Source organism: Nuphar pumila, chromosome 10, assembly GCF_984573655.1.
Source record: "Nuphar pumila chromosome 10, dmNupPumi1.hap1.1, whole genome shotgun sequence".
Lineage (NCBI taxonomy): Eukaryota > Viridiplantae > Streptophyta > Magnoliopsida > Nymphaeales > Nymphaeaceae > Nuphar > Nuphar pumila.
Window position 1 is genome coordinate 89,487,875 of NC_143258.1, and position 72,089 is coordinate 89,559,963.

The 72,089-nt window shown below is 37.3% G+C and overlaps 3 protein-coding genes across 6 annotated transcripts; 1 reads left to right on the forward strand and 2 right to left on the reverse strand.

Annotated features, from left to right (window-relative positions):
• The first annotated feature begins 353 nt into the window (after nucleotides 1–353).
• On the forward strand, nucleotides 354–15,003 carry LOC149827271 (protein PTST, chloroplastic-like). Its single transcript, XM_090019239.1, has 9 exons — nucleotides 354–473; nucleotides 2,120–2,162; nucleotides 2,292–2,625; nucleotides 3,249–3,338; nucleotides 11,078–11,146; nucleotides 13,765–13,870; nucleotides 13,984–14,072; nucleotides 14,486–14,598; nucleotides 14,708–15,003. Exons 2-9 carry the CDS (start codon nucleotides 2,146–2,148, stop codon nucleotides 14,808–14,810), a joined length of 921 nt encoding a protein of 306 aa, XP_089875365.1. The 5' UTR covers nucleotides 354–473; nucleotides 2,120–2,145; the 3' UTR covers nucleotides 14,811–15,003.
• Nucleotides 15,004–16,698: 1,695 nt separating this feature from the next.
• On the reverse strand, nucleotides 16,699–22,540 carry LOC149827272 (uncharacterized). Of its 4 annotated transcripts, XM_090020275.1 has the most exons (4): nucleotides 22,441–22,540; nucleotides 20,009–20,247; nucleotides 19,802–19,866; nucleotides 16,699–18,023 (listed from the first exon to the last, which is right to left on the reverse strand). In XM_090020275.1, exons 2-4 carry the CDS (start codon nucleotides 20,101–20,103, stop codon nucleotides 17,215–17,217), a joined length of 969 nt encoding a protein of 322 aa, XP_089876401.1. In that variant the 5' UTR covers nucleotides 20,104–20,247; nucleotides 22,441–22,540; the 3' UTR covers nucleotides 16,699–17,214. The 4 variants fall into 4 exon arrangements, with proteins under 4 accessions (XP_089876401.1, XP_089876404.1, XP_089876403.1 ...); XM_090020278.1 differs by lacking the exon at nucleotides 22,441–22,540 and having other exon boundaries at nucleotides 16,699–17,991; nucleotides 20,009–20,141; XM_090020277.1 differs by lacking the exon at nucleotides 22,441–22,540 and having other exon boundaries at nucleotides 16,699–18,042; nucleotides 20,009–20,141.
• A 1,813-nt stretch (nucleotides 22,541–24,353) lies between these two features.
• On the reverse strand, nucleotides 24,354–59,848 carry LOC149827273 (protein SHOU4-like). The gene is made up of 4 exons (XM_090019240.1): nucleotides 59,012–59,848; nucleotides 34,559–34,714; nucleotides 26,728–26,939; nucleotides 24,354–24,830 (listed from the first exon to the last, which is right to left on the reverse strand). Exons 1-4 carry the CDS (start codon nucleotides 59,846–59,848, stop codon nucleotides 24,638–24,640), a joined length of 1,398 nt encoding a protein of 465 aa, XP_089875366.1. The 3' UTR covers nucleotides 24,354–24,637.
• Nucleotides 59,849–72,089: the final 12,241 nt, after the last annotated feature.

The following is a 72,089-nucleotide window of genomic DNA, read 5'->3' on the forward strand; positions in this document are numbered from 1 at the left end:
CCAAGTTCAAACAGCCCAGTCTCGCTCGAACTTGGCTCATGTGCATCCCTACTTACAGCTAGGCATGGATTTCTAGTTTCAAACTTATGATGTCTCTTCAACTTGGTGACACTTACAAATGTCCCCTACCAGATAAGCAGAATGCGGAGACTTGCAGACTTGACCAAGTCAACTAGCTGTGAGCCTTTTCAAGGAGGCCGGATACTGATACCGTCTCGAAACAAGTCTAAGGCGATCCAGTCCTACTTCTAACTGGGTCCAATCAAGCTCACTCGGAAAACAGCTAAAAATGGCAATTTTGTAACTTCCTCCTCTCCCAATCGATTCAGTATCACCCATTTCTTTATTCACAGCATATCCCTTCTGCTGCTGCTGCATTTGCCACGCTTCTTTATAGAGCTGGTAATGGCGTGTTAATGTGGGGCCCTGTTCGGTGCTGAACCAATTGACAGAATTGCATATATTTCCTATCTGTAAGTTTTTCTTCTCAAATATCTGTTACCCATTTGCCATTTCTTCTCATTTTGTTGATTCACGCATCTTTCTTCAATTCCTTTGCTGGTTTAATGCAAGTTTCCTGACTACAATGTGGAGTGAAGCACAAAGAGTGAGAATAGCATCTTATCTTGTGTTGAGGAAGAGAAGAAAAGGAAAGAGGAAGTGAATTGTGAACGTGGGGATGCTTCATATCTCATATTTTTCACTTCCTCTTTCTCTGTGTGAAATTTGGGGAGTTTTTCTTTGTGAATGAAGGTGGGTGGTGTTGGATTTTGGTTCTGTGTTTTCATGGCCTCCGTCACCATGATCTTTTCTTTTTTGTGGATGAAAAGGAAATCCTTTCAATTCAGATAAGAAGAATTAAACACACGAGAACCAGTTTGTAGGGTGATGAGTGATCGCTCACCCTACAAAACAGGTAAAACAACATGGTAAAGGGCCGTCATTTTAATCACCCATTGCAGATATTGATCATTTAGTTTGAAACAGAGGAAATTTGTATTGTGGAGATATTTGGCATAAGAGAAACTTTTTGAGATGTTTTCTTTGTGATTGAAGGTGTGCATTAAGGTTCTTCTTTCTTCTTTCTTTTTCTTTCCTTGTGAAACAAAGGGCGCTTCTAGAGTGTGAATGGTAGTGTAGGAAGGTACTTTTAAGAGCCCTTCCTGCTTTATGCATGAATGTCATGATCATGTGAAATTCCTTGTTCTATTGTTGGTAACCATCACCAAGTGACTTCTCAAAAGAATTCGCTTGAACTCATTAATGTACATTATTGTTATAAGAGAACTAGCCTAATTCAAAGTGGTTTTTATTTGTAGAATTACAGCAGTATATTCATTTATTGAGGAATTAAAATAAGATATAGTCCTGTGGCTTTATGTTCTTTTGGGAGAAAATGTAGCTTTGTGAATGTAGACCCAGAAATGGTTCTAGCTGCTTCAGTCATGTTGATTTTAGATGATGTGTGGATTTGGCACCATCACCGATACTGTTGACTGAAACATTGATCTCCTGACAAACAATTCCATTTATGATGCACTTTTTGGAAGAATTATAAATCGGAGTTGCTTCAGGGGAAATACATGTATTGTTAACTGAAACATTGATTTCCTGATAAACAAGTTTATAGATTAAATACAAAAGATGCACTGCTCGTAGGAATTGTAAATGAGATGGTCTCCTCGGGCAATATATGGATGGGAAAGAATTTGTTAAACATGAGTCTGAAAAGCTTGTAATATCCATAATGGTTGCCAGAAATATTGAGAGGAATTACCTTCACCATTATTGCTTTTTCTGATAATTCTACCGTTCAATTTTCATGAAACAAAGCCGTAAATATCCCTTTTTTATGCACTTTCTGAATAATACCTTACATCTCCCTTTTGCACACATGTATCCATTTTCTAATACAAAAGTTTTTATTTTTCCATTTCAAAGAAAAAAAGCAGCATCTTTTTCCTGTTTTTTTCTTTGTTTCTCTGTGGATCAACTTATAGAGAACAGTTTTTTTTCCTTGGTTCTTTGTGGAGATAGAATAGTTATCTCTGAGTTTCCGTGAGAACCCTTTTAACGATGCTTATGTTACTTATTTGTGATTTCTGTTTTGCTCTAGCAGAAGGAACCCGTGAAAGAGTTTCCCAGATGACAGACTGTGCAAGGTTTACATTTATTTATGTAGTAAACTATGCTTGTGTTTGTGATTATATCATGTACTTCTCCATATTTGCTGTTTACCATGATTGAACTTCATTTCACTTCTAGAAACTAATTAAGTGGCAATTCTCTAGGTGTTGTTCAAAGATAATTGGTTCATGGGGCTCATGGAAATCAAAGGAGCGAGTGCCACACCAGCTCCACAAATGTTGTAGTTGTTCATCCTCTACATGCATAAGGATGAAACCTAGAAAGGTTTCATTGTTGGCTTATGCAGTCACTTCACAATTCAATAACCAGGCTGGAGTGAAATTTCCATTATACACTTCAGAACATTGGCGAACCTTTGCTACACCTGTCAGTCTCGAAGAGGAATGGGGATCACAAGGAGGCTCCTCAAATGACGATGATTTTGTTTCCGAAGACCCATCTGAAGAATCTGATTCTAAGATCTTAGACAATGATCAGGTAAGTATATGCAAATCTCATGTTCTTGATGGACGAGTGGCTTTACAAAATTGATAGCACATTAGTGTATTTTTTATAATGAATTAATCTTATGCTTTTGCAATTTTTCTGGGTTATCTTTAGTTAGCTAATATTAGCAAAATCTAAAAAATCATAACGGGCTTTAAGGCAGTATTTATTCAATATTAAAATACATTTAAATTAAGTGGACTGATTTGCGTGAAAACATTGTAAATTAACAACCAATATGCACCCTGTGTAAGACAGTGGCAGGATACCTGATGGGCTTTCATTGCCTTGTGGATGAATCATCTCAACAGTTTCAAGGACATGTCTTGTCATGATGGCGGGAGTAAAATCATTTGCCAGATTCTAGTAACCTAGGATTATGGCACACTAAGATCTATTGGCTAAGGTTCTCCATTATTCATATGGTAAAAAAGAACATATGTACAAACAGGCTCGTATAAAAAATATGAACAAGCAATATTTTACAGTCCTCGGTTCTCCACCAGTTTGAAGTTGTTATGGGTTTATGAAATTGGGTAATGTTTGAGTTTTTATTCAATATTTCATGTCTGTATGAAAAGTTATTTGACAAATTCATGCTGATATCTTGGCAGTTGGACAAATTATTGGCTGATTCAATAAGGGAAAAACTTATGAGGAAATTAAGCGAAGCAAATCAACACAACCGGTATCTCAAACGGCAGGTTTATAAACAAAGTTATTTTCTTTTTCTTTGCCAAGTAATCCAGTCTTCTCATCAAACAATTTTCTCTTCATTATCTACTGTAGGAATCTGGACTTCGTATATGTTACATGGATTTTCTGTTAAATATGTGGGTTATGATTTGATTTAATCAATATTTATATGTCAACTTGGTGATCTTAGTTGTAGATATTTGAAGTGAAATTTGTTGGTTGTCTAAACAAAGGATTTTATCCTTTCTTGCTTTAAAATCATACTGGAACTTATAAATTTCCTTATGAACATATTCTAGCACATCAATCTGTTTAGAAGATTTTGAGATAGTAACCAGAATGTTGCGCAACATGTAAACTAAGCAGCTCCCAAATCCATAAAAAAGTAACAGGCAGGATTTTGATGTTTTTTCAGAAAAAAAAATCTATATGATATATTGTTAATAGACATGAAAAGAGCCCTTTATATTGAGTTTCTCATTAGTGACTATTGTACAAGGATCCTCTAGAAAATTACCTAATCTTCAAACTGGATTAATGTTGCTAGCCAGCAGCAATGCATTGTATGTGATCAATTTGGAGAGATTTAATATGTCTGCAGTTTGGTCTTCAAGTCCTATTTCTATGGTTTTTGCTAGGCAGGAGTATACTCACTGTTAGGAATATTCTTGTATTTAAGTTTGTGTATTCATGTATGTCTTACCATATTCTCTTTGCTCTGCCCTATCATCAACTAATGTCCATAAGTAGAAAATGTGGGCAAAGGCTCAAAGAGGATGGGTCTTTAGGTGAAAATGAAATACAGAGATAACTAAAGTATAATACTGGATCATAACTCTAGACATGTAAATGTGAGATAGTCTGCTATAAAAAAATGACACAAAAATGATAACCATTCCTATAATTTTGCATATTTGGTTCATTAGAAGACCATTGACATGAGAAAAAAAATGCATGGAACAATATCATCTTCCAAATCTTTTCAAATAAAGATTTTGAGGAGATGATGAAAAGGGATTTAGGTTTGTAATATGGGTTAGCAAAAGGTAAAGTGGATCCAGTCTTCACTTGGCTTTGCTTATTCCTTTTAAACATGCTGGGAATTCAAACAGTATCCTCCAAAAATGATTTCAAATGAAGATTGTGAAAGATAAGGGATTATGTGCTCATTGTGAGCTAGAGACGAAAATGTAAAGATGATATCTGTTCTAGAAATACCACGACATTTCATGGACATGGAGAATCTTGTGGGAGACATGATCAATACTGTGTTTATGACCATCAGTATATATATATATATATATATATATATATATATATATATATATATAGACACACACACACACACACACATGGAGAAACCTCCCACAAGATCAGAGACCTAGCTGCGCTGGATTTGCCTGCCATACTTATGGTCACTGTCCTGTCAATATTTGTTTTTATGATCTTGAACATTTGTCATTATTTCTTTCTATAATATGCCATGCTTGATCATATTCTTGTTTCTTCATATTTGATCTTGTTGTTGTTAACCTAGCTTGTTGCTATCTGAATGCCATCTTGATATGTCTCAATACTTAAAAAAAGTTACCTTCTAAATTTTTTCTTGAGATCTAATGAGATATTTTTTGAGACCTTTCAAGGAAAGCATAGTTTGTCAAATTATATCAAGATATTCCATTGCTGATAAATTTTCAGGAGCTAAATTTTGGGATCTATCATTCAAAAGTATGGAGAAATTGATGGAGATGTAAATCATAGTATAAAGGTGTTAAAACATATGTAATAATATACATCTATATATATATAAATATAGATGTATATTCACCATAATACCCGATAGGGGTATTATGGTCATTTCACAAGTACCCAATAGGGGTACTTGTTTTATTTCTCTCATTTTGCTGTTTTTTTTATTTTTGTTTTTTTATTTTTTAAAATGCTTTTTGGATACCGAAAAGGGGCCCCACAATGGAGTCGTTGGGGCCCCCAACGGTCACAATTGTGACCGTTGGGGGCTCCCAACGACTCTATTGGGAGCCCCTTTGGTCTCCTTTTCTTATAAATAGGGGGAACCCCCCTTGTATGTGGTATTGCTCTGGAGAGCTCCTCTTCAATAATAGTGATATTATTTTTCATGTGTGTAGCCTTTTTATAAGGCCTTTCGTATATCCCTTAGTGGATTTCCTCTCTTATGCTTGTTGCATTTGTCCGTGTGGGACATAGTGAATGCTTTAGCATTCTTGGATTCTTCCGCATATTTCATTACATGGTATCAGAGCCATACGATCTTCTAAGGTAAAATCGTGTATCTCTCTATTTTTTTTTTCTTTTCTCTCTCACCTCCATTTTGTAGCAATGGAAGTCAAGATCGATCTATCATTCAAGCTCAATGGGAAAAATTACATGATGTGGGCATCCGCAATGGAGAATAATCTCAAAGGGAAGAAGCTTTGGGGTTATGTAATGGGGACCATTCCGGAACCCCAACTTAAGCTCACAAAGATGGAAGAAGATCAAGAGAAAACACTTGAAGGCGATGCTCGTCTCAAGACTATTGAAGACTATCATCATCAAATGGAAGATTGGGAGAGTAACCATGCAAAAATCCTAGCATGGTTTATGAATAATGTTGAACTTAAGGTATGTGCAAATATTGCAAAATTCCGCCGGGCAAATGAAGCTTGGTTTTTTATGAAGGGTATGTTTACCCAAAAGGATCTTGCAAGAGCTTATTTTTTGCAAGAAAAAGTGAGAACCACAAAACAAGGTGACATGAGCATACAAGACTATTATAGTGCTCTAAATCCTTTGTGGGATGAATTGGCTCTTTTAGAGCCTAAATGGGTGTCTATGGAGGATGTGGTACTAAGACAAAAACAAATGGAACAAGATAGATTGTTTCAATTTTTATTTGGGCTTCGTCCCGAATTTGAACAAGTTAGATCCTCACTTCTCCATAGATCCACGTTTCCTCCCTTAGAAGAGGCTATTGCCGAAATTACTCAAGAAGAGACTAGGCATAATATGGGTAAAAGCATTGATGAAGTTCTTGCCGTATCTAAACCCGGCAATCATGTCAAAACATACAAACCACCTCATTTTGGTAAGCAAGGGAGTGGTGGAAGAAAAATGATTATATGTCATCATTGTTATGAGCCGGGACATATTAAACCCGTTTGCCCAAAGCTAAATGGAGCATTCAAGCCAAAGGTGGCTTCCGTTGAAGAATCATCCACCAAAGAAGATGACGACAAGAACGGGGATCTCAAAGATACTCTTGGACAAATTTCCTTGGCTCTCCAACAAATTCTAAAGGCTACTTCTTCTACCTCCGGTGCCGCAATTGCCTCATCATCACCTCCCGGTACGTACTCTTGGATTTTAGATTCCGGAGCTTCTTTTCACATGACCCCTCATGAAAATGCATTAACCAATGTGCACACCAATTCAAAAATGTCTTGTGTCTCTACGGCCGATGGAACTTTTCTCAAAATAAATGGTGTTGGAACTCTTGATTCTAAAAATGTTCAAAATTTCCTTGTTCCAAAAGTTAGAATAGTTCCAAAATTAAATCTTAACCTCTTTTCCGTTTCTCAAATAGCCGACCATGGATGTGAAATATTTTTCTCATCCCAAGGGTGCTTTGTGCAGGATCTTCGGTCCGGGAAGCGGATTGGGCAAGGCCATAGGAAGGGAGACCTTTATTTTATGGATAATTTAATGCTTCCAAATACCTCATTTTGTACTTATGTCCAAGACAAAAATATTGAAACTTGGCATAAAAGGCTTGGACATCCAAGTTACTCTAAAATGTATATTTTTCCTTTTGGGCACAAATTTTGTAAAGAAAAAGATATCAATTGCAAAGATTGCATTTTTGGCAAAATGAAGTCTACTCCTTTTCCTATTAGATTTGTGACAACAAGACCTTTTGAATTGGTGCATTCCGATGTTTGGGGGCCATCTCCGGTTCTATCTAAAGGTGGTTATTCATATTATGTTACTTTTATTGATGATTATACTAGATATGTATGGATTTATTTTCTTAACTTTAAATCGGAAGTTTTTAACTTCTTTAAAGAATTCCATGCAAAAATTCAAAATCAATTTCAAAGTCAAATATCCATTCTTAGATCCGATTCGGGTGGAGAGTACTTATCAAATGATTTTCAATCATATCTAAAACAACATGACATTTGTCATAAAAAATCTTGCCCAAGAACTCCTCAACAAAACGGTCTAGCGGAAAGAAAACATAGGCATATTTTGGAAACCACTAGATCCTTACTCATTTCTAAAAATATTCCTAAAAATTTTTGGGCCGAAGCCGTGTTAACCTCCACCTATTTAATCAATAGGATACCATCTTCAAAATTGAACAATATCTCTCCTTATGAAAAACTTTTTAATATGACACCCGACTACAATCGTCTTCGGATTTTTGGGTGTAAATGCTTTGTTCTTTTACATAAAAGAGATAAATTGTCACCTAAAGCAATAGAATATGTATTTTTAGGATATGGTGAAAATAAAAAAGGCTATAGATGCTTTGATCATAAAAACAATAAGTTATTTGTCTCCAAAGATGTAACCTTTTTAGAAGATGAAAATGGATTTGACATATTGGAAAAATCAAATGAAATTGATTATATGTTTATCAATGATCTTTTAGAAGATTCAAATGATGACTCTTTGAGTCATCCGGAAGTTTTAGAAAATACTCATGATTCTCATGATAATGATGTATCACCAACTAATGGTGACAATCTCCAAGTATACACTCGGCGTGAGGAAGCCCAACCTATTAGTGCTTTAGAAAAATTCTTGCGGCTTAATGAACCCCTAGAAGAGACCTCCCTTAGGCGTTCTTCTAGAGAATCAATTCCACCTAATAGGTTTGTCTCATATGAAACTCTCTCACCTAAATATAGAGCTTGTCTAATAGCCTTGCATTCTTACTATGAACCCTCTCATTATAATCAAGCAAAAAGTATACCTCATTGGGTTGAAGCAATGAAAGTTGAACTAGATGCTTTAAATAAAGCTAAAACTTGGGAAATAGTTCACCTTCCCCCAAATAAGAAAGCTATAGGATGTCGATGGGTCTACAAAGTCAAAACAAAAAGTGATGGTTCCCTAAAGCGTTATAAAGCTAGATTAGTTGCTAAGGGATACTCACAAGAATATGGCATCGATTATGAGGAGACTTTTGCTCCCGTGGCTCGCATGACAAGCGTTAGAACTTTAATTGCGGTAGCATCATCTAAGAAATGACCTATATTACAATTAGATGTTAAAAATGCCTTTCTTAATGGTCAGTTGAATGAAGAAATATATATGGACCCTCCGCCGGGAATCAGTGTTAACCAAGGTCAAACCCTTCGGTTATTAAAAGCTTTATATGGTCTTAAACAAGCCCTTAAGGCTTGGTATGATAGATTTAGTGCTATCATGTTACAATTGGGATTTCGCTCATGTTATACTGACACTGCTCTTTTTGTTAAACATGCAGGTAATAGTATCATCATCCTTCTGCTTTATGTTGATGATATGATCATCACTGGCAATGATGAAAGTGGTATTCTTAAAGTTAAAAATATGTTAAAACATAATTTTGATATGTCTGATCTGGGTTTTCTTAGGTACTTTCTTGGTATAGAAGTTGCATACTCTCCTCGAGGGTATATATTGTCACAGATGAAGCTTGCTGCAGACATATGTTCCAAATCTGGGATTTCAGATGATAAAAAGGTGGAGACTCCCGAAGTTATCAATGCTAAACTACGATTGGAGGATGGAGTTCTGCTGGATGATCCTACGCCCTACAGGCAACTCATAGGCTCCCTCACCTATCTGACTATCACCGGGCCGGATATTGCTCATGCTGTGCACTCTGCAAGCCAATTTCAGCATGCTCCTACATCTGTGCATATGAGTGCTGTGCTCCGGATCATTCGATATATTAAAAATACTTTGACTAAAGGGCTATTCCTATCCTCAATCTCTTCCTTAGATTTACTAGCTTATACTGATGCTGACTGGGGAGGAAACACAAATGATCGAATCTCAACTACTGGCTTTTGTGTGTTCCTAGGAGATTCGCTAATTGCTTGGAGGTGCAAGAAACAACAAAAAGTCTCATTGTCTTCTACTGAAGCAGAATACAGGGCTATGGCAACTACTACAATGGAGCTGGTGTGGCTTCAAAGTCTTCTTCAAGATATGGAAGTCGAAATTACCTGGGCTTCGAAGCTTTGTTGCGACAACAAAAGTGCCATCTACATTGCCAGCAACCACACTTTCCATGAGAGGACTAAACATATTGAAATGGACTGTCATTATGTACGTGATGAATATCTTCGTGGGACAGTTACACTGCCATATGTCACTTCAGAATATCAACTTGCAGATTTCTTCACCAAAGCCCTGCCTGCTCCTCGCTTCTTGTTCCTCCTTGGCAAACTTTCGGTCATTCCCCCGTAAAGTTTGAGGGGGGGTGTTAAAACATATGTAATAATATACATATATATATAAATATAGATGTATATTCACCATAATACTCGATAGGGGTATTATGGTCATTTCACAAGTACCCAATAGGGGTACTTGTTTTATTTCTCTCATTTTGCTGTTTTTTTTATCTTTGTTTTTTTATTTTTTAAAATGCTTTTTGGATACCGAAAAGGGGCCCCACAATGGAGTCGTTGGGGGCTCCCAACGACTCTATTGGGAGCCCCTTTGGTCTCCTTTTCTTATAAATAGGGGGAACCCCCCTTGTATGTGGTATTGCTCTGGAGAGCTCCTCTTCAATAATAGTGATATTATTTTTCATGTGTGTAGCCTTTTTATAAGGCCTTTCGTATATCCCTTAGTGGATTTCCTCTCTTATGCTTGTTGCATTTGTCCGTGTGGGACATAGTGAATGCTTTAGCATTCTTGGATTCTTCCGCATATTTCATTACAAAAGGTTGGGTGGATGAAATGGAAAGTGCAACTGGAGTGTTGTGCGATCGTAGAATGCCATTGCGGTTGAAGGAAAAGTTTTATAAGACGACTATTAGGCCTGCTTTACTATATGGTACGGAATGTTGGGTTGTCAAGAGACATCATATTCAAAAAATGTGTGTAGCTGAGATGCGTATGCTGAGATGGATGTGTGGAAATACAATAAAAGATAAGATTCGGAACAAGGAGATACGTAAGAAGGTAGGCGTTGCACCCATTGAAAATAAGATGAGAGAGAATCGTTTATGGTGGTTTGGACATATTCGGCGAAGGCCTAATGATGCTCCAGTTAGAAGGATAGAGAAATGAGAAAATATATTAGTTAAAAGAGGTCGAGGTAGGCCTAGGAAGACATGGATGGAGGTGATAGGAAAGGATATGAATGCTTTGAACCTCACCGAGGACATGGCATTGGATAGAAATGATTGGAGGAGAAGGATTCATGTGGAAGACCCATAATGATTTTCTTTTTTGGTTCATATCGCCGACCCCGATTATTTTGGGATGAAGGCGTAGTTGTTGTTTGTTGTAGTCATTAGTCTCAATATTATCATAGTTGTCATTTTCAAAATTCATCATAAGCTATTCATTGTTATGTGATTCCGTAGAAATATTATTTTATAATGCTCTATGTTAAGATGTAGTTAATAATTCAAAGTAGGATATTATTTCCTCTCTTAAGTTCTTTATGAATTAAATCTAACAGTAGAGTTTCCCTGCTAAATATTTGAATTTACAGTTGCAAGTCAAAGAGGATGCTTTGGTCAAATGTACAAATGAACTTGCAGTTATGGAATTTGAACTGCAGGTTAGATGCTTACTGATACTATGCTAATTCTTTTTCTTTGGCTATCTGAAAATTCCGTACTTTCAGTTGAAGTTTAATCCGAGATTGCTTTTTTCATTATTTGTGATTTTGGAATATTAAGTGTTCCTCTGTAGTCCTCTGAGTGTTCTTTTTTGTGTTTATGGTTTTGATGATCCAATTATAGCAAAAGTTGCCTAGATGTGTTCTTGATCTTTTTATAGGAAGGGGTTAATACAATTTTCATATGGAAGAAATCATCGCAATCTAAGTTGTATTTCACATTCAATGTAACTTTCTATTCGTGGGTGTGCACAGGGGCGGCTCAAGAGAAGTTGAGGCCCTAGGCATATTTCATTGGAGGCCCATATTTCTTCATATTTTTTTTTCATTGGAGGCCCTCAGCATGAGGCACATGCATGTGCCATGTTTCATTGGAGGCCCTCATCTTGAGGCACATGCATGTGCCATGTTTCATTGGAGGCCCTTGGCATGTGAAATATAAGCGTTATATATATTTTTTCATTTGAGACCCCAAGCGGTGGCCTCAAATATCAAAGAGGCCAGCCGGCCCTGGGTGTGCATGCTTCACCTATTGAACATTTATCTTCGGTTGTGCATTGGGAGCTTTGCCAATGAAGTTTCTTGGGATGTCACCCCAAGTGATACTTTGAGACGAGCACATTAGTAGTCATTGAAGGTTGGTCTGCAAAATAGTTAAATCATTGTTAGCTACATATTCTAACCAGCATGTTCTACCAGCATTCCCCCCTTATCTTCTCTTGTTGTTTAGCATTCCTAAAGAGGTGAAAAAGAGTAATAAATTCTCTAATAAAAGTGGATTCACATGTAGAAGGGCTGGATGGGATTGCAGAGTTTCTATGAATTGGAATCAAGTAGGGTGATTGGGGAAACTGAATTCTTGACAATTCCTTGGCTTAGCATGGTTGCTCTAGCATTCAAATGATGAATTGGGTGCTTTAGAAGACTATCGTTTAGAACAGGGAGAGTGGAATATTACATTAAGATGACACTGAATTATGGAAATTAGAGCTGGACGATTTCATGAACTGAAAAAATTGCAACCTTACAGAGGGGGGACATATAACCTGGAGAATGGCAAATACCAAAGAATTTTGGTTAGGCCATGTTTTGAGTTACTCTTGGAGCCCTGTTTTATCCCTTTTCCTAAAGAGGTGAAATAACTTGAACCAACAGGCAGTTAATTTGTCATCAATGATATCAGTGAGAATCGACTAGGTGTTAAACAATATCACATGGGAACTTCACTTAGCATGCATGTCTTGTGCTGACATGTCATGACACCAGACACACGATGACAACTCATGAACACAATAAAACTTGTGTCATTTCATTCTTTTTTCATGATCCTGATTTATTATTTCATATTTCTTGTTTTTTCTTTGAAAGTTTGTCATTATGTTGTTTCCAAATTTCAGCTTGAACTTATTATTTATTTTTTATAATCATAAGGATTTGGAGTAGTTCAAAAATTTGCACCTGTTCACAGGCCTTGGGTTTCTCCTATAGGGAAAACCCCAACCCTTAATCAAGAAGAAAATACCCAACTCAAGAGAGAAAAATCAAGGAAGGAAAGAGAAGAAATTTACTAATAATTCATTTGTTTACACCAAAGTCCCACACATATATATAGGCATTGGGACCCTTTCTACACACTTCTAATATAATTTCAATTACTTTTGGCCTTCTTTTCATAGGCCCCAATGCAAGTTACGAAAATCCATTTTTAATCACTCACTAATTACTAATTAATGCATAGGACTCTTCACATACCAACTTTCCACATTCCTATGTACCTCTACATGGACCCTTCACATGCCCCATGATATTCATTACTCATTAAATAAACTTGCATGCCCATGCTACCCACACATAATTATGTAAATACCAACTTTACCCCTAAAATTATCTACACAAGACAAATTGACCAAAATGCTCCAAACACATAACGAGAAGACAAAATTGGTCTTTGATTAAGACCCAAGCACACACTACTATTCAACATCTCCGTGTAACTAAATAAAAAAAAGTTGGTATTCATGCTTTGTTTCTTTAGATCTTGAATTTTGAAAACACACACTTTAATTTTGCTAAGGTGTTCGTGGGCAACAGGCTTTATTGATTATTTTTGTTCTCCAATAGAAATTTTGAAAAGAAACTTTTATAAGAATACTTGCCATCACCATCACTTTGGAGATTGAAAATTGAGGTCGATAGACACGATACTGATTTTTGGCAAAAGCATTGAACTTATAAAAGATATCAAACACTTCATGTTTTCTATCCATAAAATATATCCATGTGAAACGAAAGTAATCATCAAGAAATAAGCATAATGTCTGCTATCAAAACACAAAACACATAAGGAACAATATCAAATACTTTGTTAAAGGTAAAGCTTGAGTTTGATAGATTTGACAACTTGAGCATGGCTCTTTATTGGCATAGTGAGCAACCCATTCACACATCTTATATATTATTTGCCATTTTTTTACAACCATTTTTGCGCAGTCTCTTGGTCTGTGATTTTGCATATTAGTCATTTTTAATCTCAAATATATGTTTATCTTCTTATTCAGGCTTTAATTGGACTGGCTGAAGAGATAGCTAAGTCCAGGATCATCCCTGGTTCAAGGATGATCAATGGAAGATATATTCAATCCCATCTTCTCTCCAGGCTTGAAGGTATTATTCCACCTGATGGACAATATTTTCTGTGCCAATATTTTGTCATGAAACTGTTGTAGGGATTGAAATTTTTGTATGCTTGCACTAATAGCTGTTTTCTTTTTTCTAAGAGTTCCATGAAAAACTGAAGGAGCAAATAAAAGATGTAGAGAATGTAAAATTGAAGGATGTTTTGTTGTCCTGGTATGGAATGGCTGAGGTAAGAAAACTTGTCTATGTTTTGACTATTTCGGATTATGATTCTCTTGTGCAGATCAAAGTCAACAGCATCAATATCAATAAATTCTTGTTGAGACAACTTCTTTGGAATTTTTTTCGCAAAATTCAGCAGAAATATGTTAAATGGGGAAAGAAGAAAAGTACCTGATTTTTATATTAACATTAAGACTAAGATCTTTCAAGCCTAGAGAAGATAGTGATTTTATGTGAAAAGATGCTCACCATTGCGGATGGATTGATGTTGCATTTGCATTTCTTGATTATTTATTTTCTAGCTACTTCATGTTGCGGTGATTTCTGTTCTAAGATGATTGGTCATATAAGTCCAGGATTGTTGGCCGGATGGATGCACCATCTGAAATTGCTTCGCCTTACACTTTGCTGGTGGAACAGAGTGTGCAGGTTATGGGTTCCTTTGATGGATGGAGCCAAGGAGAAGAGATGTCGCCAGAATATACTGGTGGTTTGAACAAATTTTCTGCGGAGTTAAAGCTTAGGCCTGGAAGGTCCCTCTCTCTCTCTCTCTCTCTCTCTCTCTCTCTCTCTCTCTCTCTCTCTCTCTCTCTCTCTCTCTTGTTTGTTGCACTACCTACTCTTGTTTTTTGTTGAATGCAGGTATGAGATCAAATTCTTGGTGGATGGAGAGTGGAAGCTATCACCAGAATTACCAACTATAGGTGAAGGTCTGATGGAAAACAATCTTCTGATCTTGGAATAGCCGACTTGAATTGATCAGCTCCTGGGTACTTTTGAAGAATTGTTCTGATCTGCTTGTCAATCAGCAGGAGCTTTACATGCAGTGGCCTCTTTTTATTGCTACTATTCATAACCTTGGTTCCTTTTTTTCTCTTCTTTTTAACAGGAAGGGATGTATTCATATAGATATCCAACCAAAGGCCTTACCATATAAAGATGCACGTTTAACTTTCTTTTTTTTTTGAAAGGCAAGCTGGGGTTAGGCAGACCCCTACCAGTTATACAACTATACCATTGGGTTTTGAACCTGCAACCTCCCAACACAAGGTGACTTGCACTAGCTGCTCCTACCAGACAAGCAGAGCCCCGGTTGGTGATGCAAGTTTAACTTGCATGTGCGTAGTTCAGCTGAACTCGTCGATTGTGCAACTTACAAAATTTCCGCTACTATTAGTCTTAAATGTGTAAACCTATGCACAATCATCTAGACCTAGTCTTGATACCATGTTACTTGTGAAAAGTTAAGACACATTGATAGAGAGAGAGAGAGAGAGAGGTGCTGAAAACCAACAAAGAGAGCTGGTACAACTGATATTGCAAAAACCAATATAATATAGTTGCCTGTCTCCAACATTCTCATTTCACTGTTCTGCCCCACAGGGGGCACCCGCATGGTTAAGGGGCGGGTGCGAGAGGCAGAGACATACATACATCTCATGTTCCAAAGCCCACTGTGGGTGCCTCTTGCGTGCAAAGTCAAAGAAGTAGGTTCCCCAGGGGCAGGGTTCCTCAGTAGGCATCCATCACGGCAGGTCTCTCAACCCAGCGCCTACCCGTGTCATAAAAAATGAAAAAATCATTGTTCTATTATCGTTCCAAACTCTTTGCTTTTTGTGATGGAATTTGTATGGGTATGCTGGTCAATGTATTTGGTCGCCACCATAAGAATTGTTATGCAAACCACAATGCAAAGAGAAGAAAACAACAAGAGAAGATATAAGATTTATGTTGTTTGGCACTCAGGCCTACGTTCACAGGCATTGGAGAAAAATCCTAGCAAGTTGCGAGAAAATACAACAATGAGATTACAAAACACTAATCCCCAACACTCGAAAACCCGCGTACCAACTCTCAAATGAGGCGGCTATATATATGATGAAGGGCATAAAACCCTAACCGGTACAAAAAGAAAAATTACAAAACTAGATAGGTCCATAACACCCCACACCCTCAGAGAAGCTTGTGGTGGGCTCTGGTCTCAGGCCTAACGGCCTGATTCCTCCACTATCACCACAAACCTCATTGAAAATTCTCATTGTACCATTACCAAAACATTTTTAGATCGGGTCATGGATTGAAACGATGAAACCAAAATTGAACCAAGCAGCCGTGAAGCCAAAATTGACAGAACAAGCAGTTCAATAGAGCCTGCCTTCTATAATCTTGGAGACGAGATGGGTTGCCATAACTTGCAAGACCTTAGGGACTCCCTACTCATTTATTAACCAACTCCAGGTCCGTTCCTATTGAGACTCAGCCTAACCCATGAGTTGAATGGGTGAGGAAATAATTCAACCATCAATTCGAGTTACCTGAGTGCTTACTGAGCTCATGAAGCTTAGACAAGAATGTCTTGGTTGCTCGAAAAGGACTCGACTAAAGAACTAGATATACCATTGACAAAGAAATAAAATAAAATCACAGACACTAGCTAGGAAAATCATTATGATCAAATTACACAGAGGACAGATCTCAAATGAGTAATCCTAAGCCTAAAAGCCACAAGATCATCAGATTGGAAACAAAACTGCAAATAGGAGAACAGGATCACCCGTAGGACCTCCAACCAAACAACGAAAATGCTAACTCAGAAGGACAGAAGCAAATTTTTTAGTTAACTTGTGTACAAGAACCGAGGTCAGTTGTTCTTCAGACAGACATGTAACTGCATACAATAAGAAGTGATAACAAAGCTGAGATATGCTTATCATATTCTGCTTGTAACAGTCACAGCTCATAAAAGTGAATAACAAAGGAAGCCAAGAGAAGGTCATAGCATCTGATAGAAGATCCACGGAAAAACCTTCAGTCATTCACATTTACCTTATCTGTGTGTCTGAGACATAAAAATTCATCAAATCCTTGCACCAAAATCCAGCATTTTATTCGAGGTAGAGAAGTTATCTGGGGGTTTATACATCTGCATTTTCATAATAATTTCACGACTGTTACTCATCACTGTATTGAATCCATTTTTACTAACCAATTACAATCCCTTGAACATGGCAGACTTCTCCAGTAATGTTCAAAGCTGGTGAATGCATGAAATTCTGATACATAAGAATTTTGCTTCTAAAAGCAGATACCAAACCCTTAAGATAGCTTGGATTCAAAAAAGCAGATAGTGAAGTCATCATCAAGCAAATTTAACGCTTGTTAAATTTTCTCCTTTTGGACTCAGCTTTCTGCCATTTCTTTCTTGGCACCAATCTACTCTTCGGCTTCAACTTTAACTCAGGAGAAAACTGGAAATTTGGGTCTCTCATCCGAGCCTGTATATCCTTAAAGAACTGTATGTTCAACTTCTTGGGCCCTCCTTCCCTTAGTTCTGCATACTCTGGTCCCGACACAATGTTCTCAAAAGCACCAATCAGAATATCTATGTCACTCATGACCTCCCATACATTGACATAGCGCCCATCTGGTCCTTTCTTCAACTTCTTCAAGGCATTTTCAACAGCCAATTTTCTGGCTTGTTTTCCCGGAGAGAGCTCCTCTGGCTCTTGTTCTGCCTTTAACATTTCTGAAAGCTTTCTGTATTTTGGTTTTTCCTCAAACTCAAATAGTTTGTCTATATACTCATCACTGCGTTCATTCGGATGGGCCTCTGTTGGAATGTCATCATCATCATCGCACTCACTACCTGTCCACAATGTCTTCTCCTCATCACTTCCAGACCACACGCTCCTCAGTTCATCACTATCATCAGCATCAATAAACTCTGCTTCTTTCTCTGCCTTTTCTTTTAACTTCTTGATCTCTTCATTCGTACTGTCATAGCTTACATTTGTGCCGTCGTCGTTGTCATCATCATCATCATCACTTTCTGTCCACAAGGAAGTCCTTTCATCTGTCCTTTTGTTTGGAGCTCTTTCATGTCCCTCATTTCCAGGTTTTCCTCTGCCAAAGAGGTCATAGGGAGTCTGCATGCGCCCACGAGCATAAAATCGCAATGCTGGGGTAATTAAGAAATCCTGAGTGCTCCGAGAAGAACACATCAAAAGTTGAGAAGATGAAAGTTGCAACATGCATATACAGAGAGTTGTCAGGAGCTATGGTCCTGATGGTGAAAACATTGGGTTGGTCAAAATGACCATGGACAGCACTCTGAATTCACCTGTGATATGCATGCAGAATGTGACATGCTGTTAGGTCTGTCTATTGCCAGGAGTTATGGCCCCGATGATCCAAAATTTCAGTGGGTTAAAATAACCATGCACAACATGCTGACATTAAACTCTGCTATGCATGCAGAATGATTGATACACTGTCATTCCTACAAAAAGGTTGCCAGTGGTTTTTTAGCTGGGTCATCTTTTCAGCAGGAGGCTTGAGTCTGTAACAATGGGCACCCAAACAGTTGTGTGCATGTGGACCATACTCCCCATGATAGCATGTTGGTTGATTTTCTTTTTACAAACCACTGAGCAATTTTAATTGTACAAGTGACCATACACAGCATGGAAGATTAAAAAAAGAAGAGGGAAAGAAAAAAATACCTACTAGAATACAACCAAACCAACTTCACAATTCATTGGTGGAAAAAAGACAGACAAAGTTTTTATATCTTTCCAAAATCCAAAATATTAGATAGGGCCTTTGCATTTGCGGCACTCAGAACTTCCAAAATTTTCAAGGTTGTAACTATAGCAAGTAGAGATGGAGGATTTCAAGATAGATGGGTCCAGCAAATTGATGCAGTGTTGGTGTAGATCTAAACCCATAAGATCCAAAAAGATCTATGAGGCTAAAGTTACCATTTTTCTGATTAATTTCTTACCTTTTCAAGTTACCATTTTGATAAATAATTTCTTGTCACTTTTGTTTATTTTGTTTGTGTATCTTCGTAATCAAGCCCAAGGCTGCCATGAGAATAAGGAGAAAAGAATAGGAAGTTGTCTATGATAATAAGGGTTTCTTTACATTTGTTTGAGGGTGGCTTTGGTTTTTGGATTTGTGAGAAGGTGTGAGGTTGTTCTTTTAGAAGACTAAGATGGTTATTTTGTTTTAATTCATAGCCATGATACCAAAATTGATGGACAACAAACAAAATAAAATTAGTCAACCAAAATACGAAGGAACCACCTTAATCTTCAAAAGATGAAACTCCACGCATCCATGCTAAGGTTAGGCATCCAATCCAAGATATTGTTTTAGGGAAAAAAAACCTCTCGATTTCAATAAGAAGAACAATCTCACAATGTTCCCACAAAACCAAACACCAAAAGCCTCCTTTTCCAAATCCAATGCCCCTTTATCTCATTGTAAAAGGAAATAAAAAACCCAAATGCAGAAATCTCTTTTTTCGTATACTCTCCTGTTATTTTCTAACCTAGAACCCTAAACTTGACTAACAGGAGATGCAAACAAATATCAGATGGTGAAAAATTAATTAAATGGCAACTTGAATATGATCTTATTGGATCTTACGAGTTTGGATTTGGATCCATGCTGCATAACAAATCAACTGTAAGGTTCAAAACTATTCAAATGAATTTCGGGAATAACTTATGTCTCATCATTACCATAGAGATATGGAAGAACCATGTTCATCTTAGAAATACTTGCATTACTTACAACAAAAACCAGAACCATATGATTCAAGCAATGATTATGCATTTTTTTTACTCATAAAGATTAAAAAAAAGGTATCTAAAACTCCTTCAAATCCATGATAGCATCTCTTTGATCTTAATTAATAGTAAAGAAACAATTCTCAGCATTCCAACATACCTCCAGTACATCCTCCATTCAACCTTCTCCCCAGTAGATTATTTAAAGAAGGCTGGGCTTCCAACCTAAAGTTGAATATTCATATAAATACAGATTGTAAAATACATCCTATATGAGTATTCTCATTAGGACAAAACATTAAGAACAAGATAAATGTATAGAAAAAGAGATGGAACTTCCAGCATAAACAGTTATAAGCTGACTCACTGGTGAAAATTTGAAAGTTGCCACGTGATCTGGGAACGTGCACCAATCTTATTAAAAAGGAGAACTGCCCATCTACAAGAAGAACGATAAGCCATCCTTTCTACTTCAACCTTTCACATATGGTGAGAAATTGCTCATAAAATTATGCAACTGTCCTAATTTTTCAACAAAATCACCAATATTTCCTTCATGCTCGACATTTCAGCTTTCTTTCTCTGCGTGATATTAATATTAAGAACCTGAAACAATTGGGATATAAAAAGGTAAAGACTATGGAACCAAATCATCCTATAGCCACCACTAGATCAGATCTTCGCTACCTAAGTTCATTAGAATCATTACTCTTATGGAACTTCCACAAATGCAATTCAATGACGATGAATTTGATGATAAACAAAGATATGGATAGTGCATGGTTGACACCCATAAAACTATAAATCTTAAAGCACAAGTTGAAACAAATCTAAAAGAAAGAAAAGACCAGCATTATGAGTTGTTTGTGGATGACATTAATCTACTGCACCATGAAAAATCAGGGTAGGAGAAGAACTAGCAGAAGATAATACTCCAAAACCATGTGACCTTACATTTCACCACATTGAGGTTCTAAACTACAGTAATACATAAAATAAACATAACAAAGCAATTCTACAATACCAGATCGTTAGTTTGCCTAAAAAATTGACAGCATAACATTGTCTCATCTTCACTTCGACAAAGTAATTATTATTTTGTAATCATGGGCACAAATTTAATTTCATGTAGAAAAAAGTCCTAATTGTTGGTTCTCTTCACTTAACTAATGTTATATCATCACAGCACATAGATGAACACAACAAAGTTAATTTGACCCAATATCCTTTACGGCCTCTTTATTTCAGGAGACCTTTCTTAAGGAGGAAATATTGTTTCAAAAGACTCAAACGGTCAGGTGGGAAAACACTACCCGAGGGTAAGGCATGAAGGTATTTTCATAGGAAACCCAGAGTTTCCTGGTGTGGACCATAGTCACAAATATCGGTATCGGCTATATCTCGGTGAGGCTATTTCTCGCAATATTATAGGTTTGGTGATAAATCTCGGAAAAATATGGGGAAAATGTTGGGGCTTAAAAAATATAAAAAAAATAAAGATAACAAAAATAAGTAATAAAATACCATGTTTAGTTAATAAAATACATATATAATAAAATAAATAAGTAAAAAATGCAAAATAAAGAAGAAAAACACATTTAAGATGTAGAAAATAAATTAAACAGTATCAATAATGGATAATATTGCGATAGTATCACGAGAATATCATGATACTTTACCTAATAATATCATTTGCTGAAAATACAGTGATAATTTCGCGATATTTTGAAAATATCGCCAACATCTGTGACTATGGTGGGGACCACAAGGCCAGTTTCCACTTTCATATGAAAATGGGATGTTATTCAACCATGTCCAGGTGAAACTAACAGACCCTTATTGATGGGAAAGAGGCAATCAACCGACCACCTCTCACATGAACCAACACTTAAAAGGAATCTCACTGAACATGAAGGAGAAGAAAGTTACAACAAAATTTTGAGAATCACTTACAGGTGATTGGATGGAAAACATAATATCTAACTTTTTTAATGTGTATTTTTGTGGATTTTTATAACCTCCAGTTCTCAGTTTTGAAAATGTGTCATGTTTGGATGTACCACAAAATCTTGAAAAGATATCCAAGTTTAAGTTGTGAGCATGTTAGTCATATAATATAATAAGACATTCAAAAGCAGATATGCAAAAAGGTACCTTCTAATTATGCTTGCAAATTCATATTGCAACCATATAAGAACCAATTAGCAAATGTGAGTAAAGTCTTTGCCTATCCAATCTATTGAATCTGCTTTATTCCAATTCTCGAAAAGTAGGCATTGCTCCCCATATTTTGAAAACTCAAACTGAAATGACAATCTACTTTATACATTCAGATACTCAACTCAAAAAAACTAGTTCAGAATGAAGTTAATATTCGTGGAAACCTAGCCACCAAAAAAAGGTCAAAATGAATGTAAAACAAAATCAGGCCAATCCATGAGAGGCTATCACTTTCAGGCATTTCAACAAACAGTTAACATGCAACTTCCATTTCCTCAGGAGTCCCACACAGGAAAATTCACAAAATTCAAATAAATGTCTACCGTATTTCTCATCTTAGTCTATCTAACAAAAATCCATCAAGAGTGGAGGCAATGAGTACAGCATTTCTTCTAATTTTATCAAATACTTGGAGAAAAACCTGTTTCTCTCCCAAATAAGTAAATGGCTTTGATAGTTGCATTGTAACAATTCCAAGTACCATGGGTAACTCTGTCTACCAACTAGAATGAATTAATTTAGCAAAAATTTTACGAGCACCATTAGCAAAGCTCAATGAGAGAGAGAGAGAGAGTATACCGGTCGTGTTGACTCTTCATGTCACAGTTGAGCAGAAGAGGGTAAAAGCATCACAGTGCTATAGGGCTTCACCAGAGAGAGAGAGAGAGAGAGAGAGAGAGACGTGTGGGTGCCTGCGTGGGCCGGGTTGAAAAGTGTCTGGCCGGGTTGAAAAGTGTCTGGATCCGCGTCCGGTTACGGGATATTCGGATATGGTTCATCCATGGAGAGGTAGACCTGAACCTAATACCTAATTACTATTGGGTTTAATCATTCGGATTGCATCCGGGGTGGGTCTTCAGGGTTGTCGCAAATCTAGGGATGTAAAGGGTTTGGATTTGGATTGGATGTGGCCAATACCATATTCAACTAAGGATGTTGGCTAACGGATTTAAATTCGGATTCAGATTTGGATGGCGAAAATCTCTTTTTTTTTACATGTAAACAGATTCGGATATCTGTCAAATCCTGATATTTGTCAGATTAGGTAGCAAAAATTCAAAACCATATACACATCCATGCAACTAAATAGAATGGAATTCAGCCATAACATCCCTAAGCAAATCAGATGAAAATATTGCCTCCAGTGATGAGGCAAAGCTTATGGCCATATGGTTTGTTGAAAGTTATTAATGAAAATTGTAATCCAATAAGTTTAACAACAAAACTAGTGCTGATACATCATAACATTGCTTTAGGTACCCACAAGGGCTTCGCTCATCTAGTAGGGGCGACATGTGAATGTCACCAAAGTTCGAAACCCATGGGTGGTGTCCCTTGCTACAGGCCCAAAGCTGGGTGTACTCCCTGGTGGATAGGGGACCTCAAGGGTTTTACCAACCGAAGGCCAGTCAATGTGCGGACAGTGATGAGTGATTTTCTCTTGAATTATCCAAAAAAAAAAATGATATTGCATTAGGTTTGCATATTACATTGATTTTAGCCAAAGGTCATGCAAATGCGTGCGGTTCATTTTCATGTTGGACACAAAAAAAATCCATGTGCTCCATCTAAGATTTCCGCTTGAGACACATTTTCTTTAAAACTTTTTTGAAAGATACCATTGAACGGGTTGGGTTGAATGAGATAGCTGGATGGCTAGGCCAGACTATCATAATTGAGGAGTCATGGGTAGCTGGATGGCTAGGTCACACTATCATAATCGAGGAGTCTTGGTTCGAATCTCATAGGGTTATTGCTTCCCAGCTTACCTATAAAAAAAACAAAAACTATTGACATTCCAAACAAACATTACATTATAGCTGTCACAATGACACGGGCAAAAGGACACGAGACACCATTTTTGTGCAGTTTTCTATTAAAAATAGTATACAAAGAGACATAACACGAGGGCAAGTTAAAGAATCCCTGTGACATGGCATTATAGCATCGTAATATTTAGTAACTTATTGAATCTTCCACTAATTTGATGAAATGATTAAGACTTAAGAGATTCACTATGGTGGAACTCTTCTTTCCTTTAACCGTGCAGGTAATTCTGAAGTTGATGATCAGCGGGATAAATCATGCCATACTTTATTAGTTCTTTCCTGTTTGCATGATCAAGAGAGCTTAGTTATTGGTGCCATATACATGATTCTAGGAGAAATGCATGTCATATGGGGTTTGAACCTGCAACGTCCCATCACAAGGAGACGTGCACTGACAGCTCCTACCAACCACGCGGAGCCCCCTTGGATGAACTAAATTATCCTGAAAAGTGAAATCAACTAGGGGGTTGGCATTGAGCTCCTCAATGCAAGTAGGAGTATCCAAACTCCTGTCCAAATTGCATAGCAAGCATTTGCAATGTTCCCCAACATAATACACTCTCTAGTGGGAAAGAGCTCATCAATGCAGCTCTCTCTCTCTCTCTCTCTCTCTTGCATGGATGCACAGAATTTAAAAAAGTAACGGTGCAACTAATCAATGTCTCACACAAAAGGAGCAACACCTACAGAGCTTATATTCAAAACTTGATTAAAATTTACATGATTAAGAATTGTAATCTTTTGCAAGAAACATCACACGAGCCTCATTGAACATAATCAAGACAGATGAATACAAGGACAGTAGAACAGGGACATGTTGAGAAGCTCGTTACAAACAAACCAGCTAACTACCATCCCTCATGTGAAGTGTCATCATAAAAGCATATTTTCTGCAACCACAAAACTGATAACCTGAATTCTGCTAAATACTGGGAAGGGACCTATAGCTAGACAGGTATAACATCAGCTTTCGAGCTGTCTTCACATCTCAAGATAATTCCTTCAAGAGTAGCAGGTAGAAGGCACTTAGTCCACTGGCAACCTGTGGAGAAGGGCTCAGGGGGAGGAACGATCATAAGAATATTGTCATTGCGCTGAACCATTCCCATCACACTCACAGTACTTCCTTCTTTGATATACCTGCAACAAACATGTTGAAACATTGAATATATTGGTCAAAAAATGTAAATTCATTGGTGGTCAAGATGAGACGCTCACCAGATATCATCAAGATAAAACTACAATTTTCTAGTTTATGCAGTTATATCACCAAGATAGAAACTACTAAATTTTTTATATTGATGCAGATGCCCTGATGAGAAAATATAACATGCATCCATCAGATTAAAGAAAATTAACAGCACACTGCTATTCTCTTGCATCCACAAAAAGTCATGGGCATTTATTAAATATTAAGAGGTTAGAGGTCGTTTAGTTTGGCAGTCAAAAAAGCCAAAAAAAAACAGGATTTTCTTTATTCTACACTTCCAGTTCTGGTCATCTATGGTGCCAGTCATAGGCATTTCTGCACGATGCAAGAGATTGGTCTCAATTTACAAGTTTTCGCTTTCTTAGCCATTTTCCAGATGGTCATTTGAAGCTTCTCTCAGTATTTTTTAGCTTAAAGATTCACTATAGGATTCTGAGACATTCTTGACTTTTCATGGCCAACATACTTGCACGGAATTGAGAGATAGGTGGAGAACTCACCAGAAACTTCATGTTGGATGGCGGAATCACCAGAAAGTCAGTTTCCAGTAGTTCATTGGAACCCAAATTACACAGAATAAAAAATTTTGTTTCTTCCTGCAGCATCCCTACCCGAAAGAAATGAGGAAAAGACACTCCTAAGGTATTATTGATGAGTACCTTTTCCTTATTTTCATGGAATATGGTGCTGCAGGTTAAAATAAAATTCTCTATTCTATGAAAATAATTTTCAGTTCTACAAACTGAATATGGTAAAAAGCTACACAAGGGCAAGTATTAACAGCAGCAACTACTGGAAAATGTTGCATTAAATTTTGTGAACAGAAAGAAAAGAAATAAGAAATATATGCATTAGTTGTTGATAATCATCATCTTTGGTGAGATCAAAGTTGCATGTTTTAAAAATGCCTCAATTCATGCATACTTGGCTAATGGATCTGAACAATGCCATTTTTGGGCATAAGATACTTTTTTTCTACAATACTCGGGGTGCATTCAAAGTTATTCATTCCATTAAGTACCAGACATGGTAGGCGTATTAACACAATAGATGTGAACTAGCCATATCAGATTATGATACATGACATTGACTTTGTTCTGATACTATAATAGGACAAGAAAGAGTGCATTGACAAAGAAATACCAGCCAATCCTGTAAAGAATGCAACATATTCAAACACAAACACAGACACGTAAAAGCAGTTTCAGCACTAAATTTTAGATAATTCACACATTTATGCACTCGTTCACCAATTGTCCAACTCATCAAATGATGGATAATGATTATGGATGTCTTATGAGCAATCAACCATGTTGATATATCAGGGAGTTGGCTCAAAATTCGGCCTTTGATTCATGACATGAAAATGCACAAAAGATGCAGCAGATATTTACATTTTGACAAGCCTTTGAGGCATGTGACATGCAGAAAAAACAAGAAATGCTGCAGATACACAGCATTATATTTTCATATACTTCATAACCTTAAGGGAAAGGGTGAACATGGTCCCATCACATTTAGAGGAACATGTGCTTTTGAATCAACAAAGCTATAGCTGCTTGCAGAAATGAAGGGGAAAAAATAGAGAGAAGTTACACATGTACGATATTTACAGCAGAATTACCATAAGGAGAGTCAATCTCTCACCATTTCCCACCTTTAGAAATTTATTTTTGTTATTGATAAAACTAATAGCAGTATGAAAATCACTTCATGTATAAGCTGGAAATCAAAGGCATATTCTTATTGCAATAGTAATATAATTTCCAAAAAGATATGCAAAATTTATAATTAGACATCCCATAAAAAATAATTTTGTAGGAGTACCCTTCTTTCAGACGCATTACACGATCATCACTTGAAAGGTTTCTCTCCCCCAACCATCTAACAAATTCAGGAGATAACGCCCTATTGTTCTTATCTATATCGACTACAACTGATTCTTCAACATATGGAGTCACCCTTGCACCATAACCAGCTTTGACCAAAGCTCTTAGACCAGACTGAAAGTCTGAGATGTAAAAGTCAACTGCATGCCTCTGCCATATCAAGATAAAGAACAAATAAATAACATGATAAAACTTAATAAAAAAATTACAAGAGATCGAATAAAATGGATAAATAAAACATGCAAAGAAACAAAAAGGTGTTGATAAGTAAAAGTTCAGAATTGCTTTCCTTGGCAATTTACCAAGAGGTCTGGGTAGCAAGACCACTATGGGGTTGTGAAGGAGATGCATTTCGCTGACAATTACCAATCTGAAACTATGTTCGTGAGTGTAACATTTTACTTCTATTTGCAACTAGTGCTGGTAAATAAGCCAGCTTGTTTAGGATGAGGACTAGATTGAGCTCAAGATGAGCCGAGCGGAGCCCAAGCCCGAACCAAATGAGCCAAGCTTGAGCTGGGTTGTTAGATAAATTTTTTTTTCCTGTACATGTGAGAACAATGGGATTGGAACCTGAGGCCTATTATTTGCAAGTGTAAAAACTAAAAAGACAACCCTGTTCTACACTAAGATACAGTATATACTGTACTTAAAATATATATCCAATTTTCTTAAAGAGCCTATACGAGCCCCTACCCCTTATTCATGCAGCATGCTTGGTTCAGTAACACTTCATGAGCATCACATGGCTTGACTTGTCGAGCTTATTTTATGAGATCAAACAAGTTTTGGATGAGCCGACCCAAAGTGAGCCATGAGATGCACATCTTGTTCCCGAGCCCTTTTCGCAACCACCTTATTCATTGCAGGAGAGAAGTTCTTGTTAAAATGTAATTCAAAATCATCATTGTACACATATATTTATATATATATAGAGAGAGAGAGAGAGAGAAAGATACATATACATATATACTATGTATATATGCATACGTATCTCTATGTATATATATATATATCATTCATAATACCTGAAAAGGGTATTTCTGTAATTTCATCTTTTGCGCATATTCCCCTTGGAATATTAATTGTATTTTTTTTCTTTATTCTTCTTTTTCTTTTTTCAATATTGGATATTGCACCACCTTGGGGGCCTCCCAATAGAGTCGTTGGGGGCCCCCAACGGTCACAAATGTGACCGTTGGGGGCTCCCCAACGACTCCTTTGGGAGGCCCCCATGTGGCTCCTCTTGCATGTATAAATAGGGGTGGTCTTCCCTTGTATTAGTCAAGCTTGAGAGTCTCAAGCATTCTCTTTTTTTATTGATTCACATGCTTTAGTGCATGTTTACTATTTTTACGCATTTGTGCGTAGTTGTTCAAGTGTTGTGTGAGTGCCTTCGTGCACATCTTTTGTGAAGTATTTGTGCTTGTATACGTATTGTCTCTTCATAGATATTTTCACATGGTATCAAAGCCAAGTTGGTGATAGAGGATCGTGGGATTCTTCATTTTTTCGAGTGCCTCGAAAAGCATGCATTCGGTGTTTTGAAGATTGAAGTGGTGGATCTTGCATCTCCAATATTTTTGAAGAATCTTGTGCAAGTAAGACTTAAAAATATCCTTTTGGTACGTATTTCTCCCTCAATCTTTACTCTCTAATGGGCGAAAAAGAGTCCTCCTTTGCTCTCGGCTTTAAACTAAATGGCTCCAACTATCATGTTTGGGCCAGGAACATGAAGGCTCACATAAAAGGGAAGAGTTTATGGGGTTATGTGCAAGGCACAATCTCGGAACCCAAACCGAAAATTACAATTGTTAAAGATGGAGAAATCAAGGTTCTTGAAGGGGATGAAAGAACAAAAGCACTTGAGGATTATTTCAAGAAATATGATGAATGAGAAATGAAGAATTTTAAGATTCTTTCTTGAATTTTTTCGTCGGTTGAAACCAAGATTAATGCCAATATTATTAAGTTCAAGAAAGCTCCGGAAGCATGACATTATCTTGAAAAGATGTATACCTCAAGGGATCTTTCTCATAAATACTATCTTCAAAAGAAGGCTCTTACTGTTCAACAAGGCGATATGACTATTAAAGAATATTTTGCCGACCTTTTTTCTATTTAGGATGAGTTTGCTATACTCGAACCAAAATGAAGTGGAGAAGCAATTAAACTATGTCACAAACAACTTGAAGAAGACCGATTTTTCAACTTTTTGAATGGGCTAAGGCCCAAATTTAAGCAAATAAGGTCGTCTCTTTTATCCTCATTTACTCCTCCCTCTCTTGAGGATGTTCTCACCAAATTAAGTGGTGAAGAGACCCGTATGGGTATAAGTAAGACAAGGATCAAATGTACTTGCCGTTCCTTCTAATTATAAAGAAAATGATGGGGTCAATGCCGTATCAAGAGCCGAAAACAATGTAAAAGCCTATCGTCCTCCTCATTTCAAACTACAAAATCAGGAAGGAAATAGTGGGCAAGGGGGAAAGAAGAACTATAGCAAAAATTTTTGTCATTTTTGTAAAGAACCGAGGCATATCAAACCTATATGCCCCAAATGGAAGAGGCTCCTAGCCATGGCCACCACCGGTATACCGCAAAAAGAGGAGGCATCTTCAAGTGGATCTCTTTCACTAAATCAAATAGTGGAAGCTCTTCAACCTCTCCTCAAGGGAGCTACCTCCGGTGTCGTCGTATCTACTTTTTCTCCTCCAAGTAAAGTTTCTTGGCTTTTGGACTCCGGTGCATATTTTCATATGTCCCCAAACATATATTCTCTTTCCGATTATATAAAAAATATTTCAACATCTTTTGTTTCCACTGCGGATGGAACCTCTCTTGAAATTAAAGGCATAGGAAATTTTGAAACTCAAGATTTTTTTATTCCAAAAATCAGATTTATACCTAAGCATAACTTAAACCTTCTCTCTGTTTCTCAACTCTCGCACCATAGTTGCGATATTAAATTTTTTTTTAATAAATGTTCAATACAGGATCGCCGGTTCGGAAAATTGATCGGGGAAGGCTTTAGGAATGGGAGACTTATACTATATGGACTCTCTTCAAATTCCAATTTTTTTTTGTAACGTTGCCCGACACAAAGATGTAAATGTGTGGCACAAAAGACTTGGTCATCCTAATATCACCAAGTTGTCTTATTTACATTTTGTAAAAGATCTCTGTAGAAGTTCATTTTTTTATAATGATTGTATTTTCGGAAAAATGCGAAATTTACCTTTTGAGGAAAGAACTATGTTCTCTTCTGAACCTTTCGAAATTGTTCATTCAGATGTTTGGGGACCTGCACCAGTTATTTCAAAAGAAGGTTTTTCTTACTATGTAATATTTGTGGATGACTTTTCTAGATATTCATGGATTTATTTTCTCAAGTATAAGTATGAAGTATTTTCGTGCTTCAAATCCTTTCACGTAATGATCATGAATCAATTCAAAAGCAACATAAAGATATTTAAAAGTGATTCTAGAGGAGAATATCTCTTCAATGAATTCAAAAAATATCTTGAGGATAATGGTATTATTCACCAAAGGTCTTGTCCTAAAACCCCTCAACAAAATGGGTTGGCCGAAAAGAAATATAGACACATCATTAAGACCACTAGAACCCTTCTTATGTCTCAAAATATTCCTAAAAACTTTTGGGCCGTGGTCGCCCTTGCTTCCGTATATCTCATAAATTGCTTACCTTCTAGATATTTGGGAAAAATCTTTCCTTTTAAAGTTTTACATAAGATAGAACCTGATTATAATAGGTTATGTGTCTTTGGTTGTAAGTGTTTTATACTTACTGATAAGAATGACAAACTCTTTCACAAGGCTATTCTTTGCGTCTTTCTTGGATATTCCGAAACTCAAAAAGGGTTTCGATGTTATTATCCTAGAAATGATAAGTTATATGTCTCAAGAAATGTGACTTTCTTAGAAAATGAGAGCGGATTTGAAAGAAATGTTTCTCACCAGGAAAATATTGATTATTCCTTCTTATTTGACTTATTGCCTACTAATGATGATATGTCTAGTGATGATGAAGTATCATCAAATCATGATGGGGAAAACAGAGTAGATACTGATGAACTTAACTCACCCAATATCCAAGAAGGCAGAATTTCAAGTGACCCAATAACCTATTCTCGTAGAAATCAAGATACTTTCAGAAGTGCTATTGATCAATACAGTGAGACTGTTCCCACTCCTGATCACAGAAGATCTGAAAGAAATAGGAGACCTCTATCTCGATTTGTCTCCCTTGATTCGTTTTCACTCAGATATAGGGCTTGTCTTAGTGCTATTTATTCTTACTTTGAACCAAGAAATTTTGAAGCTAAAAAATGTATAGAATGGCAAAAAGCTATGCAAAATGAACTTAATGCTCTTAGGAAAGCTGAGACATAAAAATTCCAAACTCTACCTATTGGAAAGAAAACTATAGGTTGTCGTTGGGTATTTAAGGTTAAGACTAAGAGCGATAGATCTCTGGAGAGATACAAAGCTCGCCTAGTTGCAAAAGGATATGACCAAGAATATGGTATTAATTATGAATAAACTTTTGCTCCTGTAGCCCGAATGGTTACAATTAGATGTTTTATTACTATTGCGTCTATCAAAACTGAAACATTTTTCAAATGGATGTGAAAAATACTTTTTAAATGGTGATCTTAACGAAAAAGTTTATTTGGATGCCCCACCCAGCATAAAGATTCTTAAAGATAAAGTTCTTCACCTTCGAAAAGCCGCCTATGGTTTGAAACAGGCTCCCAAAGCTTGATATGATAGATTTAACAGTGTAATGCTAAAAAATGGATTTTCTTCTTGTTATACTGATACTGCATTATTTACTAGAAAATCTTATGCAGAGATTGTGATATTATTACTTTATGTTGATGATATGTTAATCACAGGTGATGATGTTCAAGGAGTCAAGGGTATTAAGTCCGTCTTGACTTCGAAATTTGAGATGTCAGATTTGAGATTTTTGACATATTTTCTTGGAATTGAAGTTGCTTATTCTCCACGTAGTTATTTTTTATCTCAATCTAAACTTGTTTGTGAGATTATTGACAAGTTAGGAATTTCTGATGACAAAATCTGTGAAACTCCTGAAATAGTGGGCTCAAAAATGAAGATTGATGACAGAGTTTCTCTAACTGATCTTACTCCTTATAGGCAATTGGTAGGCTAATTGATGTACCTTAGCATCACTTGGCCTGATTTGTCACATGCTATTCACATAGCATGTCAGTTTCAGCATGCTCCCACAAGCGTTCATATGAGTGATGTTCTTCGCATCATCAGATATCTAAAGAGAACCATAAATAAGGGAGCATTTTTATCCTCTTCTTCTGAATTAAAGTTAATTGCTTATACTGATTCAGATTGGGAAGGTGACTCTAATAACCGTCACTCCACCACTGGCTTTTGTGTCTTTCTAGGTGAGTCACTGATTTCTTGGCGATGTAAAAAGCAACAGAAGGTCTCTTTGTCTTCCACAGAAACAAAATATAGAGCCATGGCATCCACTACCATGGAAATTGTATGGATTTGGCACCTTTTAGAAGATATAAGAGTTTTTATTAAAGAACCAACAAAGTTATGTTGCGACAACAAGAGTGCAATTTATATTGCCAAGAATCACACCTTTCATGAGCGAACAAAGCACGTAGAGATGGACTGCCACTATGTCAGGGAAGAATACTTGAAGAAGGTCATTGATCTACCGTACATGACGTCTAAATATCAACTGGCAGACTTCTTTACCAAGGCACTTTGCTCGCCCAGATTTCACTTCCTTGGCAAACTTGTGGTTATCGCACCGTAAGTTTGAGGGGGGGTGTTAAAATGTAATTCAAAATCATCATTGTACACACATATATATATATATATATATAGAGAGAGAGAGAGAGAGAGATACATATACATATATACTATGTATGTATGTATATGTATCTCTATGTATATATATATATATATCATTCATAATACCCAAAAAAGGTATTTCTGTAATTTCACCTTTTGCGCATATTCCCCTTGGAATATTGCTTGTATTTTTCATTTTATTTTTTTTCTTTATTCTTCTTTTCATTTTTTCAATATTGGATATCGCACCACCTTGGGGGCCTCCCAATAGAGTCGTTGGGGGCTCCCTAACGACTCCTTTGAGAGCCCCCCATGTGGCTCCTCTTGCATGTATAAATAGGGGTGTTCTCCCCTTGTATTAGTCAAGCTTGAGAGTCTCAAGCATTCTCTTTTTTTATTGATTCACAAGCTTTAGTGCATGTTTACTATTTTTACGCATTTGTGCGTAGTTGTTCAAGTGTTGTGTGAGTGCCTTCATGCACATCTTTTGTGAAGTGTTTGTGCTTGTATACGTATTGTCTCTTCGTAGACATTTTCACAGTTCTAATTTCCATTGTTTCTTTTTATAGAAGTCTATTTCTATTCTTTGATATCATATTGGGCAGTTTCACTCATCTACCCTCTTAAGTTGTACCTTACAGGGAAATTTCCAAAAATCAGGGACTTTGTTCATCTTCATCTCTCTTGCTTGTCTTGTTAAGATTACACTTTCAGTATGCACATATGCACTCCCTAACATTGTTTACTTTCAAGTACATCGTCCATTCAATCTGTGAGCAAAACTAGAGCAACCACACACTAACTCTTGCCTCTTAGACAACCAGCCTAAGCACAAAAGTATGGAGAATGCAATTTCTTGATATCAACTATGGAGAATGCAATTTCTTCCATACACAAGAGCCCATAGTAAAACTGTATGACACTTTCTCAACCTTATTACATAATCCCTTAAAGCACAAAAGTAGAACCTGTCTTCTAGTCACAGAAAATCATACATGAGAAAATTTCAACTTGTTACAAAGAACTCTTCAACTATGGAGAATGCAATTTCTTCCATACACAAGAGCCCATAGTAAAACTGTATGCCACTTTCTCAACCTTATTACAAACTCCCTTAAAGCACAAAAGTAGATCCAGTCTTCTAGTCACAGAAAATTATACATGAGAAAATTTTAACTTGTTATGAAGAACTCTTAGGCTTGTTCTAATGAACTGAAATGCTGTTTATGGTATTAAAATTTTTGTCTTATGAATATGTGAAATACTAAGTCCATATTCCACAAAATAGAGGTAAGGGGATTCTTGTTTATTAGTTAGAGTTTCCATCACCCCATCCTTTGTGGAATATGAGTGCTGCAGGTGAAACCCCCATTTGCATTAAAACCAACTTTGAATCCACACATGGATAGACTCTAAGTAGGTATGGATGTTAATAGTTCTCAGTTTTCCAGCAGCATCACATTCCATCAGTGATGAATGAATGTCTCTTTGTTATTATAAACAAATGTCGCTTATTGATCTAAAGCTTCAAAATATTATCTTGCAGTTATTTTAAAAATGTACGTATCTTCTTATTCATTTTTTCTGCAACATGCTAGTCTTCATTGCTATCTGTTATTTTTATGTGTGAGGTGCGTTTGAAGTCTTTCCATATACAAGTAATGGCACCTAAGCCATCATTAAAGAGAAATGTCATGATCATATACTGCAAAGATCTTGATAGAACAATTTAGGTAGAGATACACAATGAATATCTTAAAAGGTAGCAACAAAGAACTAGAAAAGGAAACATAAAACCACATCTTGTTCACCCTAGGACTCTCAGTTGGAAAATGATGTTAAGGAAACAAAATTTATAAGTTAAAAATGGTAGAAGCGAGAAGATGCCCCCAAACCTCCAAAGATCTCAGTCCCCATGTAAAATGGCGTTGCTTATCACTTGCAGCCTTTAAGTCCCATCCCTTGTATTCATATAAGCTTGTAGATGTGTATATGCATCTAGGAATCTTGAGAAATGAAGACTCAAGTGGAACATTCCCACAGGTGACAACCTGAAAAGATGAATAATCAGCATCATTTCCTTTATCATTCACTGCACAGAAATAGGTTCTAAATAAAAACTTTGCAATATGGAATATACTCCAGAATCTTGTAGAACATGTTGCATATTCAAGTTCATCATTTAAAATGTAGTGAGATACTTTGTTTATCTATTAATATGGTTCATTATTATGTTAGAAAGGGATCTAAACCTAAAGGGATCACTTTTCAAGCATCAAAGAAACAAATAGTATTATTAAGGAGTGCATCAAAAACACTTCTTTGTTTATTCAACTGAAACATAAAAAATAAAGGATAGAGAAACAGAATGCAGCATAATATGTAGAGAGTGTTAGAATATGGGTGCTCCTTATATATATAGAAAAAGTGGTAGCTGCACAACCCTTAGGTGCGCAACTACCAGCAGACTCATGCTGGCCGTCCATCGCGGCCTTGATGAACGGCCAGTGCAAAAAGTTAAAAAATTAGTGGCGGTTTCCTAAAGGTCCCAGCAGAAAATGGGACATTTAGCGGCGGTCAAAAACCACCGCTGAAGCATAAAAAACAAAAAAAATGCTGTTTTCAAGGGTATTTTGGTCTTTTGGCCCTTGTAATAGGAACCACCCATTAGGAGCTAAACAATTTTTTCCTTTTCTATTTTCTTTTTTATTTTTATGTTTGACCTTTGTTATATTGTCAAGGGGATTATTATCCTTGACAATATAACCGTTGGGGGCTCCCCAACGGCTAGAATTATAGCAGTTGGGAACTCTCAACAACTACATTGGGAGCTCCTCTGATGCTGAGCATTCAGATCATCCCAACATGTGAGGAGCTGGAGGATGATCCGCCTTTGACAGCATGTTATGGAAAAACTTACTCAAAAAGATCCAAGCCGATCTATTTGGGTCCAAACGGATCTCAAGGGTAAAAGCGTCCCATTGGTGGTCTCCAGAGGTGCCTCCCAGCTTAACTTTCCCTTTTAAGACGGGTGGTTTTCCATTGGGCATCTAAGGGGTGCAATGAGGAATGCTCATTCGAATTTGGGTATGCCATTGGCCCCTTGGAAGGTGACATCCCAAGGGCCCAATGACATTCAAAAAATTTCGTGAACTTGTGCATCTAAAAATTCTTTGCCTGGAGATGAGAACTTGTGGAACTGTTTGGGTGTGAACCCCATTCAGGCCCTTCTTCCTTGACGTGAAAGCTTGGTGGACAAGCTCGTGACCGACATCATGAAGGCCTGATGTTAGCGTGAACCTGCTGGGCGTGACTCCAGCCCAACCAATCAGCCTTGTGCGTGAACCAGCCTGTTGCAGACCCTGTTTGAGCTATCATCCGAGTACCCCTGCTGAATATCGAGGGTTGCTGTTTGAGAGGCGCATCTTCCATCTCTTGTCCTGTGTTTGAATCTTAAAATCTGCTTTAACTTATCTTTTGAACTGAATGTTGTGGACTGTTATTATTTGATTTTATTGAAATCATATCTGCAAATTGTTTTATGCTATTTGTGAACAACGTGTAGGCTGCTACAACTTTTTTGATATTCATATCTGAGCTGAAGGACAATCAGTCCTAGTTTCTGTTTACATGTTATTTGGGAATAAACATTGATTGTTCTTGCATGTGTTTGCTAGTAAGAATCTTGAACTTGATCTATTGACTGCTGCTGAACCACTTTTATTTTCCTAAGTTTGTTGAAGGTTTGTGAAGTGTGAAAAACAATTTTTATTCTCAAACGAAGAAAAGTTGACTGAGTGCAAAGTGTTGTGCAACTTGATTTTCATTTCTGAAATTTGGTACAGCAGAGGAAACGCTGACAGCGTTTTCCTTGAATATCGCTGCCTTCCTTTGCAACTCGGCAACCGAGCTTTCCCCCCCTGAATCTGGTACATTTTTTGCGTGTTGTGGGTCCAGAACCATCTGTTAAAATGTAATTCAAAATCATCATTGTACACATATATATATTTCTATATAGAGAGAGAAATACATATACAAATATACTATGTATGTATGTATGTATACGTATCTCTCTCTCTCTATATATATATATATATATTTCATTCATAATACCCGAAAAGGGTATTTCTGTAATTTCATCTTTTGCGCATATTCCCCTTGGAATATTGCTTGTATTTTTTTTTCTTTATTCTTCTTTTTCTTTTTTTCAAAATTGGATATCGCACCACATTGGGGGCCTCCCAATAGAGTCGTTGGGGGGCCCCAACGGTCACAAATCTGACCGTTGGGGGCTCCCCAACGACTCCTTTGGGAGCCCCCCATGTGGCTCCTCTTGCATGTATAAATAGGGGTGTTCTTCCCTTGCATTAGTCAAGCTTGAGAGTATCAAGCATTCTCTTTTTTTATTGATTCACATGCTTTAGTGCATGTTTACTATTTTTACGCATTTGGGCGTAGTTGTTCAAGTGTTGTGTGAGTGCCTTCATGCACATCTTTTGTGAAGTATTTGTGCTTGTATACGTATTGTCTCTTCATAGACATTTTCACATGGTATCAAAGCCAAGTTGGTGATAGAGGATCGTGGGATTCTTCATTTTTTCGAGTGCCTCGAAAAGCATGCATTCGGTGTTTTGAAGATTGAAGTGGTGGATCTTGCTTCTCCAATATTTTAGAAGAATCTTGTGCAAGTAAGACTTAAAAATATCCTTTTGGTACATATTTCTCCCTCTATCTTTACTCTCTAATGGGCGAAAAAGAGTCCTCCTTTGCTCTCGGCTTTAAACTAAATGGCTCCAACTATCTTGTTTGGGCTGGGAACATGAAGGCTCAAATAAAAGGGAAGGGTTTATGGGGTTATGTGCAAGGCACAATCTCGGAACCCGAACCGAAAATTACTATTGTTAAAGATGGAGAAATCAAGGTTCTTGAAGAGGATGAAAGAACAAAAGCACTTGAGGATTATTTCAAGAAACATGACGAATGAGAAATTAAGAATTTTAAGATTCTTTCTTGGATTTTTTCGTCGGTTGAAACCAAGACTAATGCCAATCTTATTAAGTTCAAGAAAGCTCCGGAAGCATGGCATTATCTTGAAAAGATGTATACCTCAAGGGATCCTTCCCATAAATACTATCTTCAAAAGAAAGCTCTTACTCTTCAATAAGACAATATGACTATTAGAGAATATTTTGCCGACCTTTCTTCTATTTGGGATGAGCTTGCTATGCTCGAACCAAAATGGAGTGGAGAAGCAATTGAACTCCGTCACAAGTAACTTGAAAAAGACCGTTTTTTCAACTTTTTGAATGGGCTAAGGCCCAAATTTAAGCAAATAAGGTCGTCTCTTTTATCCTCATTTACTCCTCCCTCTCTTGAGGATGTTCTCACCAAATTAAGTGGTGAAGAGACCCGTATGGGTATAAGTAAACAAGGATCAAATGTACTTGTCGTTCCTTCTAATTATGAAGAAAATGATGGGGTCGATGTCGTATCAAGAACCGGAAACAATGTAAAAACCTCTCGTCCTCATTTCAAACCACAAAATCAGGAAGAAAATAGTGGGCAAGGGGGAAAGAAGGACTATAGCAAAAAAATTTGCCATTTTTATAAAAAACCGGGGCATATCAAACCTATATGCCCCAAATAGAAGAGCCTCCTAGCCATGGCCACCACCGCAAAAGGAGGAGGCATCATCTTCAAGTGGATCTCTTTCACTAAATCAAATAGTGGAAGCTCTTCAACCTCTCCTCAAGGGAGCTACCTCCGGTGTCGTCGTATCTACTTCTTCTCCTCCAGGTAAAGTTTCTTGGCTTTTGGACTCCGGTGCATATTTTCATATGTTCTCAAACATATATTCTCTTTCCGATTATTCAAAAAATATTTCAACATTTTTTGTTTCCACTACGGATGGAACCTCTGTTGAAATTAAAGGCATAGAAAATTTTGAAACTCAATATTTTTTTATTCCAAAAATCAGATTTATACCTTATCTTAACTTAAACCTTCTCTATGTTTCTCAACTCTCGGACCATAGTTGCGATATTAAATTTTCGTTTGATAAATGTTTAATACAGGATCGTCGGTCTGGGAAATTGATTGGGGAAGGCTTTAAGAATGGAAGACTTATACTATATGAAATCTCTTCAAATTACAAAAATTTTTTGTAACGTTGCCCGACATAAAGATGTAAATGTGTGGCACAAAAGACTTGGTCATCCTAATATCACCAAGTTGTCTTATTTATATTTTGTAAAAGATCTCTGTAAAAGTTCATTTTTTTGTAATGATTGTATTTTCGGAAAAATGTAAAGTTTACCTTTTGAGCAAAGAACTGTGTTCTCTTCTGAACCTTTCAAAATTGTTTATTCAAATGTTTGGGGACCTGCACCAGTTGTTTCAAAAGAAGGTTTTTCTTACTATGTAATCTTTGTGGATGATTTTTCTAGATATTCATGGATTTATATTCTCAAGTATAAGTATGAAGTATTTTCGTGCTTCAAATCCTTTCACGTAATGATCATGAATCAATTCAAAAGCAACATAAAGATATTTAGAAGTGATTCTAGAGGAGAATATCTCTCCAATGAATTCAAAAAATATCTTGAGGATAGTAGTATTATTCACCAAAGGTCTTGTCCTAAAACCCCTCAACAAAATGGGTTGGCCGAAAAGAAATATAGACACATCATTGAGACCACTAGTGTAAAATTGTCTATGAAGAGACAATACGCATACAAGCATAAATACTTTAAAAAAGAAGTGCACGAAGGCACTTTCACAACACTTGAACACAATACGCAAAAAGCGTAAAAATAATAAACATGCAATAATGCATGTGTTTCATAAAAAAGAGGAAATGCTTGAGACTCTCAAGCTTCTAGATTTACAAGGGGAAACACCCCTATTTATACAAGAAATGGGAGGTGCAAGGGGGCTCCCCAAAGGAGTCGTTGGGGAGCTCCCAATGGTCACAATTGTGACCGTTGGGGTCTCCCCAATGACTCTATTGGGGAGACTGAAATGAAATGGGGATCTTCGAAACACGAGCTTAGATTAACAAGAGCAAGTGTCAAGAATGACACTAAAGCATAACCCTTAAAAAGGGTATAACTGGAAACAAAATAAAAATAAAAATGTATTCTTTATTGATATGAAAAACCAATTGCTTAAGAAGCATTGGAGTAAAATACAAGAGGGGCTGCACCCCTTTATATACACAGCTGAAAGAGGACTCAATAGAGTTGTTGGGCACAGTCCAACAACTCTATTTAGAGTTGTTGGAATGTGTCAGTCCAACAGCTCTATTAAGAGCTGTTGGACTGTGTCAGTCCAACAGCTCTATTGCTAGTCAAGTCTGGACAGGACTTGACTAGCAACAGTCATTCTAGTTCAAACTGAACTAGATGACATAAAGACAAAAAATAAAAATAAAGGAAAAAAATTACAGAAAAGAAAGAAATGAAAAATGTATTTATATATATATAAAATATAATATTATTATATATACATATATGTACAGTTTTACATTTTAACACTCCCCCTCAAACTTACGGTACAATGAGCAAAAGTTTGTCTAAGAGAAAGTGAAATCGGGGAGCAGCGAGAGGCTTTGTAAAGAAGTCTGCTAACTGATATTCTGAAGTGACATATGGCAGATCAATTATCCCGTGTAGATATTCCTCTCTGACGTAGTGACAATCCATTTCAATGTGTTTGGTGCGTTCGTGGAATGTTCTGTTACTGGCAATGTAGATCGCACTTTTGTTGTCACAACACATTTGTGAAGCCTTTGTTGCTTCAACTCTCATGTCAGCAAGCAGTCGTCGGAGCCAAACTACTTCCATGGTCGTGGTTGCCATGGCTCTGTATTCAGCTTCGGTGGATGAGAGAGATACCTTCTGCTGCTTTTTACACCTCCACGAGATTAATGATTCCCCTAAAAAGACACAAAAGCCAGTGGTTGAGTGTCTGTTATTGGGATCACCTCCCCAATCAGCATCAGTATATGCAATTAAATCAAGAGAAGAGGAGGAAGATAAGAAAAGTCCTCGTGAAAGAGAGGACTTTATGTATCTGATAATACGCATGACTGCTCCCATATGAACAGAAGTAGGAGCATGTTGAAATTGACTTGCTGTATGAACAACATGTGCTATATCTGGTCTGGTAATGGATAGATAGGAAAGTGCCCCGACAAGCTGTCTGTAAGGAGTAGGGTCTGCAAGAAGTTCTCCATCATCAATCTTCATTTTAACATTAACAACTTCTGGAGTGTCGACTTTCTTATCATCAGTAATACCAGACCTGAAAACAATATCAAAAGCAAATTTAGTCTGAGATAATAAATATCCTCTAGGAGAATAAGCAACTTCAATGCCTAAAAAATATCTCAACAAGCCCAAATCAGTCATTTCAAAATGAATATTAAGAAGTGTTTTGATTATTTCAACTCCCTGTTTATCACTTCCGGTGATGATCATATCATCCACATAGAGAAGAAGCACAATGATCTCTGCATCAGAATTCTTAATAAACAAAGCAATGTCAGTTAAACAGAATTGAAAACCAATATCAATCATAACACGACTAAACCTATCATACAAAGCTTTTGGTGCTTGTTTAAGTCCATAAAGAGCTTTTTCTAAGCGAAGGACTTTACCCTTAGGAATACTTAGACCAGGAGGGGGTTCCATATATACTTCTTCAACTAACTTTCCATTTAAAAAAGCATTTTTGACATCCATTTGAAAAATAGACCATTTTTTGATAGAAGCTAAGGCAATTAAGGTTCGGACAGTAGTCATACGAGCCACCGGAGCAAAGGTTTCTTCATAATCAATCCCATATTCTTGGGCATAACCTTTGGCTACTAAACGGGCTTTATATCTTTCAAGAGTACCATCACTCTTGGTTTTAATTTTATAAACCCATCGACATCCTATAGTTTTCTTCCCTGGAGGAAGATCTTGAATATTCCATGTAGAAGCCTTTTCAAGTGCATCTAATTCAGCTTTCATGGCTTCTATCCATTTGATATCATTTTTTGCTTGAAAATATGTGGATGGTTCTTCATATGAGTGAATTAATGCAATAACTGCCCTATATGTGGGTGAGAAAGACTCGTATGATACAAACTTTCCTGGAGGCCTAGAGGTTGATTGTCTAGTTGGAATGTTAAAATATTTCTCAAGTGCACATGGAGGATTAGACTCTTGTCGCCTGGAATATTGAATACTAGTATCTCTATGAACTTCTTCATTTTCAACATTAAGATCAATAATTCTTTGATCATCATCAAAGTTACAGTCAAGGTCATATTCATTAGATGTTGATGTTAGATCTAGCAAAAAGGAGTACTCAGTGACGTCTTTTAATTTTCTAAAATCAAAGAAGCTCTCCTTTTCAAGAAAGGAAACATTTCTAGACACATATAGTTTATTATTTTTGAAGTCAAAACATCTATAACCTTTCTGGTTTTCAGCATATCCTAAAAAGGCACAGGGAATCGCACGAGGGGAAAGTTTATCATTTTTGTCAGTAAATATGAAACATTTGCACCCAAATATTCTTAGTCTAGAGTAGTCTGGAGAAATGTTCATAAGTTTTTCAATGGGAGTGATATTTTGTAACGAAGAAGATGGCATCCTATTAATGAGATATGTGGCAGTTAAGGCAGCTTCTGCCCAAAAGTCTTTCGGGACTTGATTTGCTATTAATAAAGTCCTAGTGGTTTCTATAATATGGCGATGTTTTCGTTCTGCCAGTCCATTTTGTTGAGGTGTATAAGGACAAGATCTTTGATGTGTGATGCCATGCAATTTAAGATAATTTTGAAAATCTGTGGATAAGAACTCTCCCCCTGAATCTGTGCGAAAAATAGTAATATCATTTTGAAACTTGTTTTTAACCATATTATGAAAAGTTTGAAAGTATGAAAATACTTCAGACTTATGTTTGAGAAAGTACATCCACGTATGTCGGAAGAAATCATCGACAAAAATAACATAGTAAACAAATCCTCCTTTAGAAATTACTGGTGCAGGACCCCAAACATCCGAGTGTATTAATTCAAGTGGTCTTGAAGAGAAAAAGGTTCTGTTCTGAAATGGTAATCTTTTCATTTTGCCGAGAATACAATCTTTACAATCAAATGATTCAGAGTTACAAAATTTTCCTAGATTTGGAAAATGTTGGATTTTGGCTATATGTGGGTGACCAAGTCTCTTATGCCACAGTTCCAACTCTATTTTTTGAATATTATAACAAAAAGCTTTCTTCGGCATTTCCAAAAAATCCATGTAATAGAGTCCTCCTTCTCTATGGCCTTCCCCAATCATCTTGCCTGACTGGCGATCCTGTACCCAACAACCATGAGAAGAAAAAGAAATATTACACCCATAATCAGAAATTTGAGATACAGATAAAAGATTTAAATTTAATTTGGGAACATGTTTAATTTCTGGAATAAAAAAATTTTTTGTTTTATAAATTTTTTCAAAATTTCCTATTCCTTCTATTTCAAGAGAAGTCCCATCAGCAGTAAAGACCTTTGACACACTTGTTTTATTTTTAACACATTTGGATAGACTTTGATTATTTGGGGTCATATGAAAAGATGCACCAGAGTCAAGAAGCCAAGAAATTTTACCTAGATCAGAAAAAGATGAGGCTGCTGCGCCGGTTGAAGCTTCAGATGAGGAAGAGGCACCTTTGATGAGAGGCTGAAGAATCTCCATTAGTTGGGCCAGGGAAACTGGTGCATCCTGATCTTTAGGCTCCGATCCAGCAATTGCAGCTCTTTTTTCTCTCAGCTCCTTAAGTTTGGGACATTGTGGCCTATAGTGTCTCGGTTCATGACAGTGATGACAAATAACTTTCTTCTTATCATAGTCACCATTTTGTCGGTTAAAGTGAGGAGGCTATATGATCGAACATGATTCCCTGGTCTAGACACGGCTAAAACAGAATCATCTTTAATTTTTAAAGAACCTTTCCGGAGACGATTTTCTTCCATTGTTAACTCTTCAATAGTTTGAACAATAGAAGGAATTTTTCCCCGGTGAAGTAGGGACGATTTAGTGGTTTCAAATTCCGGCCTTAATCCAGTGATAAACTGGTAAAAATGTTCGGCATCGAGTTGTTTCTGACGAAGCTCGATGTCTTCGGCACAATGCCACTTTGGTTCTAAAAGGGAAAGTTCTTCCCAAAGTTCGGACAACCCATTGTAATATTCACGAATAGTTTTGTCTCCTTGTGTCATCATTCGAACTTTTTCTTGGAGGTTGCACACGTGTGCAATATCTTTAAGGGAATACATATTCTTAAGGTATTCCCATGCCTTATCGGCATGATCAAATTTTGCAAGACTTGAGCATTTTTTAATGTCAACACTATTGATAAGCCATGACATTATCTTCGCATGAGATATTCTCCATTCTTTCCATTTCTTCTCGTATGAGGCAATAGCCTTGATTTTCTCTTCTTCCGATAGAGGGACCTCTTTATCTCCCTCCTTTTTAGTAAGAGATAGCTTAGGTTCCGAATCAGAACCATCCACAATCCCCCATAAGCCTTTTCCCCATATATGGTGCTTCATGATTGAAGCCCATGTTACATAGTTCGTATCGCTTAGTTTCATAGGCATGATGGTGACTTTATCATTGTCATCCATCGATTACAAGGAGAGAAAGAATAGGGATAGAAGAGAAACAAGAAGGAAAATGAAAAAGAAAGAAAAAAAAACAATACAACAAGATGTGAAATCTTCTCCAATGAAGTGATAAAACACTTCTCTTCAAGTGGCGAACACTTTTGCAAATGGGCACAGAAACCGAGGCAGCTTTTCCTCAAGATTTAGTACTTCCGCGGCTCTGATACCATGAAATGAAATGGGGATCTTCGAAACACGAGCTTAGATTAACAAGAGCAAGTGTCAAGAATGACACTAAAGCATAACCCTTAAAAAGGGTATAACTGGAAACAAAATAAAAATAAAAATGTATTCTTTATTGATATGAAAAACCAATTGCTTAAGAAGCATTGGAGTAAAATACAAGAGGGGCTGCACCCCTTTATATACACAGCTGAAAGAGGACTCAATAGAGCTGTTGGGCACAGTCCAACAGCTCTATTTAGAGCTGTTGGAATGTGTCAGTCCAACAGTTCTATTGCTAGTCAAGTCTGGACCGGACTTGACTAGCAACAGTCATTCTAGTTCAAACTGAACTAGATGACATAAAGACAAAAAATAAAAATAAAGGAAAAAAATTACAGAAAAGAAAGAAATGAAAAATGTATTTATATATATATATAATAATATAATATTATTATATATACATATATGTACAGTTTTACATTTTAACAGAGACCCCCAAGGCACCTTTTTGAAATTACAAAAAGGAAAAAAATAAAAAATAAAGAAATTAAAAAATAAAGAAAAAAGTTACAACATATTCCAATTGGAATATGTGCAAAATAGTAAAAGGACTAAAATACCCTTTTCGGGTAAAAAAAGGGGAAAATGTATAAATATATATACTTATATATAGAGATACGTATACATATAACATATGTATACGTATCTCTATGTATATAAGTATATATATTTATACTTACAATAAGGTTTTTGAGTATACATTTTAACACCCCCCCTCAAACTTACGGTGTGATAACCGCAAGTTTGTCAAGAAGGAAATGAAATCTAGGCGAACAAAGTGCTTTTGTGAAGAAGTCTGCAAGTTGATACTCAGACATCACGTATAGTAGATCAATGACCTTCTTCAAGTATTCTTCCCTGACATAATGGCAGTCCATCTCTATATGCTTTGTTCGCTCGTGAAATGTGTGGTTCTTGGCAATGTAAATTGCACTTTTTTTGTCACAGCAAAGCTTTGTTGGTTCTTTGACAACTACTCCCATATCTTCCAAAAGGCGTCTAATCCATACTATTTCCATGGTGGTAGATGCCATGGCTCTGTATTCGGCTTCAGTGGATGATAAGGAGACCTTCTGTTGCTTTTTACATCGCCATGAGATCAAAGATTCTCCTAAGAAAATACAAAAGCCAGTGGTGGAGTGACGATTACTAGGGTCACCTCCCCAATCTGAGTCAGTATAAGCAAGCAATTTTAATTCAGAAGAAGAGGATAGGAATACTCCCTTATTCACCGTTCCCTTCAAGTATCTGATAATGCGAAGCACAACACTCATATGAACGGTTGTAGGAGCATGCTGGAACTGACTGGCGATGTGTATAGCATGTGACAAATCAGGTCGAGTAATGCTAAGATACATTAAAGAACTTACCAACTGCCTGTAGGGAGTAGGATCGGTTAGAGGAACACCATCGTCAATCTTCATTTTGGCTCCCACAACTTCAGGAGTTTCGCATACTTTGTCATAAGAGATTCCTGATCTGTCAATAATCTCACAAGCAAGTTTAGACTGAGATAGAAAATAACCACGTTGCGAATAGGCAACCTCAATTCCAAGAAAATATGTCAGAAAACCTAAGTCTGACATCTCAAATTTTGAAGTCAAGACGGACTTAATACCCTTGACTTCTTGAACATCATCACCTGTAATCAACATGTCATCAACATATAGTAACAATATTACAATCCCTGCTTTAGATTTCCTAGTAAATAAAGCAGTGTCAGTATAACATGAGGAGAAACCATTTTTCAGCATTACACTGGTAAATCTGTCATACCAGGCTTTGGGGGCCTGTTTCAAACCATAAAGAGCCTTTCGAAGACGAAGAACTTTATCTTTAGAAATCGTCATGCCTGGTGGGGCTTCCATATACACTTCTTCGTTAAGTTCACCATTTAAAAAAGTATTTTTCATATCCATTTGAAAAATATTCCATTTTTTAATAGATGCAATGGTAATGAGACATCTAACTGTAACCATTCGGGCTACAGGAGCAAAGGTTTCTTCATAATCAATTTCATACTCTTGCCCATACCCTTTTGCAACTAAGCGAGCTTTATACCTTTCCAGGGATCCGTCGCTTTTAGTTTTAACTTTAAAAACCCATCGACAACCTATAGTTTTCTTTCCTATGGGTAGGGTTTGGAAATCCCAAGTTTCAGCACTTTTGAGAGCACTAAGTTCTTTTTGCATGGCTTCTTGCCATTCTATACATTTTTTAGCTTCTTCAAAATTTCTTGGCTCAAAATAAGAGTGAATGGCACTAAGACAAGCCCTATACCGGGGTAAAAATGAATCAAAAGAGACAAAACGAGTTGGCGGTCTCCTATTCCTCTCAGATCTCCTGTGATCGAGAGTAGGTACAAGCTCACTATATTGGTCAATGGCACTTCTAAAGGTGTCTTGGTTTCTACGGGAGTAGGTTATCGGATCACTTAAAATCCTGTTTTCTTGATCATTGAGAGGGTTATGTTCTTCGACATCACCATCAATTTCCTCATCGTGATTTGATGATACATCATCATCACTAGATATATCATCATTACTAGCCAATAAATCAAAAAGGAATGAGTAATCAAAATTTTCTTGTTGAGAAACATTTTTTTCAAATCCACTCTCATTTTCTAAGAACGTTACATTTCTAGAAACATATAACTTATCATCTCGAAGATCATAGCAACGAAATCCTTTTTGAGTTTCGGAATACCCAAGAAAGGCGCAGGGGATAGCTTTGGGAGAGAGCTTGTCATTTTTATCCGTAAGAATAAAACATTTACACCCAAAAACACGTAACCTATTATAATCAGGTTCAAGTTTATATAAGATCTCAAAAGGGGATATTTTTCCTAATATCCTAGATGGTAAGCGGTTTATCAGATAAACAGAAGCGAGGGCTGCTTCAGCCCAAAAGTTCTTAGGAATATTTTGAGAAATAAGCAGGGTCCTAGTGGTCTCAATGATATGCCTATGTTTTCTTTCGGCCAATCCATTCTGTTGAGGGGTTTTAGGACAAGACCTTTAATGAATAATTCTGTGATCCTCAAGATATGTTTTAAATTGGTTGGAGAGATATTCTCCTCCAGAGTCACTTCTAAAAATCTTTATATTACTATTGAATTGATTCTTGATCATTAAATGGAAGGTTTTAAAACATGTAAAAACTTCATGTTTGTACTTTAGGAAATAGATCCATGAATACCCGGAGAAATCATCCACAAAAATAACATAGTAAGAAAAACCTCCTTTTGAAACAACAGGTGCGGGTCCCCAAACATCGGAATGAACAATTTCGAAGGTCTTAGATGATAACATAGTTCTTTGCTTAAACGGTAAACTTTGCATTTTTCCGAGAATACAATCATTACAGGAAAATGAACCTTTACATAAATCCTTCGCAAAATGTAAATAAGATAACTTGGTGGCATTAGGATGACCAAGTCTTTTGTGCCATATGTTTATATCTTTGTTCCAGGCAACATTAAAAAATGATTTTGGAACTTGGAGAGATTCCATATAGTATAAGTTTCATTTTCTAAAGCCTTCCCTAATCAATTTCCCGGACCGGCGATCCTGTATTAAACATTTGTCACATGAAAATTTAATATCGCATCCATGGTCTGAGAGTTGAGAAACAGAGAGAAGGTTTAAGTTAAGTTTAGGTATAAATCTAATTTTTGGAATGGAAAAACTTTGATTTTCAAAATTACCTATTCCTTTAATTTCAAGAGAGGTTCCATCCGCAGTGGAAACAAAGGATGGAGAAACATTTTTTGAAAAATCGGAAAGTGAAAACATGTTTGGGGACATATGAAAAGATGCACCTGAGTCCAAAAGCCAAAAGACTTTACCTGGAATGGAAGAGGTAGACACGGCGGCACCGGATGTAGCTCCCTTGAGAAGAGGTTGAAGGGCTTCCACTATTTGATTCAACGAGAGTGACCCACTTGATGATGCCTCTTCCTTTTGTGGTACACCGGTGGTGGCCATAGCGAGAAGCCTCTTCCATTTGGGACATACGGGCTTGATATGCCCCGGTTCCTTATAAAAGTGACAAATAGTCTTGCTATAGTCTCTTTTTCCTCTTTGTCCACCATCTCCTCCTTGATTTTGGAATTTGAAATGAGGAGGGCGATAGGTCTTTACATTATTTCCGGGTCTTGATACAGCATTGACCTCATTGTTTTCTTCATGATTACAAGGAACCACAAGAACATTTGATCCTTGTTTACATAAGCTCATACGAGTTTCCTCACCACTTAATTTGGTGAGAACATCTTCAAGAGATGGAGGAGTAAATGAGGATAAAAGAGATGACCTTATTTGCTCAAATTTCGGTCTTAACCCATTCAAAAAATTAAAGAACCGATCTTCTTCAAGTTGCTTGTGGCGGAGTTCAATTGCCTCTCCACTCCATTTTGGTTCAAGCATGGAGAGCTCATCCCAAATGGAGGAGAGGTCGGCATAATATTCCCTAATGGACATTTCACCTTGAGTAAGGGAGAGGGCCTTCTTTTGAAGGTAATACTTATGGGATAGATCTCTTGATGTATACATTTTCTCGAGATAATGCCAAGCTTCGGATGCTTTCTTGAACTTGATAATGTTGGCATTAATCTTTGTTTCGACGAATGCGAAGAACCAAGAAAGAATCTTGAAGTTCTTCATTTCCCATTCGTCGTGCTTCTTGGAGTATTCTTCAAGAGCTTTGACCCTTTCCTCTCCCTCAAGAACCTTGATTTCATTTCCGTCCATCACGGTTATTTTGGGTTCCGATTCCGGAATAGAGCCTTGCACATAACCCCATAATCCTTTACCTTTTATGTGAGCCTCCATGTTCCCGGCACAAATATGGTAGTTGGACCCATTCAACTTGAAGCCAAGGGCGAAGTGAGACTCTTTTTCACCCATTAAGGAGTAAAGAAAAAGAGAAGGAGGCGTACCAACACAATGTTTCAACTTCTAGCTTGCACAAGCTCCTTCTAAAATATTTGAGAGGCAAGATCCACCACTTCAACTTCCAAGAATCCGAAGGCACGGTTTTTGAGGCACTCGAAAAAAGAAGAATCCCACGATCCTTAATCACCAACCGAGCTCTGATACCATATAAAATTGTCTACGAAGAGACAATACGCATACAAGCATAAATACTTTAAAAAAGAAGTGCACGAAGGCACTTTCACAACACTTGAACACAATACGCGAAAAGCGTAAAAATAATAAACATGCAATAATGCATGTGTTTCATAAAAAAGAGGAAATGCTTGAGACTCTCAAGCTTCTAGATTTACAAGGGGGAACACCCCTATTTATACAAGAAATGGGAGGTGCAAGGGGGCTCCCCAAAGGAGTCGTTGGGGAGCTCCCAACGGTCACAATTGTGACCGTTGGGGGCTCCCCAACGACTCTATTAGGGAGACCCCCAAGGCACCTTTTTGAAATTACAAAAAATAAAAAAATAAAAAATAAAGAAATTAAAAAATAAAGAAAAAAGTTACAACATATTTCAATTGGAATATGCGCAAAACAGTAAAAGGACTAAAATACCCTTTTCGGGTAAAAAAAGGGGAAAATGTATAAATATATATACTTATATATAGAGATACGTATACATATAACATATGTATACGTATCTCTATGTATATAAGTATATATATTTATACTTACAATAAGGTTTTTGAGTATACATTTTAACACACTAGAATCCTTCTTATATCTCAAAATATTCCTAAAAACTTTTAGGCCGAGGCCGCCCTTGCTTCTGTATATCTCATAAATTGCTTACCTTCTAGATATTTGAGAAAAATCTCTCCTTTTAAAGTTTTACATAAGATGGAACCTGATTATAATAGGTTACGCGTCTTTGGTTGTAAGTGTTTTATACTTACTGATAAGAATGACAAACTCTCTCACAAGGCTATTCCTTGCGTCTTTCTTGGATATTCCGAAACTCAAAAAGGGTTTCGATGTTATTATCCTAGAAATAATAAGTTATGTCTCAGGAAATGTGACTTTCTTAGTAAATGAGAGCGGATTTAAAAGAAATGTTTCTCACCAGGAAAATATTGATTATTCCTTCTTATTTGACTTATTGTCTACTAATGATGATATGTTTATTGATGATGAAGTATCATCAAATCATGATGGGGAAAATAGAGTAGATATTTATGAACTTAACTCACCCAATATCCAAGAAGGCAGAATTTCAAGTGACCCAATAACCTATTCTCGTAGAAATCGAGATACTTTCAGAAGTGCTATTGATCAATACAATGAGTCTGCTCCCACTCCTGAACACAGAAGATCTGAAAGAAATAGGAGACCACCATCTTGATTTGTCTCCCTTGATTCGTTTTCACCCAGATATAGGGCTTGTCTTAGTGTTATTCATTCTTACTTTGAACCAAGAAATTTTGAACAAGCTAAAAAATGTATAGAATGGCAAAAAGCTATGCAAAATGAACTCAATGCTCTTAGGAAAGCTGAGACATAGGAATTCCAAACTCTACCTATTAGAAAGAAAACCATAGGTTGTCGTTGGGTATTTAAGGTTAAGACTAAGAGAGATGGATCTCTGGAGAGATACAAAGCTCGCCTAGTTGCAAAAGGATATGACCAAGAATATAATATTAATTATGAATAAACTTTTGCTCCTTTAGCCCGAACGGTTACAGTTAGATGTTTTATTACTATTGCGTGTATAAATAACTTGAATATTTTTCAAATGTATGTGAAAAATACTTTTTTAAATGGTGATCTTAACGAAGAAGTTTATATGGATGCCCCACCCGGCATAAAGATTCCTAAAGATAAAGTTTTTCGCTTTCAAAAAACCCTCTATGGTTTGAAACAGGTTCCCAAAGCCTGGTATGATAGATTTAAAAGTATAATGCTAAAAAATACATTTTTTTCTTGTTATACTGATACTGCATTATTTACTAGAAAATCTTATGCAGGGATTGTGATATTATTACTTTATGTTGATGATATGTTAATCACAGGTGATGATGTTCAAGGAGTCAAGGGTATTAAGTTCGTCTTGAGTTCAAAATTTGAGATGTCAGATTTGGGATTTTTGACATATTTTCTAGGAATTGAAGTTGTTTATTCTCCACGCGGTTATTTTTTATCTCAATCTAAACTTGCTTGTGAGATTATTGACAGGTCAGGAATTTTTTATGACAAAATCTGTGAAACTCCTGAAATAGTGGGCTCAAAAATGAAGATTGATGACAGAGTTTCTCTAACTGATCTTACTCCTTATAGGCAATTGGTAGGCTAATTGATGTACCTTAGCATCACTTGGCCTGATTTGTCACATGCTATTCACATAGCATGTCAGTTCCAGCATGCTCCCACAAGCGTTCATATGAGTGATGTTCTTCGCATCATCAGATATCTAAAGAGAACCATAAATAAATGAGCATTTTTATCTTCTTCTTCTGAATTAAAGTTAATTTCTTATACTGATTCAGATTGGGAAGGTGACTCTAATAACCGTCACTCCACCACTGGCTTTTGTGTCTTTCTAGGTGAGTCACTAATTTCTTGGCGATGTAAAAATCAACAGAAGGTCTCTCTGTCTTTCACAGAAGCAGAATATAGAACCATGACATCCACTACCATGAAAATTGTATGAATTCGGCGCCTTTTAGAAGATATGGGAGTTTTTATTAAAGAACCAACAAAGTTATGCTGCGACAACAGGAGTGTAATTTATATTGCCAAGAATCACACCTTTCATGAGCGAACAAAACACATAGAGATGAACTGCCACTATGTTATGGAAGAATACTTAAAGAAGGTCATTGATCTACCGTACATGACGTATGAATACCAAGTGGCAGACTTCTTTATCAAGGCACTTTGCTCGCCCATATTTCATTTCCTTCTTGGCAAACTTGTGGTTATCGCACCGTAAGTTTGAGGGGGGTGTTAAAATGTAATTCAAAATCATCATTGTATATATATATATATATATAGAGAGAGAGAGAGAGAGAGATATACTATGTATGTATACGTATCTCTATGTATATATATATCATTCATAATACCCGAAAAGGGTATTTTTGTAATTTCATCTTTTGCGTATATTCCCCTTGGAATATTGCTTGTATTTTTTTCTTTATTTATTTTTCTTTATTCTTCTTTTTCTTTTTTCAATATTGGATATCACACCACCTTGGGGGCCTCCCAATAGAGTCGTTGGGGCCCCCCAACGGTCACAAATATGACTGTTCGGGGCTCCCCAACGACTCCTTTGGGAGCCCCCCATGTGGCTCCTCTTGCATGTATAAATAGGGGTGTTCTCCCCTTGTATTAGTCAAGCTTGAGAGTCTCAAGCATTCTCTTTTTTTATTGATTCACATGCTTTAGAGCATGTTTACTATTTTTACGCATTTGTGCGTAGTTGTTCAAGTGTTGTGTGAGTGCCTTCGTGCACATCTTTTGTGAAGTGTTTGTGCATGTACATAGATTGTCTCTTTATAGACATTTTCACACCATCGACCAATCTGTTGGTCCTGCAGTGACCCACAAAACCTCAGTCATTTTAGTGTTTTTATCCACTAGTTGCCTCCGCATAATATCAACTGAATCGATATATTTTAACTGCTTGCATTGTTTAGTTGACTAAAATAGTTGTTTCTTGCACATTCAAGGTATTTATTTGAATCGTCATTGAAGTGTCAATCTTATTTGTGATATTGGAGTTCGGTGAAAGTTGGAGAATGGAATATTGGAGTGTTCTTATTGCAGGTCACATTCGACACTATATATATATTGGATAGACCGTATGCGAACAAATTTGATTACCACATAGAATTTGAAAAATATTTTCAAAATTGGCACCTTGTTTTAAAAATCCAAATCGCTTCTGCATTAGAAAATTAAAGTGTAGTTGTGCTTGTGAATCAACCTCCATAGTCGGTTTCATCACCCTCACTTCCCCTTTTGTGTATAAATATGGGACCTTGAGTCCCTTGTATTCTATGCATTTTGTGAGCATTCTATTGTTTAATAAATATTATATTTTTTATCTTTGTGTGTTCTTTATTGGCCCTTAGCGGCGGCTTTTTATTCTTGGAACCACTTGAGAGTGTGTTTCTGCCTCTTGCTTGAGGTGTATGGAGGCTTCTTGATTTCATTACATGGTATCAAAGCCATCACAATTTTGATCTTGGTGAAGCTTGTTCGTGTGGACATAAGATCGTGGACTCGTAGTATCCAAAAGAACTCTACTTCCATTCTCTCATTTTCCCTCTCTATCTCTATCTCTTTCTCTTCTTGTATCTATGAAGGATGAACGAGAAGTGATTGTCATCGTGCCCGTGAGACTCAATGACACAAACTATGTGATGTGGCCATCCATAGTGAAGCATAAAAATTGAGAATAAAGTCTATGGAGCTTGGTGGACGGATATGAGAAAGAACCAAAGTTTATGCTTACCAAGAATACAAACGACAAAAAAATAGCGTTTCAAGGAGAAAAAATGAACAAAGTATTTGCCGACTACGAAAATAGATGAAAGGAGTAGAAGATGGGTCATTCCAAAATCATGGGATGACTCATTAATAATGTTGAAATAAAAAAATGCTCTAGTTTGGCAAAATTTGAGTTTGCTAGTGATGCTTGGAAGTATCTCCAAAATATGTACTACCTAAGGGATATAGCCCATGTATGTAACCTCAAAAGAAAGTGAGGACCATGATCCAAGGAAACATGGGCATATGATAATATTACAATGCTCTTTCTCTCCTTTGGAAAGAATGAACTCTCCTAGAGCCTAAGTGGCATTGTCCACTTGACATAGAGTTTCGTGAAGAACAAATCAACACTTAGCATTTTTATCACTTTGTAAATGATCTTAGACCCGAATTTGAAGGGACTAAATCAACCTTTCTTCATAGAGGAGGTGTTCCTTCCATAGTTGAAAATCTAGAAGAACTAACTATGAAAGAAAATATATTGAAAAAATCCTCCTCTGTCAAAGATGAATCGGTGCTTGCTATGTCAAGGCACAAAAATCACACAAAGATTTACAAGCCTCCTCACTTTGAAAGAAGTTCAAATGATTATGAATACAAGAAAAATGGTAAGATAATATGCCACTTTTGCAATAAGCCAGGTCACATCAAGTCATTTTGCCCAAAGAGGAGAAGAGAAGATCAAAGAGATGAAAAGAGAGTTACCTCTATGAGGCCATCTAGCGAAAAGGGTGGTGTAGATGAAAGCTCAAAAAATGTCACTTGCTCAACTCATAAAAGTTCTTTAACCACTATTCAAGGCTCAAGCTTCTTCTCTTTTCGGTACGACCATCTTAACATGAGTGGACCTCGGTAAGAATTATTGGATTCTTAATTCCGATGCTTTTTTTCCAGATGACTCCTAATGAATCCATACTATCCAAATGTCACATTAACCCTAATGATTCTTATGTTTCAACCGTTGATGAAACATATTTGAAAATCAAAAGTTTTGAAACTTTGAAAAACTCTTCTAAAATTAACCAAAAATTTTATGTTCCAAACATTAGAGTAGTACCTAAACTAAATTTAAATCCCCTATCTATTTCTCAAATAATTGACCATGGATGTAAAGTCACATTTTTATTTAATGATTGTTTGATACAGGATCTCAAATTTGAGAAGCTGATTGGGAGAGACCATATAAGAGAATCTCTATTATATGGCCAATTTAGAACTATCCAATCAAGTTTTTTGTAATTTTGTTGAAAATAAATATATTGAAAATTGGCATAGGAGATTAGGACATCCAAGTATGTCAAAAATCTATTTATTCCCTTTTATTGAAAATTATAATAAAAGAGATTTGATTTGTAAATATTGTATTCTCGAAAAAATGAACTCTCTACCTTTTGGACTTAGCCATTTTATATCTAAAGAACCATTTGAGTTAATACATTTAGATGTATGGGGACCGACACCAATTATGTCTAAAGGAAGAGTTTCTTACTATGTTATATTTGTAGATGACCATAGTAGGCACACATGGATTTATTTTCTTAGACTCAAATCCAAAGTATTTGACTGTTTTAAAAAAAATCATAGTTATGTCAAAAATCAATTTAAAGCTTCCATTAAAATATTTTGATCTGATTTCGAAGGGGTATTTTTATCAAATGATTTTAGAAATGACCTTGATCAATAAGGGATTATTTATCAAAGATCTTGCCCCTACACCCCACAACAAAATGGGTTAGCCGAAAGAACGCATAAACACATTATTGAAACCATTAGAACTCTTCTAATATTAAAAAATATTCTTAAAAGGTTTTGGGCCAAAGTCATTTTTACAACGATCTATTTGATTAATATAATGCCTTCTACAATTCTTGAAAATATTTCTTCTATTGAAAATTTATTTAAAATCTCTCTCAATTATAAAAGATTGAGAATCATTGATTGTAAATGTTTTGTCCTTTCTAACAAAAATGATAAGCTTTCCGTTAAAGCAATTCCTTGTGTTTTCTTAGGCTATGCCGAAAACCAAAAAGGATTTAGGTGTTATCATATTGGAAATTTGGAAATGATAAACTTTATGTTTCAAAAAATATAACTTTTCTTGAAAGGGAAAATGATTTTGGAAAAATTGAGTCTAAGAAATCATGTGAGTACTCCTTTTTGCTTAATTTAGTGCATGATAATGTTGTTGAGCATGATATTGTTGATGATTATGCAAATGAAAGTGATATTCATGATGTGCATGAGAGTTACAATGATGACACTCATGATGTTCATGAAAGTGATATTTCTATTGATGAACCTCACAATGAAATACAAATTTATTCTCGTTGTACTTAAGACCATCCACCATGTACATTAGACAGGTATTACCAAAGCCAAGACATAGATCAATCTAGTGTTAGAAGATCTACGAGAATATCCCAAGCACTTAGTAGGTTTGTATCTTATGAGTCATTTAAACCCAATTATAGATCTTATCTTATGGCCATTTACTCTTATGTCGAACCATCCTTCTGTAGTGAAGCCAAAAATCATCATGAATGGATTGAAACCATGAATAATGAATTAGAAGTTTTAGAAAAGACTAAAACCTGAGAGATTCAATCCTTACCTATAGGAAAGAAAACCATAGGGTATAAATGAGTGTACAAAATCAAAACCAAGAATGATGGAATACTAGAAAGATACAATGCTAGGCTAATAGCTAGAGTTTAGTCAAGAATATGAAATAGACTATGAAGAAACCTTTGCCCTAGTAAACCACAGTTAGAACTCTCATCACTATAGCATCTATTAGAAAATGTCCTATCTTTTAAATGGTTGTTAAAATGTTTTTCTTAATAGACCCCTTAATGAAAAAGTATATATGAAACCTCCTCCTGGGTTAGGTTTGATACAAGAGAAAGTTCTTCGTCTGGGAAAGGCTTTGTATAGTCTAAAGCAAGCTCCTAAGGCTTGATATAATCATTTAGGCAATGTGATGGTTCAACTAAGATTTAGATCTTGTTATATTGATACTGCATTGTTTATTAAGTCTTCTGATACAGGTATAGTTATTTTACTCTTCTATATGGACGATATAATTATCACATGAGGTGATAAACAAGGAGTTAGTCATATCAAAGATGTTCTAAACAACAACTTTGATATGACAAATCTTGGTTTTCTTCCCGTGGGTATTTTTTCACTTCGACTAAGTATGTAGCAAAGATAATTGAAAGGTCAGGTCTTATTGATGAAAAAAAAGTTGACACACCAGAGGTTATCAATGCAAAAATGATGATGAAAAATCTCTGAAAAATCCAACTCTATATCGCCAAATGATTGGCGCCCTAATTTACCTTTTTATTATTCGTCCTAATATTGGTCATGCTATTCATGATGCTAGTCAATTTCAGCATTCTCCCATTACAATGCATATGAGTGTTGTAATGAAGATAATTAAACATGTTAAAAATATCATTAATCATGGTTTATTTTTATCATCTTCATCCTCTTAGATGTTATTGCATACTCTTATTGGGAAAGAAATGTAAATGATCGTTGCTTAACCACTGGATTTTGTATTTTGTAGGTGATTCCTTCAAATCTTGGAAATGCAAAAAACAACAAAATGTGTCACAGTCCTTTACAGAAGCCGAATATCGTGTCATGGCCACTACGACTTCTGAATTGGTGTGGTTGCGACAATTAATGCAAGACTTGTGAGTTTACATAATTAAACCCTCAATATTATGTTGTGATAACAAGAACACCATCTATATTGCAAGCAATCATACACTTCATGAGTAAACAAAGCATATTAAAATGGATTGTCATTATGTTCGTGAAAAATTCTTGAAGAAGACCATCACTTTACCATATGTACCATCTGAGTATCAACTGATGAATTTCTTCACTAAGGTGCTACCTTATCCCATGTTCTATGTCACATGGGTGCGGGTGCGACACAGGTGCGGCGCAATTTCAAAAATTTTGGACACGGGGATTCTGCTATATATGTATATATATATAAGACTCGGTCAAAGTTGTGCCCATTAGAGGACAGGTGATGAGTTGTGAAGCCTGATTCAGGGTTTTTTTCCATACTGGACGGGGGGTTATAGGGGGGCAGCGCCCCTCCCCCCCCCCCCCCCCACGATTTTTTTTTTAAATTCTGTAGCCCAGAAAATTAAAAAAAAATAAAAAAATAGACCAAAATGACCCTAGGTGCATTGACCGCACCCATGGTCGGGTTGACCAAGTCTGAGCCGCACCCGTGTCGACGCGGGTGCGTCGACTTTGGAGCCGAGTCTATGTGACATAGCCCATATTCCACCTTCTTGGCAAACTCTCGGTTGTGATTCCGTGAGTTAGAATATGGGTGCTCCTTATATATATATATATATATATATATATATATATATGACTGTAATATGTTTTATCCTTTAGGAGTATTTTGGTCTTTTGACCCTTGTAATAGGAACCACTCGTTAGGGGCTAAACTGTTTTTTTATTTGCTTTCTTTAATTTTATGTTTGACCTTTGTTATATTGTCAAGGGCATTATTGTCCTTGATAATATAACTGTTGGGGGCTCCCCAACTACTAGAATTCTAGCCTTTGGGAGCTCCCAACAGCTATATTGGGAACTCCTTACTTCCCCTTTTGTGTATAAATATGGGACCTTGAGTCCCTTGTATTCTATGTATTTTGTGTGCATTCTATTGTTCATTAAAGATTAGATTTTTTATCTTTGTGTGTTCTTTATTGGCCCTTAGTGGCTTTTTATTCTTGAAACCACTTGAGAGTGTGTTTGAGCCTCTTGCTTGATGTGTGTGGAGGCTTCTTGATTTCATTACAGAGGGTAGTGATACAGCAATCTGGATTTAACTCAAGCATCAGGGGGACATTTCTAATTAATACAAAGGGTGTAATTGAAATATTCCTTACCCCAGAAACCTTGACATATTGGCCATTTTTTGCAGTCCGCAGTTCTGCGTCAGGATAACCTGGAAGGAAACCAGTAACAGACCTTTTTCCCCAACACGAGTTCCAAGTGAAAACTGAAGCGACAGCTGCAAAGAGGATAACCACCACAATGAGTAGGATCCCATTGTGCACTGCTCCAAGGATGAATCCACCAGCTATGAATCCCATCACAAACAAGAGTATTACAGACCACAGAATAGGCTTCGGGAAGTTCCTCTTGAAAGAATAATCTTCTTCATCTGTGAGCTTGGTAACAGCTTGATTATGTGCAATTGAGAAGCTAGGGAGTTTAGCAGGTGCTGAAGAATCTAAAGGACCTGACATCTTCCGAGGCATGCCAGATGAGTTCAGAGGTCCTGAAGAGATCGGACCTGAAGTTATGAGCCCGGTTGCAGGAAGCACCGGGGCAAGCTGGCCGGAGTTCTGCCTAAGTGGACCAGAAGTCTTCTTCACATATTCTCCATGTTTATTAAGAGGGCCTGAATTGGACCTCTGTCTGTTCATGCTTGCAACAGTAGGCACCGAATTGGGGCCAGAACCACCAGAAGACAATGGACCTGAAGTCGAAAACGAGCCTCGACCGGCAGCATTACCAGACAATGGGCCTGATTTCTTCGACTTGGAGGCATCAAAGGGAACATCAAACATCTTCCCAAGCTCCCCGGATTTCTTAATGTCTCCACCAGTATAGGGCATGGCAATGGAGGTCAAGGTGGGCTGCCTCTCTTTTGGCTGTTCTGGACGGCCCGACACATACAGCCCATTGCTCAACTGATGGGATGGGAATCTCGAACCCATCTATTGGTTTTTTCGATCTAAATTCAAAACAGGTGATTGTGTCTTCAAATCACCAAACTATCCTCGATCAACCGATTCCAATTCAATAAGAACTGATCCAACCAATGGCGAAAAACACCCACCTGTTAAAAGATTACCAATGCACATCACTTGCAGCCACAAAACAAGAGAAAGAAAGAGGAGTTTATGATTGACATAATTTTGACAATGCCACTTACAAAAGTCATCAAATTCAGAGAAAAGGAAAGGAAGGAAAAAGCAAAGAAACATCAGGTTCTCAAACAATCACTAGAGTACCAAAAATAAAAGCCTCTGAACTACATAACATACGGCATTGACATTGAACAGATCTATTTATCTAAAAAAGCTGCAAACTTCTCTGAAATTCAATCATTCATGAACAACTTAAACAGAGGACTCCGATACCCATCTTCAAGGATTCATGATAATCAACCGAAAATGACGACACCTACAAAGCGGAAAGGTGAAATTTGCAGATCTACCAACAAAAGCAAGCGGAATCTATTTTCTGCAACCATGCATAAAGAAAGCACATAGAGAGGAAAAAGTATGTACCTCGATGGGGGCAAGTGGCCTGATCCAGATCTCTGGCAAGATACTCCTGCTCTAAAATGGGGTTGAAGAAGGAAGCCTCAATGATGCAAGTGATGATGATGGTGTGTGTGTTTAAAGAAAGAAATAACAAGGGAAATTGAAAGGCATCATCATCATCATCTGCTCCACTTAGTGCTGCTTGCTAAATTTCCAGCTTTTGCTCCAGCTTCTCCTGAGTGTGTTTTTCATTTTTTTTCTTCTATTTCCTTGTTTATTTGGGTTTACTACTGGTGGGCCTACTTCTTCAGGAAGACCCAAATTTTTTTTTATTGTGGGTGATTAGTAATAAACATGATGATGACAATGATGGTGATTGTGGGATTGCCATTTTGCCACCTTTCTACTCTTTGGTCTGCCCACTTTCTTACTCTACACTGACAGTTGGGGAAGGGGAGGGGAAAGTGTGCGGTGAAGATGATAATTGTGGTGGGGAGGATTCTAAATAATAAACAATGGGAGGAGGTGATAGTAGGAATAGGAATGAAAATGAGAGAGGGGTGTGATGGTAGAGAGAGATATTGCCTTAGTGTTGGGATGTTCCTCTCTGACATGTGAAGGCATTGGTAGACTACTGTTATTTTAATTGGGGTGCTTATAAAATACATGATTGGGGTCTGATTTTTTTTTTTAATGTTTTGGCTTTGGGTGCACCTGCTCTCCAACCCGACAATGTGCCTTGTGGAGAACATCTTGTCTGGAAAGGTGCTCTGCTATAGAGAGAGAAACGAGAGAGAGAGAGAGAGATTACGAGCTCATATGCATGTGCAGAACTCAAGTCATGTTTTGATTGTGAGGCATGCACATAGGAGTGTGTTACAACTGTGCTGTGAGCGAATAGGATACCCGTGGGGTCGAGTGGGGGTAGCTGGGATGGTTAGGTCGCACTAAGGGATCTCGAGTTCGAACCCCATGAGGTTATATCCCAGCTTGCCTAATAAAAAAACGAGAATTAGATACAGCGTGATTAATGTGAATATGAAGGGAAAATTTTAAAAAATTGTAGATGGAATTTGGATGAAGCAGATTTAAACTGGACCCAAATTACATGTAGTATTACTGAATCTGATAAAAAGGCTGAAAACAAGCTTTTATAGTTTTAAAGCACGTCAATAGGATTAGATCCGGATCAACCATTCATTTAATAGAAAATAAAATCTTAAGTTCTAAACCATAGTCACAAATCTCGTTATCGGGTTTTTCTCGGCAAAGGAAAAGCTTGTTATAAATTAATATTTAAAAAAAAAATCTCCAAAAAATATCAGCATATAAAAATTTAAAAATTTAGTAAAAATATAAAAACATAAAATATAAATATTAACGTGATATTATTGTGATAAATATGCGATGACGGGTGATATCACATTTTAATAACGTGATAGTTTTTGGGGGGAGTGCATCAGTTTTTGAAAATATCGTGTTAAATTCACGAGTTTTTCAAGAGACTGGAGATAGTTGTGATTATGATCTGAACCCGAATTAGAATATGGAAAAAAAAAATCTAAATTAGATAAGACCAAATTCAATCTTAATGCATATTTGAATCTTACTTTTAAGATCCATCACCATGAGAGAGAGAGAGAGAGAGAGAGAGAGAGAGAGGTGTACACATGTGTCTGTGTTTGCATTCAACACGCACTTAGGTGTATCTTCAGTTGGATGACATAACACGTGAATGTGTCTGTTTATGAGATAGGGCAACAGTATTCTAGCACTCTATTGTATATATATATATATATATATATATATATATATATATGCTTGCATATTAAGCTTATGTCCGTACATATATGTGATAGGCACATGAGATAACGGATAAGCTTGGTTTGGTCTCATATGTGACTGCATGCGTAAGTGCTAGTGGAACATGCCTTTTAGGCATGCACACATGCATGTTCTGCAGACACATGACAGAAAGAGCATGCTTGGTTTTATATATGTCTCTGCAGGTGCGACTCATTTAGCTTTGTGAGATGGTGATATATAAATGGACTATCCACCTAGAAATGCGATTGTTAGGAGTCATGATGGGATCCACATTTCTTATAGAAAAGTAACCTCCTAATAAAGTATTGAGATCTAGATCTTCATATTCTTAAGGTGAAGAATCACAAATCAAAAGCTAGGGTGCAAACGGGTTGGATTCAGGATGGATCCTCTGAGATTTTAGATCTGAATCCAAATATGAAATGCAAACAGTAGATTTGAATCTGAATCTGGATCCAAATCAGATACAAGGTGGTTAGATTGAATCTGTATCCAAAATACATGTGGTAATATTGAATCCAGAAAAAAATAGAACAAAACAAGCTATTTACATGTAAAGAATACATTCGGGTTGGATTTTGATTTAGATCAACTCCAGATCTGACTTAAAATGCTGATCCGAATCTGACTCAAATCTGAGAATAATCTGATTGAAAAGATCCAAATCTGATCTGAATCTATATTTGGATTTTACTTAAAGGATCTATATCCGAAAAAACATATCAGACTCGGACTGGATATACGCTCATATCCTATCCATTTGCAGCCCTATCAAAAGGTCATGAAATTAGCACTTAGCAAGGTGCCAAGAACGGGTAAGATCCAGGAGGGTCCAGATCCCAAAAGGTCCTGCTCCTGGTTCTGACTGGACCTATCTGACCCGTATCTTAGTCCCAAGCCCCAGTCACATAGTTTGGGACACTAGGTTGTACATAGCAGCGGGGACAAATATCAGCGATATTTTCAAAATACCATGGAAAACATGATATTTTAGGTCATGATTTTAAACATCAAAATATTGTCATATTTTTAAAATATCACAATAATTTTTGTTCAAGTGTAAATATCATGATTTGATCATGATATTTAATTTTTTTTTTGTTTTTTCTTAAAAAAATGTGAACTTATTTTATTATAGTTATTTTATTTATCTTTACAAAAATGTTTTTTCTATTTTTAAAGTTTTTTGCCAACAAAGATGTGAATTATATAAAAAAAATTCAATTTCTCATGAGAATTTGGCTGTCGTTATCTTGTCGTTTTAAACATTTATCACTATGCATTACAATAAAATCCAATATAAAGAAATTTTCATTACACAACTTTTTTTTCTCGACAGAGAAAGCTGGGGTTAGGCATACCCGGCCCTACCAGTTATACAACTATATCATAGGGATTCAAACTTGCAACGTCCCAGCACAAGCTAACGTACACTAACTGCTCCTGCTACACAGACAGAGCCCCCGTTGGTTCATTATACAACTTTATTCTTATGTGGGCCGCATACATGCTCAAATTCCCCCTAGGCTGGACACATTGTACAAAATGGGTAGGTTCCGGGTCCGGCCTGATCGTCCAAAAGATTGCTTGCAGGACAAATGAAAATGCTGCACATGATCATAGCTTGAAAAACAGAATAGGATAAATGATTTCGATCAGCAATAGTAAAAACAATATGTTCTTGTGTATTTGTCATTGTAGTTGGGTATATTCACTAGGGGTGTCGATGGATCGGACTTCGTAGAAATAGGTGGGTCAGGACCCTGATCCAACTAAAAGGTGCTGGTACGAGATCCAGACCCTGGACCAATCTGATCTTCCATAGGAAAAACTATACCTAGATCTGATAAGAATTATACAAACCAGGCCAGTCCATACCTGATACATATTTTCTACAATGAAAAATTGTGGATCTTAATCAGAACTAGAGTCAGACCTGGATTTGGTATAAAATTTCATAAACGATACCTGGGACCATACGTTAACCAGTCTGACCCATATAGTTAAGTGTACCCCTTTCTTTTGTTATCCAACCCTGATCCTACTGGATCCGGTATGGGTCAGGACTAGGACATACCCGACCCTTTGACACCTTTAATGTTTACCATTTATGATACCACAGGCAATTAAGGTTAATTATCTAAAGTTGGTGGTTTTCTTACAGTGTAATCACCTAGATTAGGGGTGGCAATCGGGTCGGGTCGGCGGCTTGGCAGGTCAGAATACCTCAACACGAACACGACCCGTTTATTAAACGGGTCAGATGTGGCAAACACGAACACGACCCATTTATTAAGCGGTTAACCCAACACAACACGGTTAACCCGTTTAATTAATAAATGGGTCGGGTCGACACGACACGGGTTGCGGGTTGACGGGTTCATGTAATAAGTGGGGGTTGACGGGTTGACACAACACATTAATTTTTAAGCCCTTTATATAAATGGGTTGCGGGTTGACGGGTTCGTGTAAACGTGTTGACCCGCCCGCCTAACCCCGTTTATTAAACGGGTCAAACGGGTTGGCGGGTTGGCATACCCCTAACATGAACACGACCCGTTTAATAAACGGGTTAGGCGGGTTGACCCGTTTATGACACAAACCCGTTTAAGCCAAACCCTAACCCGGTTAAGAAGCGGGTTGGCGGGTCGGGTCAGATTTTGCCACCCCTAACCTAGATGGCTCCCTGGAGGCCCACGTGGTTTTACGCTGTTAGTGATTGTAAGTACGGCAGGCAGAGCCAGTGCGACTAGGTCTCTGATCCCGGGGGCGGTTTCTCCATGTAAATATAAAAAAAATTACCTAGATGAAGGCATCATAAGTTGCATGAAAAAGCGAATGAGGTGAGCATGATAACAAAGACTGGTTATTAACAGTATCAACTGGGTTTGCTTCAAAGAAAATTGGTTTCATGGGTGCAACTAAAATTGTCATATATGAACCCAACCATGTCCTTTTGGCTATAGCTTACCAACCTCATTTAGCCTTTATTCCAGATATACTCTAAACGATACTTTCCAATATCATGGATTGCTTTTGAATTTTATGAAGGTCACGTTAAGAATTCATTTATGGGGCAGTTGGATGCACCCACATTTTTATTTTTTTTATGACGAGAAACCCTCGCCGAGAATTGGGTCACTTAATGGACCCCCCCCCCCCCCCCCCCCCCCCCCCCACGGATGCACCCACTTTTATAAAGGGAATAATACTATACGAACCACATTGCTCACAAGCGCTTTGTACGCCTGCCTGGTGAAAGCTGACGGAGGTCTAAAGTTCACACCTAGATTGTGATCATATTATCTTTTTTAACCATCTTTTTCATTATATCATGATAATATCGCACTATTTTCGGAATATCATTTGTATTTAACCTGTTTGTCTATCTTTAACAACTAGTTAAAGATACATAATTGAGGCAAAGGCCGCTCCTCTTAGGTTTTAAACTTGTGACATCCCATCAACTTGGTGACAATACAAGATGTGGGGAACCCTTGTGGGCAAGTAACACATGACAATTGACAAGGTGCAATACTTACATATTGGTGAAAGTAATAATTACTGACGTGATACTAATGGCTCATTAAAAAGCATTTTTAACTGGTAATGCCGGTGCTTTCACGCAACCATGAGCAATGTGGTTAACAAAAAGCCTTTTGATAGAAAAAGGTGAAAAAAGGATGTTTTTTTTTACTTGCAAATATGATTTATGGGCATAAAATATTTCATTCACATGACAAATTGATGAATTCATGTGGGTTTTGAAGGTTGGTCTGCTAAACAGGAAAGGTATAGTATCTGACTAGTGTCTCCTCCCACACAAGGATAAATATTCATGGATTAACTGTGATAAAAAAAGTAATTGTAGCATCTCTAGAAAGCAATATAAAGTGTTTCCATACCGTAGAAGGAAAGTTTTCTCAATTGGCACTGCTGCCTTAGGAAAAGGGTGAATAAATTACAAGGATGTGTTTGTGTGGAAAGGTATCTTAAGTCTTAGTGCCGGGTGCGGTTTCTTCGGGCATCACTTGAAATACAATATGGTTTGGGAACTCCTGTTGTTAAGCATTTCTTTTTTCATACTAGCAAAAAAAAATTTGGAGTTCGAAGTATATGATGGTTGACCGAACACACAAATGGTGTAGTTGGTGTAGTAGATAGCATATTTTTGCTCTTTTATACTTTGTAACCTTTCTACGCTTCACCTCGCAGGCAAGATCACCAGAAATATGCATTATCATATAGAGTTAATGTTTGAATGGAAGATCTTACTAGTTCACAAGCTCGTGAGTACACACACGCAAACACACACGCATACGGATTGGACAAGCAAAATCGGAGTCTTTACCTACAATCATAGACCTCGGTGTTGGACATTTTGGGTTACGGGTCCAACCCACAGTCTGACCCGGTTTGACACCCTCTTAGTGGGTCACGTAAGTGGCTGATTAATGGAGATAGTGGGTGGGAATTACGTGAATGTGGAGAGACCACATTCACGTAACTGCCCAATTCCTCCATTATATAATGGGTCAGGGGTTACGAAGTTGATGAGAGTTCGTAACATATCCCCTGCCCAAATTTAGTTCTGCATTCAGGCTTAGCAGAACAGGGTCCTGCTCACCGTCGACATTAGGCCTGGGCTCATTATGGGCGTCGACCGGCTGAGGAGAACGCCGAACTACCTACACGGACAATGGCGAATCCAGGTACGCTCCCTGTCTTGTTGTTTTCACAGGGCATCGCCCAACATTGGGTTATGGGCCCATGACCACGCATTTCAGCTGCGCGTGGCCGTGTAGGCCGTTTAGGCATTTTGGCATCGGTGGAGTCGCCGTGGGGCGACAACCACCGATTAGCTGCAGAATGTCGCCGTGGGACGACAGTCTGACTTCACCGGCAAATGTCACCGAAAAGGGCGACATTACATTCCCGGTTTCACGGTTTCAGGCAAAACTCATAAAAAAATGTATGTTTTTATACCTATGGCCGGTTTTGCCGTCGCCGGGATTATCGCCGGAGCCGTCACCTGATATCCCCTGCACCGTCGGGTTGCAGGGTGGTCGGCATATGGCAGAGGTGTTGCCGGAGTTAAACGTCGGATGGCCGGCGTTTGGGGTTTGAAAAAAACCCCTTTTTCTCAGCCCAGAGTTCCATCAGACCTCCATGGAGTTGCTTTTCGCCGGGGCTGTCTCCAGATTGGACCATCGCCGTGGGGCGAGATGCCGGTTGTATCATCCGTCGTTCGCCGACGATCTTGTCGGCACTGCAGTTCCGGCCGTGCCCTTCAGCCATCGGACGACTCAACCTCCATCGTCGCCGTGGGGTGACATCGTTTGACGAGGAGGGGGGTTGTCGCCGGACCGGCGTCACCGTGGGGTGACGCAGGTCGCCGGCAACCGGCGTCGGTACGCGTGACGACGATGTGGGTCGCCGTGGAACCGAAAAGGGCGGAAACCAAAAACCCCCTTCTCGGTTTCCTTTAAACTGAAACAGAAACCATCGGGTTTCTGTTTAAGTTTTTTAAAATTGGACTGGATCGGGTCCGGCGAGGAGACCCGAGGACAGACCCGATCCAAACCCTTTTGGGTAGATCGGGTCTGCTCTTTTACTTTTTGGATCTGACCCGGACCCATAAAGGTACCGGGTCTGATCCGGAAAGGATCGGTTTTTTTTTCTCTAGGATCGGGTTTAACCCGGGTCCATTTAGGACCGAGTCTAACACGATCTGATTTTGGATCGGGTCCGATTCAGACCCATTATGAGCTGGGTCGTACCCGGGTCCAGTTTGGACCGGGTCGTACCCGGGGTCCGTTTCGGACTGGGGCGACCCCGGGTCCATTTAAGGACCGGGTCATACCCGGGTCCGGTTTGGACAGGGTCGAACTCGGATCCATTAAGAACCGGGTCTTACCCAGTTTTTGTTTTGGACCGAGTCTAACCCGGGTTTTAGTTCGGGCCGGGTCCGACCCGTATTAAGGATGGGTCGGATCAGACCTGGATCCCATTTAAAACTGGATTGGATCCATAAAAACAGGATCCAAACACTATTGAGACTGAATCGGATCAGGAACCTGATCCAACCCCCTCCGGAACCGATTCAGAGCTGTTTTTGACCGGTTCTTTCCAGGTTCTCACCGGTTCTGAGATGCTGAGACCCTGTTTTCATAAATATAAAGAATTACAGGGATTTTGGCATACGGTTATAGGGTTTTATGAACTTTTTGTTCATATTAAGTATCGGTTTATAAGGTTCAGAACTGGTTCAGACCCTTATATGACCGGTTCGGGGCGGTTTCAGACCGGTTCAGAGTGTTTTTAGACCGGTTCCTACATGAGAACCTTGGGTTTTACCCATATGAGCATGCTTTTGTCATTTTTTTATGCTTTATAAAGTATTTATTTTAAATAATGTATGACTTATGCATGTTAATTTATGTATTTAGCGTTGGTTAAGTTATGCATGATGATTTTAAGCATGAATTATAACTAAATTTATGACAATTAGTTTATGCATTTTTGTTGAAGTATGAACTGATATTATGTCATGAATATACATGCATTAAAATGTGTGCATGGGTGTCCTCCATAATACAAATAGGTTTTTTCGGTAAAAGATTTTGATTAACCGATTCATGTAATCACCAAAGTGATCTGAGTGGTGTTAATTAAAGATTCTTTGGACCGTATTAAGATTTGTAATTATGATTGTGTGTGGATTTATGAAACATCGATTCTACCCAAAGGTAGGTCGTTGTGTTCCAAAATTTACACAGAGTGTGATAGTAGATGTGCATTCCAGCCCATGAAGCATGTTCGTACCCAAAGGTACAGTGCTGAATTGCCTCTGAATTCATGGTCTACTAGTTTCACCAACTGTAGTCAATTCCTTGGGAATTGAAGAGACGGAGCAATTATGAGTATTTTCGTTTTCACCAAAGTGAAACGATAATGGCTCAACTACGCTTGTCTCAGAAAAGGTGAAAATAAAGGGTCTCACTTTTACCTTTTCAACACGAGTCTCGTTTGAGCAATAATAGTAATGTCTTTCCGTTTTTCGTTCCTTGATTTATCAGGTTCCTTCCATATCGACGGTTCTAGTAGTATCCCTATCTTAGACGGATCAAATTTTTCTGATTGGAAAGAAATTGTGTTATTCACTTTGGGCTATATGGATTTAGATCTGGCTCTTAGAATTGACGAACCTCCCACTCTTAATGAGCAGAGCACAGCCGATCAGAAGGCTGCCTCTGAGAAGTGGGAGCGCTCGAACAGACTTAGCCTGTTGCTTTTGCAATCTCGGGTGACTAAGAACATTCGAGGCACAATTTCTCATTGTAGGACTGTGAAGGAATTTCTGGGAGCCATTAAGGCTCAATTTGTCACTTATAATAAGGCAAGGGCCAGTACCCTCATGTCCAAATTAGTGTCTATGAAATATGTTGGTGACAGTCACATCCAACAGCACATTTTGGAAATGAGGAATATTGTGACTCGACTGAATGACATGAAGTTCGCCATCACTGACTCCTTTTTAGTCCATCTGATCTTAACCTCGTTACCTACTGAGTATGGACCCTTTAAAATCTCCTACAACACACATAATGACGAGTGGTCTTTTAATGACCTCTTGAGTAAGTGTGTTGAGGAAGAGGAGAGATTGAAGGGTGAGAGGGTGTCAAGTGCACATATGGCCTCTCATAAAGATAAACAAAGGTCGAGGCCAAAGAAAAGCTCCTTCAAAGAAAAGAATCAGAAGAGAGCCACTGAGGAGAGTTCAAACTCTCAGGTGAAAGCCAAATCCCAGTTAGGTGGTTCTTCTATAAAGTGTTTCTTCTGCAAAAAGAAAGGGTATAAGAAGGTGGACTGTTTGAAGTTCAAGAAATGGCTCGAAAATAAAGGTAATAAGTCATTCGTTTCTCATGAGTGCAATCTAATTCATGTTCCATTGCATAGTTGGTGGATTAATTCTGGTGCCACGGTACACATTGCCAACTCTTTGCAGGCATTTCTGAGCAAAAGGAAACCAACGGAGCATGAAAGAAGCATCTTCTCAGGAAATAAGATGCGTTCACATGTCAAGAGCGTTGGGACCTGCAGAATTGTGTTGGAGTCGGGATTCATGTTGGATTTGGTCGATACATTTTATGTTCCATCTTATAGTCGGAGCCTAATTTCAATTTCAAAACTTGATAAGTTTGATTTTGTGTTTAAATTTGAAAAATCTGAACTTATTATTATGAAAAATTCAATGAATATAGGTTCTGCATATATGTGTGATGGTTTGTATCGATTAAGAACCAAACTCCAAATTCAAGAATCTCACTCCATTGAGAACACAATGATTGGCAATAAACGTGGTCTAAAGGATGATCAATCCTATTTGCTTTGGCATCAAAGATTAGGACATATCTCGAAAGAGAGTGTCCAAAGACTCGTGAAAGAGGGAATCCTTGGATCCCTTGATTTTACGAATATAGAGCCATGTGTTGACTGCATAAAGGCTAAGCAGTCTAACACATACAAGAAAGATGCCAAACGCAGCAATGGAAAGTTAGAAATAGTCCATGCGGATGTCTGCGACCCTTTTTCACCGTGTTATACGGGTGAAAAGTATTTTGTCACCTTTATAGACGATTACTCACGGTATATGTATCTCTACTTATTATCTGAAAAATCTGAAGTCTTTCAAGTTTTTAAAAACTTCAAGAAAGAAGTAGAGAAACAAACCGGTGAAGTTATTAAGGTTGTCAGGTCAGATAGAGGTGGCGAATATTATGGTCGTTTCACTGAGATGGGACAAAAGGAAGGTCCATTAGCGCGATTTCTAAAAGAGGAAGGCATTGTACCTCAGTATACCATGCCTGATAGTGCTTATCAGAATGGTGTAGCTGAGAGGAGAAACCGTACGCTTAAAGAAATGGTTCGAGCGATGTTGAATCACTCAAACCTTCCTTTGACCTTGTGGGGTGAAGCTCTTAGGACTGCAACGCATATTTTGAATAAGGTTCCTACGAAGGTTGTTCAAAAGACTCCTTACGAGTTATGGACAGGTAGAAAACCTTCTTTGTCATATATGCACATATGGGGATGTCCAGCAGAAGCTAAATTGTATAACCCACATATAAAAGTTTTTTATCCTAGGACAACTAATGGTTTCTTCATTGGTTATCCAGAAAGATCGAAAGGCTTTAGGTTTTATTGTCCATCTCATACACCAGAGATAGTGGAAACAGATAAAGCAAGATTTCTTGAAAATGGTTCTGTTGGGATAGATGCATCTCAAAATATTGATTTTGAGGAAATGCAGGATTCAGGTTCTACACCTGCTGAGGATAATGACCCAATTTTCTCTATCATTGTTCATTCGAGTAATGTAAGAGAAAGTCCAGTCAATGAACATCAATCCCAATTAGATCCGGTTGTTGATGATGATATACAACAACAACAGGATACAGAGGCTCATTTTGAACCACCTGTAGCACCTGTATGGAGGTCCACCAGAATTAGGAAATATGTTATCCATCCGGACTATGTGGTGTATTTACAAGAGCCAGATGATTTCATAGACATTGATGAAGATCCCTTCACATTTGCAGAAACCATTGAAAGTGAAAGATCAACACATTGGATCAATGCCATGAAAGAAGAGTTTGACTCTATGGCAAAGAACCAAGTGTGGGATCTTGTACCTCGACCTGATGGAGTTAGACCTGTTGGTTGTAAATGGGTTTACAAAACTAAAACAGACTCTAAAGGTCATGTGGAGAGGTACAAGGCTAGGCTTGCTGCAAAAGGTTTCACACAGATAGAGGGCATTAATTATAATGAGACTTTTTCTCTTGTCTCAACTAAAGAA

What these genes read in the sequence shown, in the direction of transcription:
- LOC149827272 (XM_090020275.1), bottom strand. Translation starts at nt 20,103, where the DNA reads ATGGCTTATCGTTCTTCTTGTAGATGGGCAGTTCTCCTTTTTAATAAG. An exon ending in CAACTTTCAAATTTTCACCA is followed by an intron (nt 19,867 to 20,008) that starts GTGAGTCAGCTT and finishes ATTCAACTTTAG; the next exon opens with GTTGGAAGCCCAGCCTTCTT. An exon ending in GAATGGAGGATGTACTGGAG is followed by an intron (nt 18,024 to 19,801) that starts GTATGTTGGAAT and finishes TAATTACCCCAG; the next exon opens with CATTGCGATTTTATGCTCGT.
- LOC149827273 (XM_090019240.1), bottom strand. Translation starts at nt 59,848, where the DNA reads ATGGGTTCGAGATTCCCATCCCATCAGTTGAGCAATGGGCTGTATGTG. An exon ending in GGGGACTGAGATCTTTGGAG is followed by an intron (nt 26,940 to 34,558) that starts GTTTGGGGGCAT and finishes TTGATATGGCAG; the next exon opens with AGGCATGCAGTTGACTTTTA. An exon ending in GTAATGCGTCTGAAAGAAGG is followed by an intron (nt 24,831 to 26,727) that starts GTACTCCTACAA and finishes TGTTTGTTGCAG; the next exon opens with GTATATCAAAGAAGGAAGTA.
- LOC149827271 (XM_090019239.1), top strand. An exon ending in CCTGGTATGGAATGGCTGAG is followed by an intron (nt 14,073 to 14,485) that starts GTAAGAAAACTT and finishes CTGGTGGAACAG; the next exon opens with AGTGTGCAGGTTATGGGTTC. An exon ending in TTAAAGCTTAGGCCTGGAAG is followed by an intron (nt 14,599 to 14,707) that starts GTCCCTCTCTCT and finishes TGTTGAATGCAG; the next exon opens with GTATGAGATCAAATTCTTGG.